The 72,089-nt window shown below is 41.4% G+C and overlaps 2 protein-coding genes across 5 annotated transcripts; one reads left to right on the top strand and one right to left on the bottom strand.

Moving 5' to 3' along the window:
- The first annotated feature begins 38,937 nt into the window (after positions 1–38,937).
- On the top strand, positions 38,938–61,381 carry LOC147423604 (Glycosyl hydrolase superfamily protein). 4 transcript variants are annotated; one of them, XM_086501745.1, is made up of 9 exons: positions 38,938–39,261; positions 40,417–40,484; positions 40,574–40,654; positions 40,742–40,823; positions 40,977–41,077; positions 41,178–41,265; positions 41,537–41,897; positions 60,259–60,364; positions 60,453–60,618. In XM_086501745.1, exons 1-9 carry the CDS (start codon positions 39,010–39,012, stop codon positions 60,475–60,477), a joined length of 1,164 nt encoding a protein of 387 aa, XP_086357871.1. In that variant the 5' UTR covers positions 38,938–39,009; the 3' UTR covers positions 60,478–60,618. The 4 variants fall into 4 exon arrangements, 3 of the variants coding, with proteins under 3 accessions (XP_086357871.1, XP_086357872.1, XP_086357870.1); XM_086501746.1 differs by having other exon boundaries at positions 38,940–39,261; positions 60,270–60,364; XR_015186610.1 differs by lacking the exon at positions 60,259–60,364 and adding an exon at positions 61,286–61,381 and having other exon boundaries at positions 38,945–39,261; positions 60,453–61,112.
- Positions 61,382–65,706: 4,325 nt separating this feature from the next.
- On the bottom strand, positions 65,707–67,482 carry LOC147423603 (uncharacterized). The gene is made up of 4 exons (XM_086501395.1): positions 67,148–67,482; positions 66,980–67,041; positions 66,620–66,682; positions 65,707–66,239 (listed from the first exon to the last, which is right to left on the bottom strand). The coding sequence occupies exons 1-4, from the start codon at positions 67,243–67,245 to the stop codon at positions 66,139–66,141; spliced, it is 324 nt and encodes a 107-aa protein (XP_086357521.1). The 5' UTR covers positions 67,246–67,482; the 3' UTR covers positions 65,707–66,138.
- Positions 67,483–72,089: the final 4,607 nt, after the last annotated feature.

Genomic DNA, 72,089 nt, shown 5'->3' with positions numbered 1-72,089 from the left:
AGAAGCAATAGCAAGGAATACTGTCAATTTGTATCGAAGGCAAGGTGCAACATGGGTACATGTATAAGTTTGTTGGAAAGTAAATAATTTGTTGCTACATGTTTGTGCCAATCTGATCTCTCCTGTTGAGAGCCTCTCCCTGACATAGTGGTAATGCACCTCAATGTGCTTCATGCGAGCATGAAAAACTAGGTTCCCACTGTCCATGTGCTCTGACTGTCAATGTAAATAGTGCTGGCAGTGTCCTGTCCAACACCAAAATCAGCCATAAGGCGTCTGAGCCATACACACTCAACCGTAGTTGTGAAGGCTGCCATGTACTCAGCCTCACAACTCAAAGTGTTCAATGTAGGTTGCTTCTTGCTCAACCATGATATACATGAACTGCTAAGCATGAAACAAAAACCACTTGTGGACACTCGCGTGTCAAAACAACCAGCCAATCTGAGTCTGAAAAAGCATGTAAGTCTGGCGGCAATGATCCCCCGTTGGGATAAAACAAGCCAAGATGTAAAGTGCCACTAAGGAAGCAAAAAAACCTCTTGACAACCTGCCAATGCTTAGACCCTAGGCTCTGCATAAATCTGCTGACTTGTGAGAATGCAAATTGAATATTGAGCCTCATGTTGAATACATAAATGAGGCATCTAACAACAGTTTGGCAAAGAGTGACATCAGCAGGATCGCCAGCATCATGTAGACTCAACTTCAAACCTGTTTCCATAGGAGTGGCAATAGGTTTGCAGTCCTCAAGCCCAAACTTACATAGAAATGTCTCTATGTAACTTTTCTGACACAAGGCAATACCACCATCACACTGCTTAAACTATATCCCCAAATAATGATGCAACAACCCCAAATCTTTCATCTTGAAAGTAGCAATCAATCAGCCTTAAATTCAGCAATATATCTCTCATTTGGTCCAGTGATCAGCAAATCATCGACATAAAGAATCACAATGAGAAGTACATCACCCTCACACTTTACATACAATGTGCTTTCTGTTGGACCATTACAAAAGTCTTGTTTGACCAAGTGAGTGTCAGCTTTCTCATACCAAGCATGAGGAGATTGCTTCAACCCATACAAAGCCTTGTTACATTTGCACACTTTGTCCTCTGGTCCTTTCTTGACAAAACCGCGAGGATGCGTTACATAAAAGTTTCTCAAATATGTCACCATTCAAGAAAGCAGTAACAATGTCTGATTGATGTACATCCCAACCAAAATGAGCTACCAATGCATATAGAAAACGCACAGTAGTCATACGACAAGTGGGAGAAAAAGTCTCTTCATAATCTATGCCTTTTTGTTGTGCATAACCCTTTGCAACAAGTCGAGCCTTATGGAGATCGATCTTACCATCCGGCTTGCGTTTCAACTTGTAAACCCACTTTGTACCAATGGCCTTTTTGCCAGGAGGCAAATCACATAAATTCCATGTGTCATTTTCTATAAGTGCATCATATTCTGATTGCATGGTAGCCATCTAATTTTCTAAATTATGTGCTTCATCAAAAGACAGAGGCTCCTCAACATCATGTAAGCTAGACACAGCCAAAGCATAACAACCTGATGCATAAGATGCATGGCAAGAGCCTGAACGAGTACGACTAGAAAGAGGTGCATCCAATTTACTGTCACACAATGTATGCACCAGCCATTTTGGCATACCTCTAGCCTGCTCATTTTCAGTCCTTTTCTCATCAAGTACATCATGTACATCTGCATCAGTAATAGGCTGATCTGTAACATTTTCAAAAACCCCCATAGGCTGTACATTTGCCTCATTGGAATTTACATTCGTATTTTCACCACTTAAAAGAGGCAACAAAGTGTCATAAATGATTTGTGAGCTTATATTACTGTCTCTAGTACATGATAGCAAGGGCTGAATAGAATCTTCCACAAATAGTACATCCCGTGAAGCCAGAATACGCTTTGTTCACGGATGATACAACCTGTAACCTTTGCTTTCAGTACTATAACCAACAAAAACACATTTGACAGCCTTACCATCCAATTTTTTGTGTTGTGTTTGTGGCACCAAAGCAGATGCCAAACATCCAAAAACACGAATGTGCTCAATAGAAGGCTTTCTATCATGCCATGCTTCATATGGAGTAATAGACTGCAAAGCTTTTGTAGGACACTGTTTAGTACATAAGTGGCACACATGATGGCCTCAAGCCAAAAGGAATGCAGCAAAGCTTGACTTTTGACCATACATCGTGCCATTTCCGTAAGTGACCTGTTTTTCCTCTCAGTAACACCATTTTGTTGAGCCGTATAAGGCACTGTACATTGGTGTTTTATCCCACAACTATCCAGAAATGCATTAAATTCATGAGACATATACTCCCCCCCTCCATCGGAACGGAGGGTGCCCATAGTACATTTTGATACATTTTCAACCATAGCCAAAAATTGTTTGAAGCACATAAAAACTTCGGACTTCGCTTTAAGCGGAAATACCGATGCATGTCTGGAGTAATCATCAATGAAAGTCACGAAGTAAAGGTAATTTCCCAAGGACGGACTTTGCATGGGCCCACAAACGTCACTATGTACAAGCTGCAACCTGCATGTGGCCCTAACTGAACCATCCTTTGGAAACTTAGAACGCTACATTTCACCCAAAATACAGCCTTCACAGACATGTTTGACAGGCACTTCAAGAGGTGGCAAAGAAGAAACCATATCAGATTTCTGCAAACGCAACAAACTGACAAAATACAGATGATCAAACCGTGCACGCCAAAGTTTTGCATCTGAAATAGCCCTTGAATCTGCAATGGCATTTGCAAATTTTATGCACACTTGTCATACAAAGTGAGTTTATACAGCCCACGACACAAAAGCCCAGATGCAACAATTTCATCAGCAAAACTGAGATCATGAACTGTACATCTGTCATCCACAAATTTGACTACAAAGTCCAAGTCTAGCAAGTGTAGATATAGACAAAAGATTCTTCTTGATCCCAAGTACATAAAGTGCATGAACAAGTGTGAAAGAACTAGCATTAGCAGCAGTAAACACAATCTTTCCAACTCCCTGAATCGGATAAGAGGCATTGTTGGCACAAGTGACAGAATTCCCATGAGGCACAGACGAGAGAGAGAGGTGAACAATTCACAATGTGAGATAATGTGCTTTGTAGCACCACTGTAGAAACACCACACATGTGAATCTGCAGCAACTAACATGCATGCATCATGGACAGCAGGATTGTAAGTGCACTCTGCACTAAAAGCCCATCCTGCATCAACATCAGCATTACTGTGTCCTTTTATAGAAGACTAAACAATGGCTGCATTTATAGTAGAACCAGCATTTGCAGTAGAACCACCCTCTTTATTCTTAGCCTCTTTTGCCTTCAACTTAGAACACTGCTTGATCAAGTGATCATTAGCTTTACAATAATGGCAATGCATCTTCTTTTTGCCCTTATCACCAGAATTGCCAGACGAAGTGCTGCCAACAGAAGCATTGGGAACAGAAGTTTTGCCACTCGCAGCAGAATCATAAGAAGTGGCTGCATTGTTGTTACCACCCTTTCTTTGAGAAGCAATAAAAGCCTGTTCAACTGCATGCTGTCTAGTCTTGTTTTTTTTTGGAAAGTGACTCTTGCAACTTGACAACTTCTGGATTTCCTTGGGTCATAAGTCTCCAAGTACTAGCAAAAGTCTGGTAAGAATCTGGTAAGGCATCAAGAACAGTCTGCACAAGGGAACTGTCTGAAATGACTGCACCTGCAGAAATAAGTTGCTCATTGATATCCTTGACACCAGCAAGAAAAGTGTCCTAACATCTTTCTCATGCATAATCTTTGACTCCAGCTCTTTACGCACCAAAGCAATTTTAGCCTCATTGCGGTTTGCATAAAGACCTGTTGGAATATCCCAAGCCTGTTTTGCAATTTTTTCTGACAAATGTGAGGAACAATGGTGCGCTTCACAGACAACACAATCAATGCATGAGCATGCGTATCCTTTACATCCAAACGAGCTTGTTCTATCATAGGCAAAACAACTCTAATAGTAGCAATCCTTGCAGCAAGACATGCAACATCCTCAACATCGCCTACATCCTCAGAACCAGAACGTACATCAATGCCCTGCACAATATTCTAGACACCCTTTGACGCAAGAACGTGTTGCATCATATAAGCGCACATAGGGTAATTGTCCCCATCCAACCTGTCCTCAGCATTAGCAAACATCTTGAACACATCTGTGTTGTTGTCAGCCATGGTAAATATTGCACCTGATGTGAAAATTGCCCGAAAAGAGGAGAAACAGAGCGGGAACAACACGTGCTATATAGCACAAACCATAGAAGACTGTAAGGCACCTGTTATGCAGAAAATGGCACTGACAAAAATTATGCACAAAATGACGAAATAGCCTCTACAGTAATGCCTGTAGTGGAAACGGAGGCCGAAATGAGCCCAAATCAAAAATCTGAGCAGACTTAGCTCTACAAGCTATCCCAAAATATTTGTCAACCTGCAAACGCTCGCCAAACCTCATTGTAATCGGAGAAAGTGAGCAGGCGTGTGCCGGAGCAACGACGACTAAGCCCGAGAGGAGGCAACCTGCTCTGATACCAATTGTTGGAATTAGGATTGCAGAGAAACGCAGACACTTGGAGAAGACGAAGGAAGCTCAAGGCACACAATAGAGAGTGTATTACTTAGTGTGCAATGGAAAGATAGATAGCCCTAGAGTGATGGGCGTATATACAATGCACGGGGGAAAAAACCTCCTAAAGAGGGAAAAAATGTCCCTGCGGTCCTAGTGTGTTCACACACATCACTACCACATCTATATGGTAACAATGGTGAAAAATCTTTTGTCTATGGGATGAACTGCTTGTGAAAAATGTTGTTTGAAAGAAGGAATCTTCAATTGATAGTGGACTGTAGTTGCCAGGCTACTGAGGCGGGCAGTCGCTGCTCCAGTTGATGCAGTGAGGATAACGGTCTTATTATCCTTTATGAACCTTGAGGTGAAGAATTTTATGAGGAACGTCTTTCCACATCTTGGAACATCTGTAATGACGTGGAGGCGATTACTTAGGCCTGATATACGATCAGAGATTGTTTGTTGTTGCAACGACATGGGGACCAACTTGATGGCCAATGTTGTAGTACGCGAGGCGATCTTTGCAGCCGGTAGGTTATGCCATGGAATTGTGGAAGATGTTGGCATTCAAAAACAAGAGGATGACCAAATTGTATATGAATGGGAGTCCACGAAATTTCTAATCAAAAAGACGATTGATGCCGATACAATTAGGTTTTTGAAGAGCTATACAATTTATAACGGCGGCAATTTCAAATGAGAGGAAGGCTAATGTGTACGCGAATGGAAGACCACGGTATTTCTAATCGAGAAGACAATTGATGTTGACGCAATAAGGTTACATGCCTTTATATCTACTCTAGAACAGAAATAAATTCAATTTTACAGTTTAAGATGGAGATGTGTAGAAAGAGACTATGACCACAGTGTGTGTGAACGGGAGATAACGACATTTACAATCGAGAGACGATTGATGTTGAAGTAACCAAGCTTTTGGATTGTCATCCAAGTCTCTATATCTACTCTACAATAGAAATAAATTCAATTTTACAATTTAAGACAGGGAGCGTGTATAAACGAGACGATGGCCACAATGTGTGTGAATAGGTGACGACGACATTTGCAATCGAGAGGACGGTTGGTATCGAAGTAATCAAGTTTTGGAAGAATAATACATGCCTTCACATCTACCCAAAAACAGAATTAAAATTCGATTTTCAACTTAATACCCTTAATTGATATGCTTACAACAACGACCTCTAATCTTGCAACGAAAAATTCACAATACTGAACAATACACTAGCAATAAATTGATCCCTGAATTTGCAACAACAACATCACAGTATTGCGCAATAGATGAGCACTCTTGATCACTGAATAATGGCAAAGTTTTAAGGAAATATGTCCGGTTAAAAAAACACAAACCAAACGTTGTGCGTTTATTGAGAACATGGAATTATTTGTTGCAATATACTATGCAACAAAGCAACATGCACGTGAAAAATGCTATTGTTTTTTGTGCAAACAATGTGCACAAAGTGCTGGTGTGTTGTGAAATAAAAAAAGAAAAACCATACATAAGTATGGTGTGGAGTTGACACAATTCTCCACATTGTTTATAATACCGTAGGGAATGTGCCCTTCCCCCACCACTTTTATCCCCTCCAGTGTTGAAGGGGGACTTATGCTTTTCCTCTAGTGTTAGAAGGACTATATTTTTTTTATAAAATCAAAATAATGACGACAGTTTGTTACCTTTGCTTTCTTTCACCTGATTCAAGGAACGCTGGAAGTTGACATGAGTCCAACATTTAGATTCTTCACACACAGAGCAGGTACTCATGCAATAATGTTGATATGCCACATAACACGATTTGAAGTAGGTTTCTACTCCACAACTTTCAACCGAAACGGCAAGCGATTGGTTAGCTTTGAGGTCGTCGGAGAATCAAGACAAGGGAACTCCGACAGATACGGCGAACATTATGACGAATGTTGAATTGACTATGACTCTTTCTTTGCAAGAATCTTACAATTGGGTTACTTTGGTTATTTTTTCCTTCCAACATTCGTAGTGTAGTGCAACTCTCTCTCTCTCTCTCTCTCTCTCTCTCTCTCTCTCTCTCTCTCTCTCTCTCTCTCTCTCTCTCTCTCTCTCTCTCTCTCTCTCTCTCTCTCTCTCTCTCCCCCCCCAAAAAAAACCACATACACATGCACAAATATATTACTCATCATAGTGAGAGCCATTGAGCTCAGGAGAGCTAGGCACTCACATCTACGATTAATATGAACATGAATTATTATACTGAAACACAAATTAATATGTATGAACATTGGCCAACAGTCATTATATTGATGTTCGAGCAAACACAGAGTCTTCGTGTTTATAACGCAAAAAACTGACATCTCCTGCAAGCACATATATATTGCTCATCATAGTGAGAGCCACTGAGCTCAGGAGAGCTAGACACTCACGTCTACAAGGGGACCACAAAGATTAATATGAAACATGAATTAATATACTGAAACACAAATTAATATGTGTGAACATTGACCAGCAGTCATTATATTGATGTTCGAGCAAACACAGAGTCTTCGTGTTTATAACATAAGAAACTGACATCTCCTACAATTGGTGCATCTCTCTCTCTCTCTCTCTCTCTCTCTCTCTCTCTCTCTCTCTCTCTCTCTCTCTCTCTCTCTCTCTCTCTCTCTCTCTCTCTCTCTCTCTCTCTCTCTCTCTCTCTCTCTCTCTCTCTCTCTCCGAGGCCGACCACAACATTGACGGAGCCGACATTGGAGAATAAGGAGTACTCTAGCACAATATGGGAGACACCCAATAAGACTATATACAAAAGCAAACATTGGTGAATCTCTTCGACGACATTGGATTAGATCCACAAAGGATAGTCTTACTTAGGTCTCATAGGCTTTTTCAAGACGTTTAATATAACTCTCCCTCCCTGTCTCTCTCTCTCAACCACCTGCCAAAAATGGCGCAAAGCTTCTTGTCCGCTATCGTTCACAAAGTCTCCCCCTCACTCCTGAGCCTCTTCTTCTTCTTCTCTCTTTTTTCTACACTCAGGCATTGGATAACATCCACAAATATTGTATTACTTTGGTCTTATAGGTCATTTTGGCCTTTTCATTAGTTTCGTCTCATAGCTTCCTTTTGTATTTTAGTTTAGTGCTTCACTTTACTTTTTATTTTATTTTAACCCAGACATTGGCTTATGTAAGGATTGTATTAGTTAGGTCTCATCATAATAGGTCTTTTTTTTAAAGACGTTTAATATAACATTTCATTAGCAGCGCAGAGCTTCTTAAAACTCTTGAAAACAGTGCAGAACTTTTTACCGCCAAAGGCCTTCTGTAGCGCAGAGCGTGTAAGCGCACTCTCTCTCTCTCTCTCTTGCTGAAAACAGGGCATTTATCTCTCTACTCAAGCTGCAGTGGCCTCGTCAAGCATCAAGCTGAGAAGCGAAGCTTCCAACCTCTCGGCTAAAACCAGAGTAGAGCGCAGAGCTGCCCTGCCCTCTCTCTCTCTCTCTCTCTCTCTCTCTCTCTCTCTCTCTCTCTCTCAAATCAGCACAGAACTGGCTCGCTCTCTCTCTCGTTTTGCTGAATGCAGAGCTTCTCGACTCTCTCCTTTTGGATGTTAGCTTTTGACTCTCTCTCTCTCTCTCTCTCTCTCTCTCTCTCTCTCTCTCTCTCTCTCTCTCTCTCTCTCTCTACGTGAGCACGTCTAGAGACAGGCTATCACATGGCATCTGCTAGAAATAACATGATAAACAAAGAAAGAAAACAAGTTATACAAAACAAATTAGATGTGAATTTCTTAGTTTAGGGGAATACCTCAGCTGTCTCTCTATGTGTGTTTACAAGAATGCCTGCAAATCTAACTGACGAAGCTTCCAGATACCTGCATTGTCTCTCTTTGTGTTTACGAGAATACATTCTCTCTCTCTATCATAGGCATATGGCAAAGCTTTTTTCTTTACGAGAGACACATGCAACGGTCAAGTTTTTTTTACCTGCGTTGCCCTTTTTACGCCCGCCCGCTTTATTTTCATTAAAAAATTAACTTTCAAACCAACCAAGTGGTTTGCCTCTCCTTTCAAGGTTTCCAAAATCGTTCTTAGATAATCAAGGTAAAGACTTTTGGGACACACACAAAGCATCCAATTCCCCCAATGTTTGACATTTGGACACAACCTTTGAATTTTGGAACCTTAGCATTTTGGAAGTCTTAATGGGCTGAACCTTAGGGTCTTTTAAGCCCATTGTTGCACATGGCTCTTTTATAGATGCCCCCCCCCTTTGGATCCCTACTGTGGCCGGTCTGCTAGCTTAACCAATATTCTAGCTTTTTCTTCCCTGGCACTTCCCCATATTAAATGATCAGTTTAACATGAGAAAATCATTTAGGAAAATTAGATATTGATTATTATGACATGTAATTTCTGAAGAAGAAGTATCTATAGATCCAAGGAAGGTGGAAGCAATTAGTAAAGCACCAGAACCAAGAACAATTAAGCAATTAGGTAGGTTTTTGGGTCAAGTGAAGTGGCATAACCAATTTTTGAGATATTTAGCACATGTCTGTACACCACTAACAAAGCTTACAAAGAAAGATGCAGTATTTGAATGGGGAGAAGAGCAGGGTAGAGCATTCAGGATTCTGAAGACGATGTTGACTGTAGCACCAATTTTAATTGTTCGTGATTGGAAATTACCATTCCATATTTTTGTGGATGCATCTCATGTGGCAGTGGGTGCAGCATTGATGCAAGAAACCAGAAGAGGTTGGTTTAGACCAATTTACTATGCAAGCAGGGTACTGACACGTGCAAAGAAGAATTATACAGTGACTAAGAGAGAATGCTTGTTTGGGAATGATCTATGCATTGCAAAATTTAGACATTACCTTTTAGCCAATAGGGTAATCTTCCATGTAGATCATTAGGCTCTTACTATTTGGTGAACAAACCACATCTATCAAAAAGGTTGGCCAATGGATACTACTTTTACAGACATTTGAATATGTGATAATACATACTCCCTGAAGACTTCATGTCTTGGCTGATTATCTCAGTAGATTGGAAACAAGTGAGGTTGATTCTTTAGGAGTATATGATCAATTTCTTGATGCATAATTGTTTTTAGTTCAGGTGAATGACCAGTCAGGGGATTGGTATGATGACATGTTTCAGTTTTTTACTAAAGGGGTGTTACATGAAACAATGACCAAAGATCACAGGAAGAAAATGGCATTGAGGAGTAAACCATTTACAGTTATAGCACGACACTTGTATAAGAGAGGAATTGATCAGGTGAAAAGGAGATGTGTCCCCAAGTTTTATCGGAAAGTAGTACTGGCAGAGGCTCATGCAGGTAGTGCAGGAGGACATTTTTCAGGAGAGGTAACTGCAAGGAAAGTATTCCAAGCAGGACTTTGGTGGCCAACAGTAATTAAAGATGCTCAGGAGTTCAGTAAGAACTATTTGTTGTGCCAAAGAGATGGCACGCCACTGAATGTGAATAGAATGCCATTGCAACCAGTTTTGCCTTTGGAACCATTCCAAAAGTGGGGATCGGATTTTGTTGGTCCAATCAAACCACCTGCAAGATTTACACAAAACATGTATATATCGGTTGCAACTGACTACTGTACAAAGTGGGTAGATGTAGTGGCTTTAAGAGATAATAAAGCAAAAAGTGTAGCCAAACTTTTGTACAGAAACATTATGACCAGGTTTGGATGTCCCATTGAGCTAGTTTCTGATCAGGGAGGACATTTTATCAACAAGGTGATTAGTAAATTGACTGAACTACATATGATAGTGCATAAGAAGTCAACAGTGTACTATCCCTAGGCCAATGGACAAGCAAAAAGTACAAATAAGATTTTGGTCAGAATTATCAAGAAGCTGGTCAATCAAAACAGGACATACTAGGATGAGAAATTAGACTTAGCACTATGGGCTTTCAAAACAACATATAAAGTGACTACTGGCGTGACACCATTTCAGCCAGTGTATGGGTTAGAAGTAGTGGTGTCCATGGAATTTATAGTGACAAGCCTCAAGGTTGCAGTTCAAGAAAAAGTATCCCCTGAAGAGTCAATCAGTTTACAGGAAGGAGGCTTTACTGAGGTTGGAAGAGGACAAAATCCATAGCCAGTATGTTGCGGATATTATTCAACAAAGAAAACAAGCTTGGATTAGCAAAAATATCAAGTTTAAAATTTTTCCTTCAGGTGATTGGGTGTTGGTCTATAACAGCACATTGGGATTGAGGCCAGGCAAACTCAAACTCAGGTATGTGGGGCCATTTCAAATAGTCAGGCTAGTGGGACCAAATACTTTCATACTGTCTGATCAGGAAGGTAAAATAATTGAGAAACCCATTAATGGATTTCGACTAAAGCCATTTTTGGAGAAATAATTGGGACTCGAGTGGAGCATAAGTTTAATGATGATCTTAGGAGGGTGACCATTTATTCATGTGGCAAGGTTGATGAAGTGACTTTTAGCAAGTACGCTACAAATTTCCCTCCTTTGCGTTTTGCTTGGTTCTCCACTTTGCTACAACATGTCAAGCATTTGTAACATTTTTGGGGGAGCACAGTCCGCGCTTGGAGGAGGAAGAACCTCTTGCCATGCTAAGGCGTCTGCGTAAATCCAAATATCAACGGGCCATCATCCTAGACTCTAGTTCTGAAGATGAACCCGAGATGTTGACACCTCTCAAAGCTATGCCAATTGCCAAGGAGGAACCAACACAGGAGTATACTTTTTTGGATTTCAAGTATGATTTGGTAGCTAATGATGATAATGTGCCATGGTTGAGGAGCATAGGGCTATTGGATTTTTCAAGATTGCCATGGGTGAGTTGGAGGTAGAATCATATGCCCATGGTCTACTTGAAATATTTGCAAGCAAATGATGGTCATATTTTTGCTCAAGGTTACTTGATTGAAGCACTGATTGCCAAGGTGTTTGATGTGCCTATACTGCTAAAGACAATGAAGTCAGTAAAGCCACAGAGAAGGACATGACAATAGCTTTTGGGCCATCTTAGGGTGACAGGCAATACTACCAACTATCATGCATGAAAAATCAGGTCAGGCAACAGCAGGTCATATGGCTTATTGAAAGGGTTTTTTTGTTGGTCAAATCAGAATACATAAGCAGGGAAAACTATGGAATAATGCTGGTAGCTGAAGGTGGTAGACAAATTGGATGGGCCAATATTCACTTTGACAGAATCAAATTTGAGATTTAAACCAAGCAAAGAACAAAAGACAAAACAACCAAGGTGGGTCCATACTTGGCAGTAGTTTTTCAATATGTCAATAACAAAAGTATCTTGCAGGTAAGAGCTTTCTATCACCAGGACAAATGATTGAAAACTCAAGGTTTGCACAAAGAAAGGAGAAGAGACAAAAATTGCAACATGACAGGAAGCTCTTGCAGATGACAAAGGATGTGGACACGCTGATGGCTGTAGGTTATTCAAAGAAAGAATCTTTAGATGCAGTAAGAGTAAAGCTAGATTAGGAATTTGGAGATTTGTTTCCTGAGTCTACAGTTCAGGAGCTCTATGATAGACCTGCAGTCCCTGTGACAATGAAAACAGGTATCAAACTCAAAAAATTGAAGGGGAAACTTCAGGGGAAGTGGTCCTACTTGCAATTGGGGAATCTACAGTTCAAAAGACTGAAATGTCTAAAGAAAGTTTTCAAAATGTATCTTTAAATAAGGTTCAAACTACATTGGGTGTAGTAAAGGAGTATGTTGAACAACAAGCAATGGATTTTACCTTGTTGAGCAGGGAAAATGAGGGAATGCACAATGAGTTGAAGCAAATCGAAGAGAGTGCACTAAACGAAAAGAAGACTTAGTCTGAAGTGGAAATTTTATAGCAGCAGGCAGGTAAACAAGTTGACTGATAGCCAAAAGCTCATGAAACAAGAATTAGCCTCTTATAAGCAGTTAACAGTGTACAGATAAAAGAGTTCAAAAAGAATTGCACAGTGGAAAGAAGAGTGGCTAGGTGTTTTGTAGAGACAGTTGACTGAAATGACAACTTTGAATGCTACACTTGAGAGCAGTAACAGGTTTTTATTGAACAGAGTGACAGCATGTAGAAGAGTGGAAGAAAAGATCAGGCAAATGTCAGAAGAAGAGCTAGATGTAGAGGATTGGTATTTAGCTTCAGCTGATGTGGACAAAATTAAGACTAAGATAGTGGAGTACATGAAAGGAGTGTGGGAGCAAATCAAACTGAGAATGTATGATGTGGTTAGTAAACCATATCAAATGTTCGCAGAGGAAGAAGCCAAAGAGGAAAATTTGTTTGTGCAGAAGCAGTTTGATGAACGGAAGCAGAAGTTATCAACCTGAACAAGTAATTACTCAGAGTGATATTGTAATGCTAGAGCAAACTGAAACTAAAGTTCAGGACCAATTAGCTAAAGGTGCAGTCATAGTCATAGTTGCAGTTGCAACTGCAGCTGCAGATGAAGAAGCAGGTGTTGCAGATGGACAACAACATCTTAAAGATCAAGTATTGTCTATTGTGGATGACATACTCACTGGAGAAGATGCTGAGGTTGCAATGAGAGAACCTGAAGCTGAAGTGGATGCAGAATTTGATAAAGATGGTAAGAAAACTGCAACAAAAGGGGAAAGTTCAAAGGAGCCTGAAGATAAAGATCATCTTGATGTTGAGGTTTTTGATCAAGGGATGGGTTCTCACAATGTTTGAGAAACATTGCCCACCAGGAGTGCCAAGTGTTAGTGCATGATCTGTCAGGGCACTTACTTTTGGATTGTAACTAAGGTCTTAGCTTTAAGCCTTAAGGGCTTGCTTTACACAAGAACTTTATGCCTAAGTAGTTTAAAAACATTGGAATGGTCACATGGCATGTAGCAGTTTTCGGATATAATTGACATGCAGTTTTGGCAGTTCTCTGTAGCCACATTGTTGTTTTTTCTCTATAATTCAATGGTGATGATAAATATACAGTGAATGCAGTACTTTCTTATCTTCATTATGGTGTTTCTCCTTCATCTACTCTGCAATTCTGTGATTAAATGTGCAGTCTTCTGCTTCGTTTTCCTTCATACTGCTCGTTTCTCATAATTAATACATGTTAGGGTTGTGAGCCCCTAACACAAATAGGGACTCGCAAAACCACACCAACCTCACCAAATCTCCCACTTTTCATGTGAATTGCATGCCATGGCATTCTCCACTACGTACAAATTCTTCTATTAGCAAAGATTCATTACTCATGCCCTTTGCAATAGAACTCCCCCTCCCCCCCCCCCCCCCCCCCCCCTTTCCCCCTAAAAGAAAGGCTGCAATGGCGTAGCCAAAGTGATCAAATTTTTTTGAGCTTATGCTAAGATCTTGGTGGTGCATCATGCGAAGCTATGGAGACGACATCCTCTACTAACAAGGAGCATGACTTTGAGCCTCTCGAACCCTCCACCCTACCATCACCTCCCTCCTTCAAATTTGATATGAGCAACTCCTCCTTGCATAACCTTCTGAGCTGTGCTAGCTTAACTTATGAACGTCATATGGAAACATGTTTGGAAGCAGTTTCAGTCTTATGGATGGAACTATAGTTTCTTTCTTTATTGGCTTTGCCGATTATTGCCTCAGCTATTGCCATAGTAGACATTGTTCCTATTGCCAGTGATCATTCCCCTTGCTATCCTCTTGTAACAGTTGCTCTACCATGACCTTGCAAATAATGTTTAAGATCGGGTGGTTCCTTTGATATGTGAAGATTATATTCTTCATTATGTTCATGAAAGGAAATGATTAAAAGACATAGAATTTCTACTGCCTCACCTCAAAGAAACTTAAAGAAATTGAGAGTGCAACATCACAAAATAACCCTATCCAACGTCTTTTATTACACTCACTCATAGACCCTCGGTGCTCTCAACTTTTGGCAATTGCGAGCACCTCATACTTGCAGCCATTGCTGCTTTGAAACAATGGACTCTCTAATTTTTATCCTAATCCTTGTCACTAACTACCATGTGTAGTGATATAGTACGGTGATATTCTACACACCTTGTCACCTAATCTTGGGACTTTGGGAGCTTGACCTGTTTTTAGTCTCACTCACAATACTCTTGTAATAGATAAAACCTTGAAGTGAATGATTATCTTGCTTATGTATTGTTTTTATTTTTATTTTTGTTCATTCTATTGGAATCAGACATCAAGTCTCTTCAGGTTCTTGACTCTTATTAGGCATTACTAACATAAACGCTATGCTCTTTACATTTTATCTTTGGTAAGTGTTGTCCTTAAACCTACTAAGCAAGAGTGGCATCTAGATATAAACACTTGGATATTTTAATTATATGTATTTCAAGCCAAAGGTCATTAGCAACATAGAAGCCTTGCGTAAGACTTTAAATTGAACACTATTAATGTATATAAAAAAAAACAAGTGATTGTTTTTAACAAGTATACAATGCATTTAATATATATATATTTGTGTATATAGATAATCTTTTTGCTCCTTTTTGCAGCCTTATCCATTTCAGATTGATGCGGACCTACAATACATAGTTTAATGTTTTGTGCTTTGTTTATTCTACATAATTTTTCAAGATAGTCCACTTGTCTATCTTGACTAACATTAACCATATGATGATGATTTTGATGCTGACATTTATTTTTAAGAACTTGTTTAGCATTTGACAATTTGACTACTAACCATTTCTTCAAACCACCCCCATGTACGTAATTTATCAATGTTTTCTAAAGCATTTTAATTCTCTTTGATGAGTCAGTTCCTAAATGTATCCATTGCTACCATTTTCCTTAAGATCTCATCGTTATGATTCATCTCTCATTTGATTATATTGTACTACACTCGCATACTTACCCTCTCCACTTCCTTGTAAGTTGTTTTCTTGGTACATATTTAAGGGCATAAATTCACGTAGTTTACAGCAAGGATAATACCATTGGTATGTGAAATTAACCATTACACTCATTTTTGTTGAGAAGATTTGTCATCAAGTTACTATACTACCACACACAAGAGCTAAGACACTTTTTACTAGTGAAAAAAAGTTTGTAAGTATATTCGCATCAAAGTATACTCCAATTTTGTGTCACACAGGTAGTAAATATTTGGTCTCTTATGCCTTGTCTAGTCCATTGGTCACATGCACACATATTTGCCAATTTAGGCAGTGTGTAAATGCTCATCCTAGTGGAGATTCACCGATTTAGGCAACACCCAATGTACGTGCAGATTCGCCAGTTTAGGCAGCACACTGCTAAATAAGACATTTACTATTTCCAACAATATTAAGTGCAGATTTGTCGATTTAGGCAGCATGTCAATTGTAGATTCGTCAATTTAGGCAACACCAATCATAAAATCATGTTGTAGTGGCTGGCCACCACTGTCCCTAGCATGCTTTTGTTACCCAGGTATACAAAATGAAGGATATTTGGATTTGGATTTGAAATGGGTATATGTTGGCAGATATTTGGATTTGGAATGGGTATAGGATTTTTTGTCGCTACAGTATTTATGGAATTGGACTTGAGATTGATGAGAATTGATTATTGAATGATGAATGTGACCAATGATATCCCGATTCATCAGGATATGACATATTTTGCTTATTCTGGTGGTATAGGAAACTAGAATAGGTAGTAATGTGGATGATGACAAGCTCAAGAAATGTTGCTTCGTTTCATAAATTTTTCATGAGCTATTTTTGACACAGATTTTCTAATCATTGTTTTTGACAAGTATTGTTTGTAGATTTCTTATATTTGCAATTGAGGACAACTGCTTTCTAACGGAGGGGTATGTAATGGAAATGATAAATGATTGTATTTATTGTTTATTGCAGTTGATAAGTGGCAAAGGCATAGATGCTTTATGGAATGTATAAAGGATACTTGATTATTATCATATTATTAAAGTGCTCTGTATGAGCTATGGCCAATTAATGTCTGACCAAACAGTGTGTATTCATTTTGTGCATTCAGTGAATACGTGCAAGAGGAAAATGCTCACTCTTGCACGGGGGGAGATTGCACCCAGTGTCTTCGTCGTTCTTCTCTCCTCTCCTCTATTCTCTCTCGCCGTGCCGACGTAGCACTCCGCTCTAGGAGGTGCATATGTGCATGCTGTCCTACTTTCTCTAATTCTTTGTCTCCCTCAGTTCGCGTAAAGCTTCGATTACATGCTTATGGATGTGCCAGGTATGCAAATTTATCAGTGTTATGGCTTGCAGTAAATTGTTTTTTAGTGTTTTTCAGGGCTACCATGCCTCTGTTTGTAGCACTTCATGCATTTAAGGTCTCACAACACACTAGTTCTCGACTCTGAATGTTGCTCAAAGTGCTAGTGGAATGTTGTGGTGTGACATATGTAGGAAAATGGGCTACCATGATACACAAAATTGCTTCTTTAGGGCTAGACTGTTCAATGACCTTAGAAGAAGGTCAAACCACAATCAACAACCTAACCAACAAGCACGTGGGGCTCATTAGCTCAACCTGCTCTAGTTTTGGGGGCACAACCATACCTTCCTAGAACTAATGACTTAAGGTTCATAGCCGTAGTGCCTAGAATAAGGGCAATAAGACAAAGATTTAGTACCCATGGCTAGCTATTATGAAGGAGAGTATGACCCCACGTTCACCTGGAGGTCTGAGGGAGACGAGTAGCTAGTATGAATATGCTAGAGATGGTCCTCTGTCATGATCATAAACCCAATGAGGTATTGACCCCCATGATTAGAAGACTCTAGCCCCAAGTCCCCAGAGAAAATAATGTTGGTTTCAAGTGAGGTGGCACCCATTGGATGAGAGATTGCCCCTACCATAAAGAGAATGCATGGCCACTAGCCAGAAAATAGTGGGGGGAGTGCCATGTCACAAAATCATGCTGCAGTGGCTGGCCACCACTCTCCCTAGCATGCTTTTGTTACCCAGGTATACAAAATTAAGGATATTTGGATTTGGATTTGAAATGGGTATATGTTGGCAGATATTTGGATTTGGATTTGGATTTGGAATGGGTACATGATGATTTTTTGTCGCAATAGTATTTATGAAATTGCACTTGAGATTGATGAGAATTGATTATTGAATGATGAGTGTGACCATGATATCCCGATTCATCAGGATATGACATTTACTGCTTATTCTGGTGATATGGGACACTAGAATAGGTAGTAATGTGGATGACGACAATCATAAGAAATGTTGTTTTGTTTCATAAATTTTTCATGAGCTATTTTTTGACACAGATTTCTAATCATTGTTTTTGACAAGTATTGTTTGTACATTTATTATATTTGCAATTGAGGACAACTGCTTTCTAACGAAGAGGTATGTAATGAAAATGATAAATGATTGTATTTATTGTGTATTGCAGCTGATAAATGGCAAAGGCATAGATGCTTTATGGAATGTCTAAAGGATACCCAATTATTATCATTGTATTATTAAAGTGCTCTGTATGAGCTATGGCCAATTAATGTCTGACCAAACAGTGTGTATTCATTTTGAGCATTCAAAAATCTATAAAGTGAATACGTGCAAGAGGAAAATGCTCACTCTTGCATGGGGGGAGATTGCACCCAGTGTCTACGTTGTTCTTCTCTCCTCTCCTCTATTCTCTCTCGCCATGCCGGCGTAGCACTCCGGTCTAGGAGGTGCGTCTGCGCGTGCTCTCCTACTTTCTCTCATTCTCTGTCTCTCTCTGTTCACATAAAGCTTTGATTACGTGCTTATGGATGTGCCATGTATACAAATTTATCAGTGTTATGGCTTGCAGTAGATTGTTTTTTAGTGTTTTACAGGCTACCACGCCTCCGTTTGTAGCACTTCATGCATTTAAGGTCTCACAACACACTATCTCTCGACTCTGAATGTTGCTCGAAGTGCTAGTGGGATGTTGTGGTGTGACATATGTAGGAAAATGGGCTACCATGATACACAAAAATGCTTCTTTAGGGCTAGAATGTTCAATGACCTTAGAATAAGGTCAAACCACAATCACCAACCTAACCAACAAGCACGGGGGGCTCATTAGCTCAACCTGCTCTAGTTTTGGGGGCACAACCACACCTTCCTAGAACTAATGACTTAAGGTTCATAGCCATAGTGCCTGGAATAAGGGCAATAAGACCAAAGATTTAGTACCCATGGCTAGCTATTATGAAGGAGAGTATGACCCTACATATTCACTTGGAGTTCTGAGGGAGACGAATAGCTAGTATGAATATGCTAGAGATGGTCCTCTACCTTGTTAGAAAATAAGACGTAGCTAAATAGATTTTTGAGTAGATTACTTAATGGAGAGAGATAGCTTTCACACACAAGAGATTATAGAGTAGAGAGAGAGAGAGAGAGTACACACGATATACGTGGTTCACCCAATGTGGGCTACGTCCACGGGAAAGCAGCCACTCAATGGCTTTAGCACTTCAAAAGAAGAAGTAGTTTACAAAGGGATTAAACCCTTGATAGAGCTCCCGCCTTGCTTCACTCTCACCACCTCACACTCACCTTGTTGCATCAACTTCACACTATGAAATGTGTGTAGAAATGGCCTCCTTTTATAGGCCAAAAGGGCTGCCCTCTCTTATGAGAGACAGCCATGTGTAGCCGCCCTTGTGCGAATAAGTCCAAATCGGACCCTCCAATCCGCCCATGTGTGGCCGCCCTTGAGAAGACAAGTCCTCTTTTGAATTCGGCCACTGGCCATTGACTTCCGACCACCGGCCATCGGCCATTGACTACCGGCCACCGGCAAACCGACCGATTGTTTTCTGACCACTTTCCGGCCGCCGTCCGACCATAATATTCCGGCAAAAAGGAATATTCCGACGAAAAAAAAGTCTCGGGGGCCTCCGCCCCCAAGGCCTCTAAAGTTGCCCCTGATTCTTGTCTGTGAAATTTTTGGTTTCCGGTGAGTGATTTTCCTTCACGCACGATGGCTTCTCCTTATAATGGGGGCCTTACAAATGTGCGCTTTTACCACAAAAAATTACAAGGGTAAATCAGGCTCCATACTTAACATACCTGTCATGATCATAAACCTAATGAGACGTACCACAGAAAATAAGACGTAGCTAAATAGATTTTTGAGTAGATTACTTAATGGAGAGAGATAGATTTCACACACAAGAGATTATAGATTTCACACACAAGAGATTATAGAGTAGAGAGAGAGAGAGAGAGAGTACACACGATATACGTGCTTCACCCAATGTGGGCTACGTCCACGGGAAAGCAGCCACTCAATGGCTTTAGCACTTTAAAAGAAGAAGTAGTTTACAAAGGGATTAAACCCTTGATAGAGCTCCCGCCTTGCTTCACTCTCACCACCTCACACTCACCTTGTTGCATCAACTTCACACTATGAAATGTGTGTAGAAATGGCCTCCTTTTATAGGCCAAAAGGGTTGCCCTCTCTTATGAGAGACAGCCATGTGTAGCCGCCCTTGTGTGAATAAGTCCAAATCGGACCCTCCAATCCGCCCATGTGTGGCCGCCCTTGAGAAGACAAGTCCGCTTTTGAATTCGGCCACCGGCCACCGGCCATTGACTTCCGACCACCGGCCATCGGCCATTGACTACCGGCCACCGGCAAACCGACCGGTTGTTTTCCGACCACTTTCCGGCCGTCGTCCGGCCATAATATTCCGACGAAAATGAATATTCCGGCGAAAAAAAGTCTCGGGGGCCTCCGCCCCCAAGGCCTCTAAAGTTGCCCCTGATTCTTGTCCGTGAAAATTTTGGTTTCCGGTGAGTGATTTTCCTTCACGCACGATGGCTTCTCCTCATAATGGGGGCCTTACAAATGTACGCTTTTACCACAGAAAATTACAAGGGTAAATCAAGCTCCATACTTAACATACCTGTCATGATCATAAACGTAATGAGGTTTTGACCCCCATGATTAGAAGACTCCAGCCCCAAGTCCCTAGAGAAATAATGTTGGTTTCAAGTGAGGTGGCACCCATTGGATGAGAGATTGACCCTACCATAAAGAGAATGCATGGCCACTAGCTAGAAAATAGTGGGGGGAGTGCCATGTCACCCATTTGAGCTAAACTTGCCCACATTAATCAAAGGAAGATAATCCTCCCAAGGCCACCTTAAACCCAATACAAGTGATTGGCTCACCATATTTCTTGGAAGCAAAAGAGGTAGTCCCATTGAGAGTACCTATTAAGGCACAAATACAAGTCCAACAAGAATTGAACGCTCCAGAGGTGAGCCGTCCTACTGCGGATTCTTCCACCTCTTCTAAGAAGAAATGATTGCGAAAGGAATATAGGATTTGTACATCAATCATGGATCCCTCTATAAGATGTTCCTACAACTGGCCTTGTGACAATCAACAAACTCAAAGATGGCCTCAAGGAATGATGTATACCATAATGTTGTTGTGTATATGGATGATTTACTACTTAGCAATCCAAAGGAGACATATATTGTTGAGTTTAAGGCTGATTTGAATGTCACATTTGAGACATCAAATTTGGGGCTTTTGCATCATTATGTGGGCATTCAATGTAAGTAGAACAATGAGGGTATTTCATTATGTGAGACAAAGTACGTGAAAATTTGCTAAGTAGATTTGGACTTAATGATTGCTCAGTTTGATGGCAGCTTGCACCTCAAGGGCATCTCCCACACCTCAAGGAATCTCCTGAAGCAATGCGAGGTTGGCAAGGATACCTTCAAGATCTCATTCACGAAAGAAATCTTTTTGGCTAAGAAGGCCATAGGGGAGTGGTAGAGAAAACGTGCAATTTCTCTGGCACCTTTCACCGTTCAATGGTCACCATCACATTAACTTTGATTGTTGACATTTCAAGTCATTTCAAACAAAACTCACACCATATGATTTTAATACTTGATTTTTCACATCATGGATTGCTTAATAAACTATGAAGAATATTTATTTGAATTGCTGGTATGCAATGTCAAATGCTATTTTATATATGTGTGTGTGTGTGTGTGTGTGTGTGTGTGTGTGTGTGTGAGTGTGTGTGTGAGAAAGAACCTTACAAATGTGTTGGCAATCATGGCCTTTTAAGTGTTCTTTGTAATGAAGCCTTACTATACTCATTTGAACATTTTCATTATGAAAGTGAGTGTATATGTGTGCACGTGCATCTCTTTCTCTCTTTCTCTCTCTCTCTCTCTCTCTCTCTCTCTCTCTCTCTCTCTCTCTCTCTCTCTCTCTCTCTCTCTCTATAATCTCTCTTCATTAACATGTCATGTGTTCTAATAATCGCTCAATTTATTAAGCAAACAAAGTAAAGAATCACGGTGGCCTACACAATGTTAGTTGAGGTTGGTTGAGTGTGGAATGGAAATATTAAAGGTGTTTATAGGGGATGATAATGTAAGTCGAGGAGTGATCTGACCAGTACATGACGTTTGTTCCTGTTTCATAGGTAGAGATTGTGGAGCTAGCCCATATGTGGTTTAGGAATGATCCATGGATAGTTGTAACATCTTTTATTAATTGGTTGATGCCCCATTTGTGTAATGTGGAGCACGGGAGATTCACCAAGGGTTACCATATGGTATCACGTGAGTGTACAATAGGGGGGTTTTATAAGGCCAAATGGATAGATTTTACATAGGAGGGTCCCGTATGTAGGGGTTAAAAAGGCAATTTTGTTGCATGCAGGTGGCGTCCCCCTATTACTACTAGTGAATCCCCCGTGGCGTGGAGGATAGATGGTTGCATGAATTATTTTGGGCATTAATGTCAATGTTGAAGTTACCCAAGATAACGATTGGAGTTTTGGTATCACGGTTTTTGAAAATCAGAGATAACGCATCGATCAAATTTGGAGGGGGTTTTGTGGGGGAATTGTAAAGGGAAGCGACCTCAATGGTTATGGTGTTTGTAAATGTGATAGTTGTGTGCAATATCTCTACTCCTGGACGAGAGATACGGGCAATTTTTGAGTGGGGCAGATCTTGTTAGTGGAGTAGAGAGACACCCATGTTTGCATTGTAATGGTGTTGCAAGTAGCCTACTATGGCATGTGGCAAATTATTTGTTAGTCTCATTTCTTCCAAGCAGAGCACATGTGATGCCATTAATGTGGAACTTTCTACAATCTTTGCAATGTGTTTGGTGAAAGACACAACATTTAGTGATTGAATGATGACATGTGTGTTGCAATAAGCTTCCAATGGTTTTTGGGTGGAGATCCATTTGGCTTGTACTTGGAGCCGATTTAATTCTTCTAGCACAATTTGGTCAACTTTGATATGGGAACGTTGTAGTGTTTCGACCAGGTGCAGGTTTGCTGGGTCTCAAATGCATAATAGTGTTGTGTATGCAAGGCCATGTGTTCGTATGTGTATGGGATTGAATGCTAGGGTTTGGAATGTCAGGCCTTGTGAACGATGGATTATCCGCACACTAGTTGGTTGTAGTGGGAATTGTGACCTTGACATTGTGTTGAAATAATTTTTTCCCACCTGAAACTCGCGCACAACATGCTCTATTGGAGTCCATTCTCTCATGATGGTTGATGAGTATAATGCTTGATTTTCATAGCGTTTTTTCTTTCCAATGATAGTATTTGCAAAATGAATCCAGAGTATTATTTTGTTAAGTGTTTTTGTGAAATTTTTGTACTTGCCTTCAGTGCCATTAACTAATCCATCGAGAATGTCTAAGTTTCCTGCACATAGCTGGACAACCATATTTGATTTTAAGCTCAAAGTGGCATGCAACCCTGCAATTAATTTGGGATCTATCGGAATATTTATTGTTTTGTTGCATGACTTGTTTCTTTTATCAATGGCAATGAATGTGTGTGGTTCTCCTTCTATTTGATTGAATACTTGAAGGTTGTGGTCTATGGTAGTTTTTGTTAAGGTAGTCAAGATCTTCAATGCTATGTTTCCCAACTCAAAGCCTGTTAAGGATATTTATGAATATCAGGTCGCTTTGTCGCATATGTATTGTGAGTTCATAGCACTTTGGATATGTATGCCAATATGAAGGCGACACAATTTCTAATAGTGTTTTTTTTCAAAGATCCATGTGTCTTTTACAGGACTTGCTTGACACACATCACTGCATAGAATGACATCCAATCCACTGAATGGTTTGTCGTGGACTCGTTTGATTGCACGTAAGCGCAAAGTCTGCCATTGAGAACACCATGGAGCCAATTAAGGAGACCTCATCAAAAACCACAATTTGTAAATCTTTGTAGAGAAGAGAAAGTGCATCCAATTTTTCGGTACTTAAATTTTTTTGCGAAGATGGAACTAAAGGCAAGTGGAGAGCAAAGTGGATAGTTGTTCCACCGATATTGAAAGCTGTCTTTCCTGTATAAGCCATTAGTAGTGCCGTCAGAAAATTTGGATCTGGTGGCATTTTATGGTTATAGAATCTTTGCAATGCTTCCTTCTACTATAAATAGCAAGGTGAAAGTTTTGCATGTTCTTGCTCCTCCTGTGAGGAACAAATGTATTGCTTTGTTAGGATGTATTCATTTTTTGAGCATTATGTCGTCGAGTATGTGTCGTTGTTGGGAGTTAAGTTTCTCGATGCCAGCGTAGTAGTCATTATTTGTCATTGTGAGATACTTGAATTGTGTCTTAGAGTGTTGTGGCATGTTTAAGTCATTGAGAATATCTTCATGTAAGTCTTGTGGATCATTGTTTGTTGTGGTCGAAGAGAGGCTGTGTTGTCTTGTTAATTTTTCTATTGGGGTGTTGTCTTTATTGAACTTTTTTTCACTTGATTTTATGATTTGTGAATGTTCGTCATATGTATCTCTCCATGAGGATGATTCTTTTAGATGTTGGTTCTCATCTATAGTCCAAGGGAGGTATAGCAAGCATTGTTCCCTATAGTAGTCTTTTGGGCTTTTGAGAATGTTATATTTGACAAACCGTATGATCTTACCCTTTTGTAGTGTTTTGTATGCTCTTCCATCTTGCTTAATTGTTGTTGCATATTAAGCCAAACAAAGATAGTGGAGGCTTTCTGGTCTTTCTGCGTATTTATCAAAAATAATTTGAAAGAATATGTCTTTGCTTGATGGGTCAAGTTATTGCAAGGAGGATTTTCCTTTTAGGACCAATGCACGTTGATCAAAGCAATTAGTATTTATGTACATGAAGTCACAATTTGCACTATGTAGTGGTAATGATAATGCTATATAAACTGCTTGTTGCGCACTGATTTGTTGTGTATTTAAAATAGTATTGCCTACCTTGCGTAGTCTCTCAATAGTTGTTGCATTATTGGCCACACATATGTCAAATTGGGATTCTATTGCTTGGATTAGTGTATTATCCATTTTTGTCATGTATGAAGTGCAATAGCTTGCTGTACCATGTGCATTCAAGACAAATTGAATGCCAGTATTTGCATCCCATAGTGTTGCAATTGTGGTGTTGAATTGTTTATGTGGAAATCCTTTACATGTCATTTTAGAAATAGTGTCGCAGTGGAGAGTGTGCTGCTAATTGCCAAAGTGTATTCATCAAAAAATATTTGTAAGGTTTGTAACCATTTATCGAAAGGAATGTCATCTTCTGAAGTAAGTGTATTAAGGTTGGTTTTAATTTGTTTGAAAATCGTTTTGTTGTTAGCTCGATTTTGGTGCTTATTGGAATTGGGTCTCAAAATAATTGTGAAAGGTATAGGAAATCTTGGAAAAACAAAGCGGCAAGATTTTCCTTTTTTAAGGCAGTTTTTTTTTTTTTGGCGATGTTGTTGTATTTCTTGAAGGTCTGGTGGGAGTCTAGAGCTATCTGTAGTTATGTGCTTATCCACAAATGCAGTGATGTTGCTATCTTCGTCATGATCAAATATTGGAGCTTCTTTGACCCACAAAAGGCCATGATCATGTTGACCAGCATGGCTTTGAAACTCTATGACGAAGAAGTAGTCAGCAATTTTTCCACAAATTGTACTATCGTTCAAAAGCGGTATTTTCATGGATGTGACGTGGTTAAGATAAAAGCGAGTTGTTGTTACTGGATCTGCATGGATTAGGCATCTGATAAAAGAGCTATCACTTTCATTATGTTGTCGTTCAAGTGGAACTATTTGTTGCAATGCATTGACAATGGGTTTCCACCTTTTTTTGGCTGAGGAGAATGTGACAAAGAAAGTTGGTGGGCCCAATTGTCGAATCATACCAAAAACATTCTTTTTTAATTTCTCTTTGTAGTCAGTTGAAGTACGAAGTGCCTCAGAATATCTATAGCCTTGTCGTGATGATAGTAGGTTTTCGATGTTTGTGTCTTGACAAACTTGTGCAGCACACAACGTTGCTCCGTCTAGTTTTGCTTTGCGAAGGCGTATCCAAATGGAGGATAGTATTTTCTGTGTCATGATCTTTACGAACTTGAAGAACAATTTTTCAATGTTGAGAGCGAGAAACGTCTATCTTTGTGCATAAGCTCCCATTTAACTATTGTTTGATAATTTTTTGACAAGTGATGATGATATTTCCTAGGCTCCCCAAACAAGATTGTAGGAAAGCTAAGCTCTTCACAGAACTCATTAGTAAATAAGCCAAGCAGCGTGTTGCCTTCTGATGGTGCTACATGTAGAATTTTGTCATTGTAATCAACTACTTGTTCAACGGTAGTGATGCTATGTAGCATGACATCAATGTCAGTATTGTCATCATCCTTGGTTTCATCCATGTTTGTTTGCAAGGAAATTGATATTTTTTAGATTTGTTGCAAGTGAGCAAGCCATTTTTTGTTTATGCTTATCTTCTCTTTTTTATATAAAGAGCTATTAAGAAGAGCGTGCGTGGCTTTTAATGTAAGCAATGGTCTCACGAGCAATGTGTGAACTCTAACTTGCGTTTAATGCCTACCAACACTGAAGACTCATCTTCAATAAAGCGAGGGAGAACTTGTTGTGCTTTTTCAATGTTTGCAAGAATGTTAACCACACTTCCACGCGAGCCATATTGACCATCATACGTTAGTTCACGAATCGTTGCAAATGGTATACGAATAGAGACAAGGCGTGCTTCGATAGAGTTGAGTTGTGAGACTGGTGCTAAAGGCTCATTAAACCCTAACATGTGTAAGTTCTCGAATGGCACTTTAGAACTATTTGTTTTTCGGTTGCACGCTTGGCAATGGTATTTAGAATAGTCTCTCTTACGTTTTCTATTTCCATTTTCTGAACATATTGGATAGTGCATTTGTGTAACTTGTGAGCGGAAAAACAAGCGCCCACATTTTTCACATGGATAGGTAGGTGTGTCATTTTGTGCCTTTATTATTTTTTTCACAGTCTTGGATTCTTGATGTAAATGAACAAAAGATCTTGGTTTGATGGGGGATTTTGTGAAGAGTTTATATTTCTTAGTCGTTTTAATTTCACTGTAATTGTAGACTATGTATGCTCACAAAGTGGTTGTTTTTCAAGAAATAAATTTACGATTTCGCTTGTTGGCTTGTTTTGATTTTGTCACCACAACTGCATTAACAGATCACAATGTTCGATTGTCCAACGTATGACCTTACATTGTGAATGTGAAGTTGTGAAAGTATAATATATTAAACCCATAGTTGATGTATCTATAATCATAAGGCCTTTGTGAAATCTAGTAACTGATGTCCCATCTATTTGTTCTTTTGTTTGTCTAGTTGCAGCAGTATGAAGCATGAGAACAAGGGCTTTTTTGAAATTGTGCGTAAAAATATTAATGACCTCCATTGTTAGACTCATTGATGTACTATAAGTTTTGTACAAATCATTGAACCTCGTAATGTTGTCTATTGATGATAGTAGTTGTGATGTAAAAAATAGTGGGGCAATAGGTTCTATTACAGACTTTGTCAAGGAGTTCTCAAATAGGGATCCCAAAATGACAGTTCTAAATGTCTCGATATTTACACTTCTTTGCAATATATTATGGAGTGCTAAAAATAGTTCTTGATTGGAAGGATTTATTTGCATAAAGACTACATCGATGTGTCTATCTCTTGGAATGTTCATATTAAGAGCATTCTCCATGAGGATGTGAATGTTGTCTTGTGTATATGTATGGGTGTGCGTGCTTGTGTTTGTGTGCTGATAAGAGGGAGAGAGTGAGATGGAGAGTAAGTGCGAGAGACAAGGAATATATATATATATATATATATATGAGAGAGAGAGAGAGGGTTTTGTTTGTTGTGTCTATGTGTGTGTGTGTATATTTTTGTGTGTTCGAGATAAACACAAAAAGCTCAATATTTGACACAAATTATTGCAATCGTTTGTAACACACACACACACACACACACACAGAATTGTTGTGTTTTTTTCAAGTTCTTGTAGGATTATTCATGTGTGTGAAAAAAGGTGTGTTTTGTCTATGTGTGCATGTGTGTGTGGCTGTAGATAATAAAATTATGTTGTACTTAAGAGATAATGTTATGGAATTGATATCTTATTATTTATTGCAGCTGTGATAGGTGGAAAAGGCTTGACCGAGCTAAGCTATTGCAAAAGGATATCATATTTTATGTACATTTTATTATTCAAGTGCTCTTTATGAGCTTTGGCCATTTATGACCGGCCGGCCAGTTTGTACTCACATTGACCATTGAAGAAATCTATAAATGAAATACGTGCGAGAGGGAAATGGTCACTCTTGCACGGGGGGAGATTGCACCCAGTGTCCGTTTCATTCTTCTCTCCTCTCTCGCCGTGCCAGGCGTGGCACTCCGCTCTAGGAGGTGCGTCCGCGCATGTTCTCTTCCTCTCTCTCGCTTGCTGTCTCTCTATGTTCACGTGCAGCTTCTATTTCGTGTTTGTGGATCTTCCAGGTATGCAATATTTATCATTTATGGTCTGTAGTGCACGATTCTCGGTATGTTGCAGGGTTCTCCACGCTCCCGTCTGTAGCAGTGGTATCAGAGCATAGGCTACGCTCCAAGACTACATATTTTAACAAGCTGCAGCTAAGTATTTTGCTTTCTTATGTTTGTAGATTCTGTTAATTGCTTCAATTTGCAGTAATCATTGTCGATTGCATGATATAAGTAGTGATTTTTTGGAATTAAAGAGAGCCCCTTCTTTGTTTTAATGATATAGAAATTGTTAGTATAATTATGTTGATTAAACATAATAATATAAGGGATTAGACTAATTTATAAGGAGTTACTCTATGGGGAAAAAAAAGGGGAATAGTGCATAATCCTTGATAGAGTATTACGAAGAGCAGATGCAAAAGAAGAAGAAGAAGAAAAAGAAAAAAAAAAGGAGAAAAAAAAACTGCTATGAGGCAAGATGGCCCTGGGCTCCTCTGTGTGTGTCGGCGTGTTGGTGCCCCCTCCACCTCCACGAGTAAGGAGTCACAGACAAGGAGATCGGTGGCGGCATCCTCATGCAATGGAGGCAAGAAAGGGCGGACCCCTGACCTCATCAAACACTTGAATCGGGCGCTCTTAGGTGAAATGAGCAGCTAGTCAACAATGTTGTGCAATGTTGTAGAATTAGGGATCCTGGTTTAGCAATGAACACGGAGGAAAATAGGGGAAAGGCGAGGTAACAAGTTTGGGAAAGGAGAGAGAAGGCATAGAGAGAGAGACTTCTGGCAGGAACAAATGAGAACGAGAGAGGGATGCAAGCCTCGCTGCCTCTGCTGCCCTCTACCCTGGCCTCATCTCCACATCAATATTGGCTTTGTCGGATGTACGTGCTGCAGCCGGATGCACGAGCAGGGGACGGCATTAACTGGCAGCCTGGTGTGCGCATGCAAACTGGAGTTGATCTCCCACCCATGCAACACCTTGGCAACCAGACTCAGAACTACAGTCCAGCGTCTGCAACAACCGCCAGTCGCGACCCCAACCCTGCCCACCAAATTTTGTGGACACAATCGACCCCACCCTCGGCCATGCAAATTGGGCGACGCTGTCTCATTTGCATGCCAACTTTGAACAGCAGCCGCCCCTCCCACTCGAGACAGTTGCATGCATCACCCACCAACCCCGTGCTCCCGTTCTCTATCACCCAGACTAACCGTCATGCCATTTCGTTACAGCCAATTGTTGCAGGCAGTTTCAACTCCCGATCCTCGGTGGACTCTTCACCTGTATTGCTTTTGCGTGTGCCGCTCGTGCAAAGTCCTCACATTCACTTTTGCACGCAGTTGTTGGCAGACTTTTCTCTCTATCTCACATTATCTCTATCTCTCTCTGGCCGCCAACCACTAGCTTCAGTACAGCTGCATGCCAACACTCAAAGAGGTACACCAGTCCTCCAACTACCCATGACCCTCCCTTGCTCATGCAGAACACTCACATCTCTCTCTCTCTTTTCCTCCCAACTCACCCTCTTCCTCTGCTGCCGTAGTTAACACTCTCACTCTCTCTCTCTCTCTCTCTCTCTCTCTCTCTCTCTCTCTCTCTCTCTCTCTCTCTCTCTCTCTCTCTCTCTCTCTCTCTCTCTCTCTCTCTCTCTCTCTCTCTCTCTCTCTCTCTCGCTCTCTCTCTCTTCTCTCTTCTCTCTCGGATCAACTGTCGGCCGCCCACCACAGAACTCCCACTGCCCACCTCCAAGAGAACTGAGTCAAGCAGCCCTTTTTCATTCAGCCTGCACCAACTGCAACCTCAAGTTTTGTGGGCGCATGCAAGATAGCATCAATTTTTTATTATTATTATTTTTTTCTCTCACTCAGTTGCTCACAACCAGCATGGGCCATCCGCTCACTAACCAGACATGCACCTGTATTTTTCTCCTCAAATTTTAGTTTTAATACTTGCCAAGTAGGAATCTATTTTAATGTTTCATAGTTAGCTCAATAGGGGAAGATCCCCTCTGGCAAGCAAAGGGGTTTCCTAGATCGCTTGCAGGCAGGTGGAGACACCCGATGGGGGAAGCAAGGTGTTGCACCCACACTGGTGGAAGCACGCATACATGGTGTGTCGTTCTTGGATCTGACGACCTGTAACTTCCACAAGTTGTCGACATGTGCAGAGGGCGCTGGTACTAGAGCCGCCTTTGGTGGTCGGTGTAATAGCGCCACACAAGGTCGCACGGTGAGAGTGAGAGGAAGGGTTGGGGGATGGAGAAACAGGCTTAACGATAGAGTACGCCTACCTGTAGCAGCGAACATTGACACAGCTCTTCAACAACCAATAATTTTTGCGACACCACCCACGGTGGAGCACCATCGGGCATTCACAATAATGCTGATGATGATTTTCGCATGCAGATTTTAGGCTTTTACTTTAGTTTCACACGTCACTTCATTTTATTTTTATACCCAGATCTTGTAATTAGCTCCATCGAGATTGTATCATATGCAATTTTGGCCTTTGAAGGCGTTTAATGTAACATTTTATTTCATTTCATTTCTTGCTCTCCCCCTCATCTACTGCATCTGACCCCCCCCACGACAATGGCAGAAGTACACACTGTTGAAGCTCTTCGACCACCTGTGCAATACTTTCTCGGACAACATTTTTCTCTTGACAATCTTTCCCTTTACTTCATTTTATTTTTGTATCTGGATATTAAATTGGATCCACAACGATTCTAACTGATTGGTCTCATAAGAAGTTTTGGTGTTTTGAAGACAATTACTATAACAATTCATTTCTCCCTCTCTCTTCAACCCCCCATTGCGTTTTGGTAATTGCAATCAATAGTGTTTTAATTTTTTACAGTTATAAACTATATTAGTATCATAATCAAACAATTGAATTTATTATTATTATTTTTTAAATAATAATTTTAAAAAATAACCCATTAAAATACAATATATAGAAAAAGAGAATGATTGTGTACAATTTTATAAATTTGATGTTATTGTTCGAACTTAGATAAGTATTATGTTTATATAGGTTATTAGTAATTATGTAGTTTTTTCTCATATATCTAGTAAAATATACTTATTAATTCCCGCTATGCTATTTTGAGCAAGCTGACAGTGCGACCCATCTATCCTGATTGCGTTTCTAACACACTATCCATGGCCATTACTTGTGACCACACAAACACACCTAACTGGAAATGTCTGATAGAGCAGCTAAGGTCAAATTAATTTCGTGTTGTCTTCTTTATTTGTTGGATCAATCTACTGTTTATAGTAGGACCTTTGCATGATGTAAGCTCGTGATATCATGACTAAACACTAGTCAATGCTCTTTAAACAAATTTATTTATTTTTTGTATTTTTTTAACGGTATTAAGAACTTTAGAGGTAACAGTTTGCGATCTCAAGAGCCCCATTTATTCAAACCAAAACAATCTACATTACATTGATTCCATCTCACTTTCCAATTAATCCGAGGCTCATCATTGTAAATGACTCTTACTAATTACAGCTCTGTCCTACTTGTCTCCCTTTCCCCACGCACAGACTGGTACATATTTCAGATGCAGTACATCATCCAGAGTAAAATTATTTACAGAGAGCAAACAGACAACAACAACGTTACATCAATTCAACACATCTGGCTTACTTATCAGCTTGATTACCATTTATTGTTTGAAAGAAGGCATTGCTCTTTTAATTACTTGCATTCTCTAACATTTTGCCAATACTTGTATTAAACAAAATTGCTATTGCAATCATTTCACATTGAGATATGCAGCTACTCACGTGAGTCGAGGTGCTTTCCATTCAATACCAATTTGTCAGTACTTTGTTACTCAACCTTACCTCAATGTGGTGTAAAACAGGTAGTACATTTTTAATGTTTTTATGTCCTGTCTAGTCCATTGGTCACATACACACAGATCCGCTGGTTTAGGCAGTGTGTAAATGCTCATCTTGGTGTAGATTCACCGATTTAGGCAACACCAATTATCTGTGCAGATCCGCCGATTTAGGCAGCACACTGACAAATTGCAAGTTCACAATGGTAAATGCAGATCTGCCGATATAGACAACATTAGTGTAGATTCGCCAATCTAGGCAGCACGCTCTATTGGTGTAGATTCGCCGATTGAGGCAACCCCGATCACAAAATCATGCTGCAGTGGCTAGCCACCACTGTAATTGGTATGATTTTGTTACCCGGGTATATAATGAAAGTGATTTGGATTTGGACTTATATTGTGGAATTGGAATTGGATTGGGATTTGGTATCTGGTGATTATTATGGCAGTGTTTATGTGATGAGACTTGACATTATGAGATTAATGATGAGTGTGACCAATGATACCTGATTCATCAGGGTATGACATATACTGCTTATTTTAGTGGTATGGGATACTAGAATAGGTAGTATGTGGATGACGGCAGGCATAAGCTAATGTTGTTTAGTTTCATAAATTTTTCTTTTATTATGTGATGTTTTTGACACAACATACTAATCACTGTTTTTGACAAGCATTGTTTGCAGATTTTTATCTTCGCAACTGAGGACAGTTGCTTTCCAACGGAGAGGTATGTTATGGAATTGATATCTTATTATTTATTGCAGCTGTGATAGGTGGAAAAGGCTTGACCGAGCTAAGCTATTGCAAAAGGATATCATATTTTATGTACATTTTATTATTCAAGTGCTCTTTATGAGCTTTGGCCATTTATGACCGGCCGGCCAGTTTGTACTCACATTGACCATTGAAGAAATCTATAAATGAAATACGTGCGAGAGGGAAATGGTCACTCTTGCACGGGGGGAGATTGCACCCAGTGTCCGTTTCATTCTTCTCTCCTCTCTCGCCGTGCCAGGCGTGGCACTCCGCTCTAGGAGGTGCGTCCGCGCATGTTCTCTTCCTCTCTCTCGCTTGCTGTCTCTCTATGTTCACGTGCAGCTTCTATTTCGTGTTTGTGGATCTTCCAGGTATGCAATATTTATCATTTATGGTCTGTAGTGCACGATTCTCGGTATGTTGCAGGGTTCTCCACGCTCCCGTCTGTAGCAGATAAAGTGAGAAGAGAATGACAATGTAATTCTTCAAAATCTTGATCATAAATACAAAGGATACAATACTTTAGTGCACAACCAAAATTGTGGATACACAGGCTATAAACTAGCGAGGATGATCAACATGTAGCTCCGATTCAAAGATGCAGATACAAGAAGCATTCAAATATAGATAGGTAGAGATTACAAGGAATAATCCAAAACACTAAGGTTCAGGCTCATATGTGACCACATGGTCGCTTGCATTAATTTTGAAGTGACCGATATGTGAGCTTGCTGCCAAAGCATCTCGTGCCTCGTGGACAGAGTCGAGGTAAATCTCGTTGAAGCTTCTATCCAATGCAAGTATCAAATCTACTATTGCACCAACAAGTTGCACATCAAAAACCTTCTTGTCTTAATCTATGATACGTGCTTCCAACTTTGCAATTGTGATTATAGTGGTGATGCTATTGCACAATCGGCAACAAGGTCCTTCGCTACTCCTATACACTTTTGTGGAGCTACACTTTGTACAATGCTTCTCCACTAACACACTATTGGTATTCACAAATTGAAGGGTTCCAACAACCTACACTTCGTTAGAAAATTGGAGAAATGGTATGCGATTGATCACTTCTTCTTATGTAATGTCACCTCACGATTGTAGCCCAAGCTTTCAGTTTGAACTTCAAACACACTAGCAAGCTCCTATCTCAACCGCACACTATAAATCGGCACCAAAATTGTAATATCCAATACAGACAAAGTGTTGGGTTTATTGAGGAATGGACCAATATTCCTTGCGATGCACATTACAAGACCATTCCTAATCATTTCCTCTAGCAATTCTTGACATTCGTTCTTACGAGAATTGAAAAAACTCACCTAGAAGGGAGCATTTAAAATCAACACAAAATTAGAGAGAGAAACCACCGATTATATTCAATTCAATTATAACAAACGCAAAAAAAGCAAGGCAGATGAAATCTTACAATCACTTTGTCCGATCGAAGAGGGCCATCAACAACCAAAAGATCACTAACAGGTCCAACAAATCTTGATTGTGAGTTGTGCTTTTGTAAAATAACAAAAGCAAGAGTGGCTAATTGAGGGCGTCCACTAGAAGGTTGTTGTGCACTTACATCATCAAGAAATACACGTATCTTGCATTCAGGAAAGAAGGTAAGAGACATGGGAAAGGTTGACCAAGAGTCAATACAGTTGTGGCATCAATATACAATGAGTACAATGTAGAGCTTCTATCTGTCCGGTTTTTGAGCTTGACAATTGGACTATCGATAAGAACAAACTCACCTGGGTGAAGCTTATCAATATAGAGCTCTATGTATGGATCATTATTCACCACTGTGATAGTGTCGTTGCATTCTATATCAACTAGGTCAAACTTTAGGAAGCGGTTCTATCTTGATTGATCAAGCCCAATTTTGTAGGTGCCATAGATATTCAATACCTTACCCTCGATACAAAATTGTGGACTTGAATCAGAGACATTAGCAAAATCAATAATTGCGGAAGAAGATTCAAACCAAATGGAACAATACTAAGATTGTTACTCTCACTATCTAATTGCGATGATTGACCCACGTCATATTGACTATAAGATTGGACAATAGGCTCACTTCTAGGTTGGACACTTCGCTCAATTTCAATCACACTTGGATCATTGGTAGTGTTTAGAGGTGTAATAGTGACAGGATTTGGTAGTATTGTGGCTTGTGGTGGTGGGCAAGGCTCAATATGTGGAGCTTCTACCTCACTCAATACATGAAGTGGAATAGGCAACTCAATATGTGTGCGCTTTTCGACATTAGGGCACTCTTCCAACACTCCCTTCGCTGTGAAACGTGAGAAAAACAAATAAGCACACACCTCTATAACTTTATGAAACAAAGCTCATACACAAAATGCAATGATAGCATTGATATCTCACATGAAAAGTCCATCGATTTCTCCAAGCTAAATAATTCACGTGCGACACCCATGCAAGGCTTCTGAAGTTGTTGCTTTGACCTTTTCCATGGCACATATGAACTGGAAGAAATTAGAGGTTCATCAATAGACTTTCCACTTTGCTGAGAAGAACCTTCCATGATCCTTCGGAGCTCTGTATGACGCAAAAAGTGAGTAGAGAATGTCTTCTTCAGCTAATCAAAATTTCTAAGACAACTTAATCATTGACGCTGATAAAAAACTCGAACAAAGCACAACAACGCAAAGTTTTTAGTGCCACACAGATATCTCAAAATTTAGCCTTCAATGGAAAATTTGAAGATGTGCTACATATTTATCGCGTGAAGAGGACCTATAAGCTACAAAAGAGCTTGCAAATGCTAGCTCTAGACGGTTATTTGTGCCACCAAACAGCTCCTTATTTCTCCTGTCGCAACATCTACAAGTAGAAGTGGGTCTTAAAGGCATTCAGGCACCCTTCCGTTTGTCTCTTCCATCTTTACCAACACAGAAAAATGGTAGCTTCTGTCCTTCAATTCCAAAAAAGCAAGGATATGCCTCGCTCTTACAGCAACACAAAGTTTTTAGTGCCACACAGATATCTCAAAGTTTAGCCTTCAATGACAAATTTGAAGATGGGGCTACAGATCTATCACGTGAAGAGGACCTATAAACTACAAAAGAGCTTGCAAATGTTAGATCTAGACGGTTATTTGTGCCACCAAACAGTTCCTTATTTCTCCTATCGCAACAACTACAAGTAGAAGTGGGTCTTAAAGGCATTCAGGTACCCTTCTGTTTGTCTCTTCTATCTTTACCAACACAAAAAATGGTAGCTTCTGTCCTTCAGTACCAAAAAAGCAAGGATATGCCTCGCTCTTACAACAAGCTACTGTCAGTGCAACATCGTTCACAAAGCAACATCATCCTGTGGTTCCCAAGCTCTCCCATTGTCCAAAAACGCATAGAATGTGATTGCTGTCTTGCATGAAGATGGACGGGTGCAGTGAGCACTCGGTATCTGCCTTGACTGAGTTAAGTCTTGACCTACACTCGTGGAATGCTACTGACATCATACACTCAATTGCCAACTAAATTGGCTCTCCAGGTTTTTGAATGGATGTGAGACCATGCTCCTTTTCACCGTGATCAAAATACATACAATGCTCTAATTGAAGTTCTTAGGCTGGCGCAAGAGTTTCAGCTCATATGGGACACAATTAATATCATGGTTCATGACGGCATACACATCTCTGATGCACCATTCAATGTTCTTATCAAGGGCTACGGAGCTGCAAACCTTGTGGGTGAAGCAATGCATGCCTTTGAGGCAATGAAAGGCTATGACTGTCATCCCACCATGGCTACTTATAAGGAGTACATCTCAGTGTTAGTGGATGCAAACAGATTGAGTGCTGTTGTTTTTGGATTTTCATAGATGTCGAAAAGTGGGTTTTTCTCTGATATGTGGATATATGCCACCCTAACTGCCTCACTTTGCAGGGATGGAGAATTGGGCAAGGCAAGAAGCCTAATGGAAAACATGTACAAAAAAGAGTGTGTCCCGCACTGCTATATCTATCATTCCTTTATCGATGGCTATCTAAAGGTGGGACATGAAGAAGAGGCATTGGCTATTCTTTGGGAAATGCTACAAGTTGGCTGCACACCCAATATAATTACATATAAAAGAGGGAGCATTTGTAGATCAGTTTTAGAAAGAGGAGGAAATTACACCACGCAAACTAGGCCTCAGCCCCTACATTAGCAAGACGCATCGGCACAACTGATTGTGCGCATGAGCTGTGAAGAGATAAGATCCTCTTCTAGCTTATACACTTCCGGATTCTCTGCTGGTTCAGTATCCACCTACAGACTTTGACCCCAACAACACATCATGCAAACTATTCAGGCTGAAACCGTTCCGCAAGGCCCAACTGACAATAGGGTAAAGCCAACACCTACTCTTCTGGCTTCTCTGCTGGTTTCGGCCGTGTTACAAATTCTGGCTGCAATAGCACATCGTCAAAACTATTTAGGCTGCACATCAAGAGGCACCCAACATAGCGTCGAGGGCAAGCCGACAAGCACGGGGGATTGTGCGCTGGACACAAAGGCAACCTTGCCGCGATTCACAACGCTAGAAAAGCACAGTCACAAAATATCCATCACAAAGAGCTCGTAAACATGACTAAAGAGTAAGCGAGAAGAACTGTAAAGATTATGAATGAGCATTCGAATCGAGTAATGAGCATAACATATATCATAAAGAAGGAAGAGAATAACATCCGTTGAAAATCTTCAGCCGTTTACAATAGCTCACCCTGCTCGAAGTCCATGCTCTCAGCCTCCGCAGATTCATCACCACTCATGTACCATATCTCGGCACCAACGTCAACAGGACCAGCAGCACGCCGTTTAGAAGTCATCACCACAAACTTTACAAACATAAAAACTCTCAAGTTTGCATAGCAGGCTTACACAAAAAAAAGAAATCAGTTTCGGCACTTATATAGAGGAGTTCTACATAATCATAAAGTCGCACAATACAATAAAAATTGGCAATTCCCAATGTCGTCACTAGTACAACACATTCAAGATAATCCAAAAGCCTACATATCATCACCAACATGCTACTGCATTTAGTGCATTACAAATTCCTAGCTTTGTAATTCTCAAATCGGACAGTAGAAACTCCATGCAAAAACCAATACAACACATTTATGACAGTCCAAAGGCCTACATATCATCACGAATACCCCACTTCATTCACTATATTACAAAGCCTAGCCTTGAAACTTTGCAATTAGACTGTGGAGTCTGCACTCACAAAATCATGCTTTCATTACTCCCTTCACAAATTCCAAAAGCATCGTGCTCTGCCCCACATGTGGCTGTACATGCAACAAGACCACAAACTACAGTAAATAGTACACTTGAAAGAGAATGCTTGAGACCAGCAAGACGAGTTGTACACATTACACATAGAGAGAGTGGGCGCCCCTTGCGGTAAACTGTTTGAAGTGTGCGTTGCTTTGAAGGGTGGAAAACATGCGCTCAAAACGGACTGACGTCCTTTTCAGCCTCCTGTGCACGCGAGTGACGCCCTCCTCAGCCTCTTGTGCACTCGAAGTGACGCCCTCCTCAACCTCCTCTGCACGGACTCCATCACGCCTTCACTGTGCCGCATGGCATCTCCACATCCAAGCCTCACGCCACAATAAGAAACCGCATCGCGTTCAATGCGCCGCATGGCCTGCCACATCCAAGCTATAAGTCCCTGGCTTCACGCCACAACAAGAAAGGACTTAGGTTAATGAAACCCTCCTTTTCAAGCCAAAACTCCACATGTCGTGCATCCATTCACCTTGCATCTACGGTCCATGTTTTGCACCAGAAATCCACCCACCTCCACTATGGCCTCCTGGAGGCGAAAAATGTTGCCTTCTTGTGGCCATCGTGAAGAGATTCTTATCCCATCTAATCAACGAAATAAATGACCACTACGGCTTTGGGACAGCATGACTACACGTTGTAGCTAGGAGCCATGGCTTCTCACCGTCGCCCAAGCAACACGAGGGTTAGCGATGGCAAGCAAAAGAAAAGTCCACGGCCACCTAAGTCCCGCAGCAAAGATTATCTAGGGAGCCATGGCATCGTCCTGTTTCTGTGTCTGATCCTTTCTGCGACTGCAGCTTACCTTTTCCTCCGCAATAAGCAGCATTCCTTCTTGGAAAGATCTTCTATCTATACCAGAGAGCTCATGAGATCCGATATTTCATACAAAAGGGTTCTCACTGTAAGTTTCTTCTTAGTCTTTTGTGAACGTCTTCTCCTTTGAAGTTCGGTTCTGTAGCCAAGGGCATTCCCTTCCAAAACTCCATTCGGCTGCAGTAATCTCTTCTCCACAAACTGTGTTCGAATGGGAAAGGTTAATGATGGGCATTTCTGCTGTCCTTTTGTTGGATTTGTTCATGGAATCTTTATACAGCGTGTGGATTCAATAGTTCAAATGACAGTGGTCAAATCACGAAATTTTCAACTGTTTTGACTATTTTCGCTATACAAGTGTTGAAACACTGGGCTTAATTGTTGTGCACTTTGACTTATCTTGACTGGCACAAGCTCCAGGAAGGAGGAAAGAAGATCTTGAATTGAATTTATGAGAATTGTAGTAAAGCTGTTCTTGCCTGCCGCCATGGTGGTAATGCAGCTTCCAGTACTTCAAACTTGTCGTTGGATCCCAATACAACAAGACACTTCTTTCTTTCCTTAAAGTCCATATTTGTTTGGCATTTAAATAAAGTGTATGAAGTTCGTTTGGAGGTGGTTTGGAGCGTTTGGGGGATAGAGGGAGTTTTATAGACATGTAAAGATTATTCTATCATTCTCAAAAGTCTATTGATACAAAAAAGACACTAAATAATGCTTTATGGAGGGAATGGGAAAGTTTGAAGTGTTAAATTTTGAATTTGTGGGTTAGCAGAAATTGTTAGTGACTACCGTTCACAGGAGGCATTGTTAGGTCCACAAGCTGTGAGCATACTCCCTTCTCTCTTGACTCTGCGTCCCTCAAAGAAGTATTGTGAATGCATGGGAGTGATTGTCTTTTTCAATCTGAGAATACTGTCCTTTTGGGATCTTGACTTTGTGTGTAGCATTCTCTGTCCCTCACTGTTCTCAATGATGAACTTGGAAACAGTGGGATCACAGTTAACATTTGGAAACAATTGGCACAAATTGGATTTTTTTTTTGGGCAAATGATTTACATCCGCTAAAGGTTACAGATCTCTTGAGTTACTACATGCTTGCCAGGAATATAATTCCTGCTTTTCTTTTTCATCAGTCCTGTGCCTTTCTACGACAGAGCTAGCCAAGTGTAATGATGTTTGTCTATGAATGCAATAATGTGTACCGAATGCATAACCTATTCTTATGACTTCAATGGAACAGGATTATAGTAAGAACACAGAAACAAAGAGACATTTGAACAGCTCTGTTCTTGCCTATGTTACTCCTTGGTTTGCTCCTTACTGAAACAACATTAACCCTGCTTTGCCCTTTCTTTACTGCAGAAGTTGAGACTTATGTTGGTGTAATTTTCATGCAGGAATTCTAAAGGATATGACTTGGCAAAGTTGTTTCGTCATAAATTTACACACATCTCTCCAGTTTGGTATCAACTGAAATGGTGAAGGATCTTCTTACCTCTTTTAGGAGTTATTGCATGTGATACCTTCTGTATTGATGACTGTTACATGGTTCTACAACCTTACAGTGAGGAGAAAATTGTTCTGCATGGAAGGCATGATGTAGACCAAACATGGATTGAAAGTGTTAGAATTGAAGGGCGCCCCATGGTAAACACTTCTATCAAGCTTCCTTGTATTTTGATACCTTGATTCTTGTATTGATTCTAGAGCAAAAATATTGCAAGCTTTACATTTTACATTCATATAATCTGCAACTTGGTGATTTCCCATTTTGATGAGACCTGATATCGTGTATAACAGATTCTACCAAGGGTGACAATGGAAGGGTTGCAAATGGATGATGTGCTTGGTCAGCAAGAAGAAACAAACCGTGCCATAAGCATCATAACCTCTGAATGCAAGTATGAAGATGTGACCAGTACATGGAAGGTTTGATGGGCTGTGAAAACACCCACCTACAATTTCCATGGCATCCCTGAGTTCTTCCTCTATAAAATGCAGAACCATGCATTATGATGGTGTTGTCTTTGAAGCTTGGAATGGATGGGCTTACAATGGCATCTTAGACAAACCAAATTTGCGTCAAAAGGTACTGGCTTGATTAATAACCTGCTTCAATTGTGTCCACTTTTGATGAACACGTCATTTCCGAATCTATACATGTTAGGTGTTGCCCACCTGCTGGCCTAATTTGCAGATTGAATATCTTGCATGTGCAAGTATTCAGGATAATGCAACCTGTAAAGATGGTGGACCTGCATGGGTGCAAGTGTAGAGGCATTCGTATTTTGTTTATATGAAGGCGTAGATTACTTTTAGGGAAAATTATATGTTGGTGAGTTAATCTTTTTGGCTTGCAGGCGCTACATTTTGTGCGGGATCTGGGCTTAGCACTCCATAAAATCAAGCTACCTCGTCCCAATCGTAATATGCATCTCATCTTTGTGATACCACCACCTTCAGCTAACAAGGACGCCAGACACTTCACCTCTATTGACATGGGCACGCTACATAGATTTGTAGATGGGTTTTCTTTGATGACATATGATTATTCCAATCCATACCGCCCTGGTCCAAATGCACCAGTCTCATGGATACAAGATTGTTTGCAACTACTACTTGGAGGCAAGCAGAAGGTGCAAGGTTCGGATGGAATCGACTCAGCATCGAAAATCTTGATTGGACTTAATTTTTATGGCAATGACTTCGTTTTACCAAGAGGTAAGTAAAGTAACAATAAGAATTCTTGACAAGTGCAAGCTGACTTATCACAAGTTTTATAAACTTTGAAAGCTTTTCTTATCTTTAAAACGAGGGGAATTTTGAAGGTGGTTCGCTAAGAAATGACAAATTTGTGGTAGTAGCTAGTAGAAGGTGTCCACAATTCTGGAAAAACAAAAAAATACATGAAATACTTGAGCATGAAAGAATTTAAAGCTTGAGAAGATGAAATCAGAAGGTGAAAGTTAGAAGGTCAAGCGACTGAAGTTTGATGAGGTCCTCCAATTTATTGTATGGAAGGTTTGAGAAATGCTAGAGACAAGGTACTTGAAAACATTGCGATGAAAAAATCTAGCTCTTGTAACATTATGTAGGCTAGCAAATTCTGTTGTTCATTTTGAAAACTGCAAACTATACTGCTTCGAAAGGCTCGATTGGGAGCAGCTTTGTTTCCTTCATAGTGGTGTCCAGCATGGCTTTTGTTAACAACTTTATCTGGTTGGGCTCACAGATGTGAAGTCTGGGCAAGAGTATGAGATTTGGTCAATGCACAACGTTTTCCATGTTTCTTGGTAGAAAGTGTTTTTGTCACGTGACATGTGTCCGTGGACAAGCTACAGCATGACTAGGGTTCAGTTCAGTCAAGTCAGTCTAGAATAGGAAGTGATCCGGTACTTTCGTGAGTCTGTTCGCAGACCGTGCATGCCCAAACACTTAGTGTAGATGCATATCCTCTGGTTGCACACAACATGATCATAAGCATTCGCATCAGAATCCTTCAGGGGAATTTTCCAGTGCATTTAGCCTATTTTCCCTATTTGTGACATTTTTCACTTATTATTTTTAAGTGACTTTTGTTGGAAAGTAGGTAGGGCAAATTGAGTAAGTTTGTATATAAGCAAAATTAGGCTAGCACTAATTGGCAGAAGAGGCAGTAGGAGCACCATTGCTCAACAGGAAACTTCTCAGCAGAACCCCAAGCCCTAGCGGTTTTGCTCCACAGCAACAGCCTCGCGTTTTTAGACCATATCAGCCAGCGATTTGCACTTGCAGATTCCGGCGACAGTAGAACATTAGATCAGCCTAGCGTTTTGCATTTGCAAGACAACCAGTGATAGATTTGCAGATTTTCAGCCCTAGCGTTTTTGCATCTGCTTCACACCCTAGCGTTTTGCAGATTCTCCGTGACGGAAACTCAAGAACCCTCAACCTTTTCAGTTTTCAGCCCTTAGACACCGCAGATCAAGTCCCGAACCTCGCAGATCTCACCTTCCCGCATCAGATCCTCGCCGCACGGTCAAATTCCGCAAGGTTTACCAATTCAGCCCGGAAAACGCAGAGTTCAGCATCTGCGTTTTCAGCGCATTAATCGTCGTACCGTCGTCATCGACATAGAGTCAGAATTCAGCAGATAGAAGATTTGCAGATTTCAGCCCTTAGCGTTTTCAGATTTCAGCCCGTCTCGTCGTCGTCCTCATCGTCGGGAAGTCCAAGCATTGTAGGGACTTGTGCAATCATAAGTAGACCGCTCTCGCCATATAGAGTGGGGCCTTTGGAGGAGGGTTTCACAACGTCTCTGGTGTCGTATTCTCTTCTGTTCTCTATCTCTCAGTCTCATGCACTTCCATTCATTGTGTCCATTCACTTTGTTTGTGTCCATTGCACTCTCTCACTAGATGTAACTAAGTCAGACTTTGTAAATAATTAATTTATTTACGAGAAAAGAATTATCTAATTAGTTGTGTGCACACCAGAATAGACCTAGCAGTTCTAAGGCCTCAGGTGAGTCTAAATGCGGGCTAGAACACCTCAGAGGGACCTTAGCAGAAATTACCCTGAAGCCCTAGTGATTGGGAAATCGGGTCTTCAGAAAGGGGTAAGCAGTAGCCTCAGATTTTAGGCTCAGGAAAAATACGCGCGTCAGTACAAGCACATGAATGAGATGGGGTCCTTAGAACAGTGACCCTAAGGCTAATAAAGCTAATAAAGCCTTAGGGTAAGTTTCGTTAAATTAAATTTAACGGTTCGTGCCCGGGCGGGCGGCCGGACAAGTGTGAACAGGTAAAGGCGGTGCAGTGCCGGTGCGGCATTGCGCCGACAGACCTTTGGTGTTCTCATAAAAGAATCATTGGTAGCAGTTGTTAGTTAGTTGCACATTTTTAATTAATGAGCTAGAAGTTTTTAAAGTCAAAAGTTGAATGGTTTTTAAGTTTTTAAAGTAAGTGTGCCAAGTGGCACACTTACCAATGCAAACTAACTCTCTCTCACTCTCACTCTCATCCTCTCTCTCTTCCTAGCGCCCCCTCTCCCTGATGGCTATTTAGGAGCCCCCCCTCCCCCATTTTCAGGGCTGGCAGTGCACCTACCCCCCCTAATGTGAGCGTGCTCTACGCGGTGGAGCCCTCCATTGAAGCTTGAGAGCAGCCCCTTGCGACATATGTGGTGGCCTTGTGCTCCCATTGTCAAGAACAAGGGATCTCACAGTCATAGACACCTTCTGGTGAAGTTTCATCGCGAGAAGCTGCCGTAGACGCTCTCTTAGCAGAGTGCGGCTGCTGTAATTCTCTGTTTTCAGCCCCTAATCACCTCGATTAGGGCTGTTTTCAGCAAATCAGCCATAGAAATTCTCTTCTCTTTCCTTATCCTAAGTCTACACCAAGTTTGGCGCGATTCCATCGCGAAGAAGACCTCTGTTTCGGCGTAGGGGTGTGCACAGGTAAGAATTTCAGGTTATGTACAGAAAATTACAGCAAGCATGTGCGTGTGCATTTTGCTTGTTTTCTCTTTTGTGTTCGATGTATGAATGAATGAGCATGAAGGCAATACATAACGGAAGATGGACTCTCCTCTGTGAGAGCTTCTGATGAGCTGTTTTGGAAGATAGACTCTCTTTTCGAGAGCTTCCAACCAGTCTCGCAGAAGATGGGAAATCCCCTAAGCAGAAAGAAAGTGGAAACACTTTCTCAGTCAGTAGTCAGAACAGAACAGAAGAAAGAATAGAGGACGGACGTATGCCCCGTTCCTGTGCTTGTAAAGATTCTCCCTTAGTAATAAAGATATTCTCTTTATGGGGGGGGACCAGCCCATCTTCTGGTCTCCAATGAAGTGTCAAGTTTTCTCGCTCCCTCTAATTCTCTTGAGTATTTGAAGTGCAATTAAACGTCAGTTTACGCTTCCGTATTTTTGTGACACTAGAGGAACGGAAGGCTCTCCCTTTCGCAAGTAAAAGGAACCCTTGAGCACAATTCGGAGCACTCATCTTGAGCAAAGTTTAAACATTCATTCCGCTGAACCTTACATTGGTATCAGGCTTTGGCAGTGTTCTTTATCACTCAAGGAAAGAACCACAAGAACCACACACACAAACACACACACACATATATATATATTTTGGGCTTGTTGAGGTCGCACGAACCCAAGTTCACTTGGGCGTGTCGATTCCTAATTGTGTTTTTGAAGAGTGACAGGAAACCCAAGAAAGAAGGGCTTGTCCAGCCTTCCCTTGTGCCTCTTTTCACTCATTGAGAGCGGACCGTGCACTTAGCGGTCGGCCAATTGACGTGAGGTGGGAAAAAGCAACCTTGGTGTGAGTGCAAGGCCGCCAAGTGGTGCGCCTGCAGGGAAGAGCAGAACTCAAACACAGATTGCAAGCTAAAGAAGAACCTCAAGAACCTCAAGACTCGCAAGAATCTCAAGAACTCAAGAACCCCAAGAACCCAAGTTCCTCGTGAACCTAAGAACCCAAGACCACAAGAAGCCACAAGAACCCACGACTTCAGAATGGTCATCACTCGAAGTGGAATGGATACTTCACTTAGAGGTGATGAGCATGAGAGGCGAAGAAGAATTTTCCCCACCTGGAGGTTTTTCTGACCCTCTCTCTTCCCCATCCACGTAAAGGATTGCACTAACTCCTATGGAGGCTTTGGAGCAATTGTTTATTGAACGACAGTAAGACTGCAAAGCACGAAAAGCAGACAGAGAGGCTTACGAAGAAGGAATGGCAGACATAGATCGTGAATACGAAGAAAGCATGGCAGCCATACAGCGTAAGTACGACTTGGAAGACAAAGAAAGACAAGCCGAATTGGATCGCAAGAATAAAGAAAGTCTAGCAGAATTTGATCGCGAGAACAAAGCCATCAAAGAAAAGAGCGATCAACACATGAAAGAATTTTTGCGACTCTTTTCTCAAGTTCATGCACAAATGCAAGAGATTCGGGAAAAGAAGACTCTCTTAGTCTCTTCTTCTCCAAAGCATGACAAACAGGATTTGCATGATGATAAGCATGATAAATTGCATGATAATGATGAGCATGATGGTTTGAATGACAATGACAAGCATGATGATTTGCATGATGATCACAATGTGATTTCTCACAAGCATAATGATTTGCATGAAGATGACGTGATTGTTCACAAGGATGATGGTTTAGTTGATGCTTTTTCTAGCGAAGCTAACCTCGTTGCAGATTCGATCGATCACGAAGAATCGATCTCGACTTTCGAGTCAAGGTCCACAGAACCCCCACACGAAGATTCGATAGATCCCGAAGAGCCGATCTTGGCTCTCGAGCCTAGTCCAAAAAACCCTTACGGGAAGTATTATGTGTTCGCATGATTCGTCAGCACGCATTGTTTGAGTGTTTCATTCGTGATCGTTTCTTGTATTTTAGTCACCGTCTTTATGTGATCCCTTTTCCTAGGCATGACATTGTTCGATGAGCACGTTTCTCTCATGAATGAGCACGGATGTATGCGGATTATTCAGGAAAAGCTGAAAAGTATGCATTCAAGAAATTCACATTCTATGTTTCTTCCTTGACATGACACAGTGGTAGAAAGAGCACAAGAAGGTATGAGCACCAAGCATGGGCATTTCCGTTGTGAATTGCCACAGTTGATTGATTTAGATCAGAAGAGAAAGATTCGATCTCATTGTTTGCGTGTGTGTGGTGAACGGTTTGGCACTCCGTCTCTTTGTTCATCTACATTGCATGCACAGTCTTTGAGGAAGACAAGATTTTTTCCACTCACTTCTCATGGAATAGGTATGTGCATGGTTTTGTGTTGGAAATGGTTTCAGGAATTTTGAGCCATGGAGATTCATGAAGAAGAAAGAAGCATGACTCTGGACGAAGTTGAAGCATCGAAGGAGCCACAAAAGACTTCGTGTCGCTTTCGGCGCGGCCCAAAGAAGCAAGCGTTGCAGACCTTTCTGAAGTTCAAGTAGCGCACGACCCACACATCAGAGTGGGCCGGCGAAGAGTCCCTTCCACGATTTCGGATGCTATTGGTGATCTCCCTCGACTCCATACAGTTCAGTACCAGTATCTCACTTTGAAAAGGAGGGGATGTCACATGACACATCCAATCCTATTTGTCCGTGGACAAGCTACAACATGACCAGGGTTTAGTTCAATCAAGTCAGTCTAGAATAGGAAGTGATCTGGCACTTTTGTGAGTCTGTTCACAGACCGTGCATGCCCAGCAACTTAGTGTAGATGCATATCCTCTAGTTGCACAGAGCATGATCATAAGCATTCCCATCAGAATCCATCAGAATCCTTCAGGGGAATTTTCTAGTGCATTTAGCCTATTTTCCCTATTTTTGACATTTTTCACTTATTATTTTTAAGTGACTTTTGTTGGAAAGTAGATAGGGCAAATTGAGTAAGTTTGTATATAAACAAACCTAGGCTAGCACTAATTGGCAGAAGAGGCAGCAAGAGCACCATTGCTCAACAGACAACTTCTCAGCAGAACCCCAAGCCCTAGCGTTTTTGCTCCACAGCAACAGCCTAGTGTTTTTGGACCAGATTAGCCAGCGATTTGCACTTGCAGATTCCGGCGACAGCAGAACATCAGATCAGCCTAGCGTTTTGCATTTGCAAGACAACCAGCAACAGATTTGCAGATTTTCAGCCCTAGCGTTTTTGCATCTACTTCACACCCTAGCGTTTTGCAGATTCTCTGCGACGGAAACTCAAGAACCCTCGGCGTTTTCAATTTTCAGCCCTTAGACACCGCAGATCAAGTCCCGAACCTCGCAGATCTCACCTTCCTGCATCAGATCCTCGGCGCACGGTCAAATTCCGCAAGGTTTACGGATTCAGCTTGGAAAACGCAGATTTCAGCATCTGCGTTTTCAGCGCGTCGTCGTCGTCGTCGTCGTCATCGACATAGAGTCAGAATTCAACAGATAGAATATTTGCAAATTTCAGCCCTTGGCGTTTTCAGATTTCAGCCCGTCTCGTCGTCATCCTCATCGTCGTCGACATCGTCGGTAAGTCCAAGCATTGTAGAAATTTGTGCAGTGATAAGTAGACCGTTCTCACCATAGAGAGTGGGGCCTTTGGAGGAGGGTTTTACAACGTCTCTGGTGTCGTAGTCTCTTCTCTTCTCTATCTCTCAATCTCATGCACTTCCATTCATTGTGTCCATTCACTTTGTTTGTGTCCATTGCACTCTCTCACTAGAGGAACAAGAGGCTCTCCCTTTCGCAAGTAAAAGGAACCCTTGAGCACAGTTCGGAGCACTCATCTTGAGCAAAATTCAAACATTCATTCCGCTGCACCTTACAGTTTTAGGGTACACCTCCAAAGAACATTTCCAAAGAAGAAGAACGAGAGATCATCGACAAAGCTGAAGTCATGGAGCCGGAGCAAGTGTTGTTACATCGGTTTCGCCATGGCTCAAAGAAGCAAGTGCGACAATACTTTTTGAAGTTCAAGGATCGAGGAATCCACGAGGCGGTGTGGGTCGATGAAGAATTTTTCAAAGATTATTGTTGGCAGACTACAAGGAAGCCATGCAGCTCGGTCCTAGTACCTCACTTTAAAAAGGAGGGGATGTCACGTGCACATCTAACCCTATGTGCATGTGGACAAGCTATCTCAGGTCTAGGATTCAGGTTAGCCTAGGAAGTGTTTTGGCACCTTTGTGAGCCTGTGCGTAGGCCATGCATGTCCAGGCACTTAGATTAGTTGCATATCCTTTGATTGCACGTAGCATAATCATTAGCATGGCTTTCAGTACCCATCATCAACGTTTCCAACAAGACATCAGTAACGTTTTCAGCAAGGCATCATTAGCGTTTTTAGCCAGATATCATCAACGTTTTCAGCCAGACGTCATCAACAATTTCAGCCAAGGATCACTAGCGTTTACAGCCTCATAATTCAGCCAGATTCCAGCCCTTTGTTGCAGAGTAGGTAGCGTTTTTGGTCAAGCTTAGTACTACAACAGAATTCTTAGATTCAAGCCATTAGTCGTCTCCGCCGTCATCATCTTGGTCGTCACCGTCATCATTGATGTCATGTGCACATCTAACCCTATTTGTACATGGACAAGCTACTTCAGGGCAAGGGTTCAATTAGTCTAGCTTAGGAAGTGTACTAGCACTTTTGTGAGTCTGTTCGCAGACTGTGCATGTCCAGGCACTTAGAGTAGATGCATATCCTGTGGTTGCACACATCATGATCATCAGATTTCTATCAGAACGCATCAGGAGCATTTCTACAGTGTACAGACCTATTTTTCTTATTTTAGCCAATTTTTACTTATTATTTTTAAGTGACTTTTGTTGGGAACTAGGTAGGGCAAACTTTGCAAGTGAGTACATAAGAAATCCTAGCGCTAGCACTTTCTGGTAGAAGAGGCAGCAGGGATCTGACATCCAACAGTGCACCTTCTCACCAAGACCCCCTCGGCAAGAGACATAGCATTTTCTGCCACAAGAAGAACCAGCGTTTTCAGCTTTGCAAATCAGCCTAGCGTTTTGCATTGGCAGCAGCCTGGCGATGGAAGGACCAAGCAGAAGCCTAGCGTTTTTACAACAGACCCCAATTCAACCCTAGCGTTTTTGAAGCAGCACAGCAGCCCAGCATTTTGCAATTCCTCTGCGATAGAACCCAGATTAGCATCAGCGTTTTCAGTTTTCAGCATCAAGACACTGCAGTAGAAGTCTCGAACCTCACAAATCTCACCTTCCCGCAGCTGATCCTCACCGCACGGTCAGATCAACGAGCATTTACAGTTTCAGCCCGGAAAACGTAGATTTCAGCATCTGCGTTTTCAGCCCTTGTCATCATCGCCTTTATCATCGACATAGAGTCAGAATTCAGCAGAAAAGGTTTGTAGATTTCAGCCATTAGCGTCTTCAGATTTCAGCCCATCTCGTTGTCGTCCTCATCGTCCTCGACATCGTCGGCAAGTCCAAAGCATCATAGAGTTTTGTTCCTCGTGAACTTAGGTGTAGCAATTGTGTTAGCTCTACCCTTAGGCTCATTTGAAGAGTTCTTTTCCGAGAGACTAGAGGAAGATTGGTTAGAAGAGTTACCATTCTTACCGTTCTTACCGTTCTGAGAAGTCTGAGTGGTACTTTGGAGAAGTCTTGTTCCCTTGTTGTGCTTTATCTCTTGTGCGAGAGCAATCGCTACCGCCTTGTTGAGATCGATTGGGTTGAGGACTTCGACATCAAACCTGATATAGTCGTCCAACTCGAAAATGAAAGCCTCCTTGTGCTCATCATCCGATTTGCATAATTGGGTGCCAAGTTGCAAAACACGATTAGAGAAAAACGTAACTGGCATACCATTTTGCTTGAGACTATGCCAAGCGTCTTTCAACCGTCCTAGGTACTGTGGTGGCATAAACCGCGCCTTGAGCTTGTCTCGGAAGTCGGCCCAATTAAAAGAAAGGGGTGCGTCTTCCTCGGCTTCCTCTAGGTGCGCAGTCAACTGTGCCTCTTGCCATGCGTGATACCAATTAATGGCATCACCGGCAAGGTACATAGCTGCTGTCAAAACTTTGCTATTTCCTGTCTTCTTGGTTGTCGCAAAATAAGCATTAAATTGATGCAACTAAGAATGAATAATCGTAGCATCCATCTTACCGTCATACTTACTGAATGTGATCTTCTCGGTGATGGAGTGGTTGGATTCCGAATCTCGGCTTGCGCCACTTGATGAACTACCAACATCTTTGGCCGGCTCGGACTTGGAGGTGAGAACTTGTCGGACCAACTCTTGTATGCGCAGGTCTCTCTGTACCTCACGCTCTTACTCGAAGGCCGCTCGTCTTTCTTCGATCGCCGAGCGCGCTTGCTCACGCTCACGCTCAATAGCTGCCTTTCTTTCTGCTTTTCTTTCTTTTCGTTCCTCGATCGCCAAGCGCGCTTCGCGTTCCAAGGCAACTCGATTCGCTTCTTGTTGTGACATCATGTCCATCATCGACTTGACCAAAGCCTCCATAGGATTTGGTGCAATCGTTGGCGTAAATGGGGAAGGGGGAGGGTCAGAAAAACCTCTTGGTGGGGGAAATTCTTCTTCGCCACTGCCATGCTCATCACCTCCATGCGAAGTATCCATTCCGCTTCGGGTAATGACCATACACTGAAGTCTTGGGTTCTTAAGTTCATGAGGAACTTGGGTTCTTGTGAGGGTCTTGAGTTCTTGAGGTTCGTTTTTAGCTTGCAATGTGTGTTAGAGAAGGATCTTGTCTTACCCGAGCTCTACTCTTTTCTGCGGGCGCACCCCTTGGCGGCCTTGCGCTCACACCGAGGTTGCTTTTTCCCACCTCACATCGATTGGCTGGCCGCTAAGTGCACGGTCCGCTCTCAATGAGTGAAAAGAGAAACAAGGGGAGGCTGGACAAGCCCTTCTTTCTTGGGTTTCTTGTCACTAGGAATCGACACGCCCAAGAGGACTTGCGTTACGTGCGACTGCAACAAGCCAAAAAAAAATTTGTGGTTCTTTCCTTGAGTGATACAGAACACTGCTAAAGCTCTGATACCAATGTAAGGTGTAACGGAAGTGAATGTTTAACTTTGCTCAAGATGAGTGCTCCAAACTGTGCTCAAGGTTCCTTTTACTTACGGAAGGGAGAGCCTTCCGTTCCTTTAGTGAGAGAGTGCAAATGATCACAAACAAAGTGGCAAACACTGTGAATGAAGGTGCTGAGACTGAGAGATAGAGAGAGAAGAATACGACACCAAAATGTTGTTAAAACCCTCCTCCGAAGGCGCCCACTCTCTATGGCAAGAGTGGTCTACTATTGATTGCACAAAACTCTACAATGCTTTGGACTTGCTGACGATGTCGACGACGATGAGACGGGTTGAAATCTGAAAACGCTAATGGCTGAAATCTACAAATCTTTATCTGCTGAATTGTGACTCTATATCGATGACGACGATGCAACGACGACACGTTGAAAACGCTGATGTTGAAATTTGCGTTTTCCGGGTTGAAACTGTAAACGCTAGTTGATCTGACCGTGCGGCGAGGATTTGCCGAGGGAACGTGAGATTTGCGAGGTTTGGGACTTCTATTGCGGTGTCTTGATGCTGAAAACTGAAAACGCTGATGCTAATCTGGGTTCTATCGTTGAGGAACTGCAAAACATTGGGCTGCTGTGCTACTCCAAAAACGCTAGGGGCTGAATGTTAGGGAATAAAGGCCTAAGTGCCTTGTACTTATTAACTTATAAGTTAAAAGACTTATAAGTGAGGGGGCCCAAGTGTGAATGGCTCCCTAGTCACTTACTCATATACTCAAAGGTCAAGCCCAAATTAAAAAATCGTGACTTCTCCCAAATTTCTACGAGCGCTCTCTCTCTCTCGCTTTCTCTCTGCGTGAGCTTCTTCTGCGCCACTCTCCTCTTCTCCTTCACTCTCATTGCATAGAACAGCAAGTGGGCTCTCTCTCCTGCTCCCCCACACATGGTATCAGAGCTTTAGGGTTTCCAAGAGAGCCATTTTCGCAACACAGATCAGAATTCTGTTCTTGCTCGCTGCGGGAAGGATATTCAACCGTTTTCGATCGACTCTGTCGCGAAGGGATCCTCTCACCGTGTAGAATCGACCTCCGGTGACAGTTTCCCCAAAATTAGGGTTTCAAAAACTGGCGAACAGCAGCCTATTTCTGCTGAAATTGACCAATTTCGGGGTCAATTTGATGCAATTTCATTAGGGCAAGTCTCACAGGTCAATCTTACAGGTGTTTCCACCAACGAGGTTCTGAAAATTCAGCAAAACAGGTGTTTACAGGTCTGATTTTTGCCCTAAAACAGGGAATTTCAGCAAGCAAATGATGTATACACCTTGTGGAAACCTTTGGTAAGGGTTTGGCAGTGAATGTACGCCGTTTTGGAGTGATTTCGCGTGAAATTTGCTCGCTGTTTTTCTGTAACAGCAAGCTGTTTTTTGCCCGATTGCGCACATTTGGGCGTGTTTAGGTCGGCAAAACAGGGTTTCAGTGTTTGCAATCACTCAGAATGGCTTCTAGCAGTGAAAGTGGCAATTTGTTGCACATTCGTAAGCTTGATGGTGCCCATAACTTTGCTATATGGAAGAAGCAATGTTATAATGTGATGTTGCAGAAGAAACAGGCGAAACCTATTAAGTTACAGGGTGTGAAACCGGTTGATATGGAGGTTGAAGAATGGGAAGAAGTGGACGAGTTGGCTCGCTCCACGATCATGCTTTCGGTGTCTGACAATTTACTCTTCAATGTAGAGAATGAGCAGACAGCATGGGGCATGTGGAAGCGTTTAGACGAGTTGTATGCACAGCAGAGTGCTGCCAGTAAAGTGTATTGGCTTAAGAAGCTTATGGATCTCCGCATGAAGGAGGGCACGCACATGTCAGTGCACCTCAATGAATTCAATTCTATTTTCAGCCAATTGACAGAGCTGAAATTCACGATTGATGAGGAGTTCAAAGCTACTTTTCTGCTATGCACATTGCCCGAGAGTTGGGATGTATTCCGGACAGCTCTTAGTAACTCAAGTGCGTCACTTAAGTATGCAGATGTAGAGAGTTCTCTCTTGATGGAAGAGATGAACAGGAAGAACACCACAGGTGGGTCTTCTAATGCATTGCACTTGAGAGGCAGGTCTCAACAGAGGGAGAAATCTGACAGTAAGGACAGGGCACGCAGCAAATCTCGTAGGAAAGATGTTGTGTGTCATCATTGTGGAAAGAAAGGGCATTATAAACGGGAATGCTATGAGTGGAAGAAAGAGAAGAACAAGGGTGCTGAAACTGATGCAAAGGACAAGGGAAATGCCAAGAAGAGCACTGTGTTGATTGAGGAAATCAATGTTGCTAGTAGTTGTGACAGTGACAGCAGCACTGATGTACTCAATGCCTCTTCTGTGGATGCACATACCCTTGCTATGGGTTCTGATGTGGACATGCATACTTGGATTCTTGATTCAGGTGCCTCCTTTCATGTAACACCTCATAGGGATTGGTTTACACAGTACTCAGGTGAGGTGCAGGGCACTGTTTATTTGGAAGACAACTATGCATGTGACATTGCAGGTATTGGCAGTGTCCAGTTTTCCTTTGCTGATGGTATGACTTTTGTTTTGCACAAAGTGCGCCATGTGCCACAACTCAAGAAGAGTTTGATTAGTACAGGGCAGCTAGATGATGCAGGCTATCACACCACTTTTGGTGATAGCAAGTGGAAAATTTGTAAAGGGGCCCGGATTGTAGCCAAGGGTTGTAAATCGGACACTTTGTATCCTTTGCAATGTATCTAGTGTGCATGACCATGTTGTCGCCGTAACCGAGCAGCCAAGTGTTTCTTTGTGCATGGCCGGTTGGGACACATGAGTAAAAGAGGAATGGAAACTCTGTCTCGTTGTGGTTATTTGCCGTGTTTGAGGTATGCTGATTTTTTCTCATTGTGAGCACTGTATTTATGGTAAGCACAGTCAAACACCGCACAAAAGGTCTCTTTCTTTGAAGTCTGACAGGTTAGACTTAGTGCATTCCGATGTATGTGAAATGCCACAGTTGTCCTTAGGGGGAAAGAAATATTTTGTCTCGTTTATCGATGATGCTACACGTAAGGTGTGGGTGTATCCAATACGTGCTAAAAGCGATGTTTTGGATACTTTCAAGAAGTTTCTTGCGTTTGTTGAGAATCAAACTGACAAGAAGCTTAGGTCTTTGCGCTCAGACAATGGGGGGGAGTATGTATCAAAAGCATTTATTGACTTTTGTGCTACTAAAGGTATTAAAAGAGAGCTCACGGCTCCTTTTAATCCCTCTCAGAATGGAGTTGCAGAGAGGTTGAACTGGACTATCCAAGAGAAAGTTCGGAGTATGCTGTCACATGCTGCATTACCTCATGGTTTTTGGGCAGAAGCTGTGCAAACAGCTATTCACTTGATTAATCGCTCACCTAGCAAGGCTTTGGGTGGAAAGGTGCCTGAGGAGGTGTGGTCTGGCAAGCCACCCTCATATGCACATTTAAGAGTGTTTGGTTGTGAGGCCTATGTTCACATCCGGAGTGAACTGCGCACCAAACTAGAACCAAAGTCTCATAAATGCATTTTCCTAGGATATGGTGAGGATGGTGAAATGGGGTATAGATTATGGGATCCCGCATTACGGAAAATCATACGCAGCAATGATGTCATCTTCAATGAGAATTGCATGCACAAACAGCCCACAAAGGTCGAGGAAGTGCGCCGGGTTGTTTTTCGTGAAGATGTTACATATGGACAGCCAGGAAGGCTCAATGTTCAGCAGCCTTTACATGCTGAAAATGGTGCTGAAAATCAGCCATTAGCTGTTGAAAATCAGCCCCAATAAGTTGCCATTGATGCACCACAGGTAGGGGAACAGGTTGATGCTCCTAGACTGCCCGTTGTTGCGATGCAACCGGCTGAACAGCCTGCTGTTTTTGATGGTTTACAGGCTGAAAATCCACCTGTTATGGATCATTGGGTGCGTAGGTCTACTCGGGTGACAAGGCCCCCCGATAGATATGAACCGTCTTTGGACTATGTCATGCTTACTGATTGTGGTGAGCCGTTTTGCTATAAAGAGGCTATGCAACGGGAAGACAGTAAGAAATGGTTCAAAGCAATGGTTTCGGAAATGCAGTCTTTGGAGAAAAACCATACATGGGACTTGGTTGACTTGCCTAAAGGGCATAAGGCTTTGCCATGTAAATGGGTTTACAAGACCAAGGTCACATCCGATGCTTCTTCTAAGTACAAAGCACGTTTGGTTGCTAAAGGATACAAGCAAAAGCATGGTGTTGATTTTGATGAGATTTTTTCTCCTGTTGTAAAGCTTGCCACATTACGTCTTGTTTTAGGCCTGGTTGCTTCTGAAGATATGGAGTTAAAGCAAATGGATGTCAAAACAGCGTTTTTGCATTGCGATTTGCTTGAGATGATCTATATGATGCAGCCAAAAGGTTTTGTGTCAAAGGGGCAAGAGAAGAAAGTATGTAGACTCTTGAAGAGCTTGTATGGTTTGAAACAGTCTCCCCGTGCATGGTATCACAAGTTTGATACATTCATGAGGTCTCAAGGATACAAAAGAAGTAATTCTGATCATTGTTTGTTTATCAAAACGGCAAGTGATGGATCTCTTCTATTGCTGATTTTGTATGTTGATGACATGCTTATTGCGGGTAAAAATGTCACGGAGTTGGATGCATTACAGCAAAGCTTAAAGAATCGCTTTGACATGAAGGATCTTGGTGATGCTAATCATATTTTGGGCATGCGTATCTCTCGAGATAGACTCAACAGGCGTCTGTATCTATCTCAACGAGATTATGTTAATAAGGTGCTACATCGTTTTCATATGGATGGGGGAAAGGCACTTGGTACTCCGCTGCCTCCATATGTAAAACTGACTGCACATGACTGCCCAAACACAGATGATATGCGGGCTGAAATGGCCAAAATTCCTTATGCATCAGCCGTTGGCAGTTTGATGTATGCTATGGTTGCTACACGTCCGGACATTGCATTTGCGGTGGGAGTAGTAAGCAGGTACATGAGCAATCCTGGTAAAAAGCATTGGGAAGCAGTGAAGTGTATCTTGAGATACTTGAAAGGCACTAAAGACTTGTGCATTTGTTTTGGGAAGAGTGAGACATCTGTGCATGGCTTTACAGATGCAGATTTTGCTGGACATCCAGATTGCAGGAAGTCTACCTCTGGATATGTGTTTACATTCACAGGAGGTGCAGTTTCTTGGATTTCTAGACTGCAAAAATGTGTTGCTTTGTCTACCACTGAAGCTGAGTATGTGGCTGTCACTGAGGCATGCAAAGAAGCTTTGTGGCTCATGCGTTTGGTAGAAGAGCTTGGCATTAAGTCACCGGTTCCTGTGCTACACTGTGATAGTCAGAGTGCTATTATGCTTGCAAGGAATCCTGTTTTTCATGCCAAGACAAAGCACATAGAGGTGAAGTATCATTTTATCAGGAGTGTGCTTGATGACAAGAGCATTACACTTGTCAAGGTGCACACAGATGACAATCCTGCAGATCTTTTGACCAAGAGTCTTCCAGCAGAGCGGTTTGCATATTGCCGTCAGATGATGGGTGTTGGATGAGTAAGTGCATGATCAGCTGATGTATCATAGTTAGCTGATTCTTTGATCTCCCAAGGTACATTGCCTTTAGGTGGGAGGTTGTTAGGGAATAAAGGCCTAAGTGCCTTGTACTTATTAACTTATAAGTTAAAAGACTTATAAGTGAGGGGGCCCAAGTGTGAATGGCCCCCTAGTCACTTACTCATATACTCAAAGGTCAAGCCCAAATAAAAAAAATCGTGACTTCTCCCAAATTTCTACGAGCGCTCTCTCTCTCGTTTTCTCTCTGCGTGAGCTTCTTCTGCGCCACTCTCCTCTTCTCCTTCACTCTCATTGCATAGAACAGCAAGTGGGCTCTCTCTCCTGCTCCCCCACACTGAATTGGGGTCTGCTGCAAAAACGCTAGGCTTCTGCTTGGTCCTGCTGTCGCTAGGCTATTGCCAATGCAAAACGCTAGGCTGATTTGCAAAGCTGAAAACGTTGGTTCTTCTTGTAGCTGAAAACGCTCTCTCTCTTGCCGAGGGGGTCTTGGTGAGAAGGTGTACTGTTGGATGTCAGGTCCTTGCTGCCTCTTCTTCCAGAACGTGCTAGCGCTAGGGTTTCTTATGTACTCACTTGCAAAGTTTGTCCTACCTAGTTCCCAACAAAAGTCACTTAAAAATAACAAGTGAAAATTGGCTAAAATAGGAAAATAGGTCTATGCGATGTAAAAATGCTCCTGATGGGTTCTGATGGAAATCTGATGATCATGCTGTGTGCAACCAGAGGATATGCATCTACTCTAAGTGCCTGGACATGCACGGCCTGCGAACAGACTCACAAAAGTGCCTGTACACTTCCCAAGCTAGATTGACGGGACCCTTGCCTTGAAGTAGCTTGTCCACGTACACATAGGGTTAGATGTGCACGTGACAATCGACTTAGTCTTTCATAGCATCAAGTCCATTGCATCAACACCATTGTACTAGATTTGTGCAATCTATAGCGTAGACTTCTCTCGCCATCGAGAGAGAGGCCCTTGGAGGAGGGTTTGAGAACCGTCTGGTGTCGTATTCTTCTCTCTCTCTCTCTCTCTCTCTCTCTCTCTCTCTTAGCACTTCCATTCACAGTAGCATTCACCTTGTTTGTGATCATTGCACTCTCTCTAAAGGAAATGGAAGGCTCTCCCTTCCGTAAGTAAAAGGAACCCTTGAGCACAGTTTGGAGCACTCATCTTGAGCAATATCAACATTCACTTCGGGATGTTGAGCACTCATCTTGAGCACTACGGGATGGCCCGTAGTGCTCTGAATCTTCAGAGGACTAACGATGTTCATTGGAATCTTCATTGTTCACGCCCCGGCAGGTTGGTCGGGCATAGTAGTTTCTTCCTGGCAGGATTCGTCTATTGAATCCATTCGATTGAATCCATGAGTGTTGTGAGTAAAAGGATCGGATCCTTCGTAGAAGAAGAATCGATTGAGCTTTGATACAACTGTAACATACTTGGACACTCCCAAGTCGAGAATCTACCACAACACACGCGAGAGAATTGAAAGAATTGAACAAAACTAAGAGAGAGACGACACGGCATTGCGAAGTTCCGCGCCCAAAGAGCTTGGCCCCAAAGATTGGTGCCCCTTTCGCATTTCTTTATTATTGCTTCACAAAGTACAATGTCCGAGAGTCCCGTCCCAGCAGTGCTCCCAAGCTAATGTGTGTGAGATTGAGGCCTTGGCACCATATTTATAGGCCCTAGGCCTTCCAAAAGCAGTACATGTGAAAAGCTTCAAGTCTAAAAGCATCGAGTCCCAATTCTTAGCGCCAAAAGCTGTCAGCACAAATTGCGGAAATCCGTACATGTGCCACGTCAGCAGCCAATGCGATTCGCGGAAGGTCCGTACAACGTTGCTACGTTAGCACGTCCACCCAAATTGGGAGTAGGTGGAGCGTTAGGCAACGTAGAAGCCGCAATAGTGGTCACTGGTGGATCTAGGATTAGAGGCTTCTTTCTCATTAGAAACCGCAAGTTGAGGAACAATTGAAGGAGGAGCTTGCACTCAATACATCCAAATTGCATGTGTCCAGATTTCCCACATCGAAAACATGAATTAGCAAATTTCCCCCATGTGAGCTTAAAAGGGCGTTTCCCAATGAGAGGGTCCCCCGAGTCGATAGTAATACCTTCAAGGGTGGGAACATTTGTGTCCCAAAGCACAGAAAAGCGATTGGTATTGGCATCAAGTGTGCGAGGACAACTCACTTTCCCCAAGTGAGACGCAAGCATAGGAAGAAAGTGTTGCCAGGTGTGCGGAAAGTCAACTATTTCCACCCATGCAAGGACCCATACAAGGCAATTGTGACGGATGAGGCTTTGGTAGTCTTTGGTAAGAGCCCATGGCAATACATGTGTCATCTGAGTACCAAAAAACAATGGAGATAACTCACAACAACATGTTACGGGCGTCAGTGTCTGCCAACAAGACTTCATAGAATCCTTTGGCGCCAAAGTCCCAGCGTTTAAGAAGGAAATCTACCCACTGGCCCACGTCTTGCGCAGTAGGCATCTTGCCTAGAAAGATGAGAAAAACTGCGTTTAGAGCATAGTGCGCCACTGGGTCCATGAGAGCTTGAACAGGAAAAAGCACGTCAGTAGTGGGTTCCTGACCCTCCCAAGCATTCCGTGCACCTTCAAAATCCTCCAATAAACAGGCCCGGATTTCATCCATTCCTGAAGACTTAGTTAGGGGCCATTTGTTTCCTGCGTTTGTAGGAGTTGACAATAGGCGTACCAAAATCCAACATATACCAAAGGGAACCTTGCGATACTTTCTCACAACTCTATACAAAAATCCACCCTAAGAATTCAAACAAAGCGAGCTCTTCACACTTGCCCACAGTTCTGTTCAAGAAACCTCCCTTTTTGTACAATTACTAGCACTCTAAGAGCAAGAAACTGTCACTAACTGGAAAACTTTTAACACCTGATTTTTCACGTACTGATCTGATCTGGCTACCAAAAAGTTTTGCCGCAGACTTCACACACACACACCACGCTGCACCAAAACACAGAAGCTACAGCCTGTCTGTTGCTGAGGTTTGGCGAGCAAGAAGGCTGCTCACTGATAGGGTAAAGGTCCAGACGCTTGCACAGTTACACACACACACACACACACACACACACACACACGTTGATATCTTGCCTTTACTTTTTTCAGGTGGTGGACCAATAGTTGGTCATGAGTATATCTCATTGTTGAAGAAGCTCAAGCCAACACTTTCATGGGACACACAAGCTCAGGAGCATTTTTTCGAGTATGAAGATGGAAAAAAGCATGTGGTCTTCTATCCCTCTTTGAAATCCTTAGCTGTCAGATTGGAGGAAGCAAAAAACCGGGGAACTGGAATCTCAATTTGGGAGATTGGACAAGGCTTGGAATACTTTTTTGATTTACTGTAAACACAGCATATTACACTTCACAAGGGCAAAAGCCTTGCTGTTGATTCTTGCCTACAACGATTCTAGCCTTTTGTATATGGAAAACTATATTGACTAACTGTGGTCATTTTAGGCTTTGCAGGGAGGTCAGTGAATGGGCAAAAGAGATGGGCTTTTGAAGTTAAGTGCCCCTCTGAATTATGCGGCAATTGTCCATTCCCTCACAGCTACCTTTGGAGTATTCCTTTTTTCTGAAGGGGTCTGAACTTTTATTGTACGGAATGCCCTTGGATCAATGTTTTTGCAGCAAGCTCAGCCCAGTCTGTTGACGTGCTCATAGCCACACACAGTCGAGCGTATTTTGAAAGAGAGCTGGGAAAATCTGTCAAAACTCCAATATTGAAAGGAATACTGAAAGAGATAATGAAGGTTTTGCAAGGTACTTGTTCCTTACAATTATAAAAACAGAAATAAGATTAGCCCTAGACTACTCTAGAGTAACGAAGCAACTAGTCAAAGCCTTTGAGCATGCAGATTCACTACCTCTTCTGTTTGAGCAAGTTGTGTTATAGATTGTATAAAGTTGACAACCTATTTGTCGGTTGTTTGCAGCCGGCTAATGGAGAGTGCCCCATTGGCTTCCTGTTTGCAGCTCCAAACAGCACCTTGCACATATATTCTTAGTGAAGGCTGGGTCTTTGTTGTCAATGTAGTCTCTCTCTCTCTCTCCCAAGTGTGGTAGATTGGTTATGCCATTTCCCTCTTGAATAACAAGTCTTGAGTTCAACTCTCCTCGTCGGATAGGTCTTTAAGGTCTCTTGGTATAGCTTCCTACGACGTTAAAATACTCTCCTTCTCCTCTCTCTCTCTCTCTCTCTCTCTCTCTCTCTCTCTCTCTCTCTCTCTCGCATGCTCCCGATTTCATTTTTACTTACTTTAACTAGGCTGTTAGTAGCTGTAGAATTTGCAAACTTGTTTATTTGCTTGTGAGTGGACTTGTGCAACTCAAAAGATGTAACCTTAATGAATTAGATGTTCGAATAAGAGGCATTTCAATTAGATGTTTCCTAGACTGCCTATCTGTACCCTGTTTTAGGTGTGTTTATTCTTATTGGATTAGCTAGTAGATAAACCTTATTCTGTGTACATTTCTTTTGTACAAATATTACATTTTGTTTGTACCTTGTTAGTTTCCTATAAAGGATCCTTGTATTTGGGCTGGAGTTCAATGGTCATAGATTTGCATTTGTGTGGGCTCATGTCCAACTATTGTTTGGATTTGTTTCAATGGTATTTGTTTGGAACCATGTCCAAGTGTTGTTGCAAAACATAAAGAATCCCGTTGCTAAAATATACAAACCTTAAAGTAGAAGTTTTGCTCAAAAACATGATCCTTGTTTCAAATCATATTAGGGAGACCAATTTGGAGGTTAACCAAGTCGCAAGTGTTGAATCTCACCAAAATCGAACTAAAACAATGGTCATTATTGCCCCAAGTTATGCGAGATATGTGCACTTTTATTATGACAGTGCATTCAGTCTTAACACAAACATTAGGGATTCGACATTCAAAGATCATAGAAAGATAGTCTCAATATGTCTTTGAAAGCATTTGTAATTGCGAAACTTTGATAGTCCAATTGTCTTAAGTTTTGTCCGAATAATTTTATGATGTTGTCGTACTCAACGATGTAGAAGCATGAGCACCATTTGCCTCATAGAAATTTGAACTGTAGACCACACTACATATGAGAATTCCCCTTTGTAGATTGAGAATGCATCACGTCCAAACTTTCTTGGACAATGAACTTTGAAACACACCTCGTCCATAATCAAACCAACAACAATGAGTTGGTGCACTCATCCATAGTGTTTTAGACATGTTTGATTGTTTCCTTGCCAGATGCATGTGCAGTGAACTTTGGCCCATGGGTTCAAACATCGATAACTTTGAACTCCAATACATGGGTTCAAATCATTTGTAAGGAGCTTCATTTTGCCCCTCTGTTGCTCATGAGCCTCTCCTTGGCTAAAGGTAGTTGCAGCAATCGCCACGTGACTAGAAATGTCGTGTCATGGCCATCATGGTCGTCATTATGTGTGCCATGCCGACCTCTACCAATTCTTTATCATTGTTATCTTTATTCAGCTTGCCTTTGTTGTTATCCTTTGGTGAGTTCCTACTGTTGCCTTTAGCTTTGTATTTTTGAGCCAAACTAAGCGTCTTCTTACATTTATAACAATGAATCTTGGATCTCGTGGGTATCGAGGTAGCTAATTAAGTATGTGTATTGTCGTCCTTGTCAAACTTGACTTTGCCTTTGTCCCCTAGTGAGCTCGTACATTTGCTTTTGGCCTCACAATCCCAAGCCAAACAAATTGACGGCTTTCTTGAGAACTTTATTCGTGCATAGGCCCCTAACTGGGTATTGGTTGATCCACTTTCCAAAGCTGAGAGTTGGTGTTGGTTCATTTTTGTTGATGAAGAGGATTCGTGGGAATTCCTATTGTCTTTGCCTTTGTTTGGTAAAGAGCTCCACAGGAACAAGCCACCAGAACTTGGTAATGAGTTGGCATTGGAAAATTCTCCCCTAGGAGACAAACGCTAACCAAAGGTGGTTCTTTCCACTGACACAAGCAACCGTTATCCAAGCTTACTTTGTGGCATGTGTTTCAAAATGCTCAACCGAAGGACCATGGACGTTGGCCTCCCCTTCTACAGTGCTGTTGTCGTTGGGCCTTGCATCTCACAATGCCTACTCAAGGCCGTTGGGACATCTTGCATTTTTGAAAAACTTAGGCAGTGTAGGTTGCTGTCGATGCTCTATAAAGGGTTGGTCGGCTGTCTGATGAGCTCCTTAGAGAGCAACGGAGCCCCTAGTAGCTACGTTTTGAGAGGGAATCAAGATCACGCTACCACTCAGAAGCGTTTGAAAATGTTAAGAATGTGGGAGCCCTTTTGACTGCTTCTCAAAAAGCTACGAAAAACGCACTCCCTTTTGATCGCTTCTCAAAACGCCACAAGAAACACTCCCTTATGCTGCTTCTTTCTTCTTCTCTTCATGCCCTTCTCCACCCAAGATCAAAGAGCTTGACGCTCTGATACCATGTCAAAGTTGATGATGCGAAAGCGTAGAGCAATGGGAGAATACGAGAGAGAGAGTTGAACCGAACAACCTTGGCAATTCATGAACAACCTTGGAAAAATGATTTGATGATCTAACAACCTTGGCAATTCATGAACAACCTTGGCAAAATGATTTGATGATCTATATAATGGGGGCTAGGTGTGTGCTTATATAGTCACCATACCTACTCAAGATTTGACAAATAAATAAATAAGTACCTAAATGTAAAATAAATATTGGGGTCACATTGGCCAAGTCACTTGAGATGCCATAACTTTAATGCTTGTCACATTAAGATGCAATTGGTTTGAACAATCTAATTCGCAAGTGGATTATGAAAGTTTTTGCTTAAATAATTTATAAAACTACATCTCTTTCAAGATTTCATGCCCTTCAATGTATCTAATGTATTCCAACATTGAAGATTGTAGATGAAGGCCATGAAGCAAACTTACTCTAATTTTACCATAGACTATATCAAAGGACTAACAGATTTTGTTACATACGAATAAGCACACTTTGAAATTTGAATGGGGAAGGTGTGTTTGAATATGCAATGGAGACCCCCAAGAGAATGAGATGCGTCCAACCATCTCTTAGATATGATCTAGTCAATATTGACTACAAGGAGACACTTTGAAATTTGAATGGGGAAGGTGTGTTTGAATATCCAATGGAAACCCCCAAGAGAATGAGATGCGTCCAACCATCTCTTAGATATGATCTAGTCAATATTGACTATCAAACAAGGTGACACTTGGCATGTTTTTACAGTCTCGAAAAATTGATGATATGTTTAAGTGGTGGGTATTGACTTGTGATATAACATTTTCAACCACTAGAGGAATGTATAAACTCACAATTACGTGTCTTCATTTGAGGAATGTACCAAGAACTTTTCAAGCAAGGTGAACTTCACTTTTGTAGATGGTGTTATGCAGTTTTTGATACATTTGTAGAATGAGAAGTTGTCCACAAAAACGCTTTAGAAAGAGCATGTGGTGATCCTTACACGAGTTTGAAAGCGGCAAGAACATAAAATCTTCAAGATTCGGCTAAAAAAGTAAAAATGCAACAAAGAACAAGTTGAAGTTCCTTTGATGGATTCTTTCAAAAGATGAAATAAGTACTGAACAAGCTATAGTGTTAGCCATGAAGAGCTTCTAGCTACAACTAATGCCAACCAACTAGTGTCATAGAAATGCAATGATTTTGAGGTTCATTTGCTTGTTTCTTATGTGGTAAGGGTATATCCCTCGTGGCAAGTACAACATTCTTTCCATGATCCATTATAGAAAAAGTAAAATTATTGGGAAGAAGAGAAGTAGAGAATGAATTGGAGCTAAAAGTTTATAATTTTGCCAAATGTTTACAATGATTATCAATGTGTCAAATGTAGACTTTGGGATAATGGTGTTAGAAGAAGAAGAATACTTCTGTTAAGACTTTGGGATATGGCTTTAGACTCGACCAATTCAAATTGTATAATTCACACAGTACTCAATTACACGCTTAGAATAGTTGATTTATGGATAAAATTGAAAAAAAAACCCGAAGCGATGATTCACGATTATACATTGGATACCTTAATACGTCTCTAAATGGTGAGAAAAAGGGACTCACTTACAAGATTGGACATCAGTTGTATGGTCATCTATAATAAGGAAAAATTTTTACTATACCAAATCGCACACTTGTTTAAGTATAAGACCCATAGAAGAATGAATTTTTATTTTACAAAATTGAGGAAAACTATTCTAGAATGTTGGTGATCATGAGGTATTCCTACACATAGCTTTAATTGTCATTGTGCTAAAAAATGGCTCAGATTTAAAGGGTAACCGACGTTAAATCAAACATTTGTTCGGGGGGGGGGGGGGGGAAATTATGTGGCTATCACGTGAGTTTAGTAGAAGAGGTTATGAATTTATTTGTTTACAGAAGGGTACTGTACAATGGACCTATATGCTGAAAATGTCACGACTTATCAACTTCTCATCAATGTGAATAAGCATAACACTCTTTCGTTACAAATTAATTCAAGTTTCTATAAAACTAATCTTTGAGGTCCCTAACTCCTCGCTCACTATCATAGATAAAAGAAATCCCTACATATACCATAACCATACAAAGGCTCCACTAATTCTCAGTGATCAGTAGTGCCAAGAGTGTCATCTTTGCGTGAAATGGCCTCCACCAAGGCGCATTGCACCTAAAGATGAATGATAATACAACCAGTAAAGCTGCTCTCTTCTAGTTTTCTTTTTCTTTTCTCCTCTGCTACTCAAGCTTGAAAACATTGCAAGCTTTACAAACCCCAGGACAAGTACAAATAGTTCAGCTTTCCCTATTGTTGGTGGCAAGTTGAACAAGAAAAACATACTTGTTACCGTCCTTTTGGCTCGATATCAAGTTACTCCAATAAAACAATTCACCTGCTGCACATGCCAAGATCATAGTTTAATCCATCCAATTGAGTCGATTAGCGTACTTCACAAATGACACATAAATGCTAAACACCAAATTAAACATCAAAAATTTCAAATGGGAATGCTCTAACAAACCTCTATCTCCTAGATGGTATGAGAATGGCAAACTTGCATAAAAACACTGCAACAGAAAGAACACCCCCAATTAACAAGCCACATGGCTTGCTCTTTATGTACTGTAATTGAGAGTGCTTGTTAATGGCATAAATGACACACCATATATGTATATGGAGACACAGACGACAACTTATGTACACATCCACAAACAATTGAAAAACCCACACTGGCGCTTATGCCGTGCAAACTCATTGAGAGGAGCATGATATTACCTGTCATACTACAAGCGGAAGAGGCCGCTGTGCCGAAAACTTGGGAGACTTGCAGGGAAACTCCTGCACATGATTCCCATGTTCATCATACAAGATGAGCCCCGAGAAGTCCGGAGGCTCACATCTCTCTCCCATAAGAATCCCACGCTGCCAGACAGGCGAGTCAAGCGAGCCTGGTTGCGTCGAGTACCTTGTTCTCTTCATTGAGATGAGCCTTTTGCCACTCAAATTGACCCATCTCTTGGTGAAGCTCAAGCTTCCATGGCTACCATGGCTGGATTGTGTAGAAGGTGTAGACGACGGGTCTTCACTGTCACTAACATCGGCAGACTTAGTGCGTGCGTGTGGGTAAAAAATGACGATGCAGACATTTCCCATGGCTGTGTTGTGGGAACTCTATCTCTGATGGAAAAAGAGAGAGGCTACCTTGCAGAAACAAAGCAAAATTGGGCTCATCAGAAGACCCAAGAAGAAGGCGGCGTGGAAGAGTATGAGGATGACCCAAATTAAGTAATGGAAAACACAAACCTAATTGCTGACGGTCGGAAGAAATGAGTGCTTGGCAAGGCTGACCTTTGAGGGGGAGCATGGGACACACACCGTGATTGTGTGCTGCACACACACATTGCGAAAACCTTCAAAACTTTAAAAAGACCGCCCTCCTCTTTACACACAGTTTGCTGAGGTGGGTTCTCTCCTACGACTCTTTCTTCTTCTTCTTCCTCTCTCTCTCTCTCTCACACACACACACACACGCACATCCTCTCTCTATAAAATCTCTCTCCTCTCTCTCTCTCTCTCACACACACACACCCACAGTATCCTCTCTCTCTCTCTCTCTCTCTCTCTCTCTCTCACACACACACACACCCCCCCCCCCCCCGCGTAAATGGGTGACTGCCCACGCTGACTATGCGAGTGATCACATCCACGCTCTTTTTTCCTGCCTACTCCTCCATTTGACCTCAATTCAAGTTGCATGCGCACTTTCTATATGCGATTTTTGACCTCATGCTTAATGGCGACTAGTCTTAAAGTGGTGTCACATCATCCACCCTTGTGCTATTGCAACACTGCAAGTGCAAAATCAAAGATCGTCTAGCTCTAGCGCTATGAGGTTTCACTGATATGGAGTATACTTGTAAAAGGGTACCATAAGTAGGAGTGAGTCGTAGCACACACACAAAAAATCGAGACCGACGAGCCTTTTTACAAAACCGACTTAGAGTCCATAAAGAGGCGATTTGTGTTGGGGGGACTTCTTAAATTTGGAAGGGCTATGAACAAGTAAACAAACACCCCATATAAGCTGTCAACCCTTGGAGAAGACAAGCCAGTGTTGGTACCCTACTAGCAAAAACAATGCACATTGCTAAATAATTAATGCTCCACGATTGCCCTTTTGATGGGCTATGGGAGGTACAAGATGACGACCATGAATCTGGAGGGTGGTTGTAACACCTGCTACCCTATTAGCAAACAATACACATTGCTGAACACCATTGGAAGGCCCTCTAAATACGCTTATTTCTCCTCTATGGGGCTTTTCTCTTAGGGTGACGTAAAGGTTATGTTCTAGATAACATCAAAGCTAAGTCAAAAGCAATGGCATCATATCTTCCACAGTGAGGTAGGAAGGAGGGTTTCTCAAATATGCCAAGTAGGGCTTAATCCAACAACTACCTTCTTTAGCCAGGCTTGGAATTAACAATAGCTCTGATAGTGACTATGGAAGAGATAATGACTGTTTTCTTTTGTGGAGTATTTGCCTGTAAGATCCTCAATTTTTAGGTCTATGTTAAAAACAAAAAAAAGTAGATTTCCAGTGTATATTACTTAATTTGTGGTTTAGAATGCTTGGCTATGCAATGCTTTGAGGTTTTAAAGTGGAAAGCAAAGTCGTTTTCATGTTCTATTAGGTCAAACGAACACTTGACCCAGTTTTTTAACATTTTGCATCCTCTTGCCTTTTGTCCTTTTTGATGTTTTTTTTTGGTGAAAAACAGAGTGCGATCCTTAATCTAATAGGTGCAAGAAAGCTAGGGTTTAATTTTGTAAAAATCTATTTTTTGAGTGCTTTCGACGCTTTCCGATGAAAAGCAAGTTAGTTCCCTAACTCAAGCAGGCCACGTGAAGCCATGGTTCAATTTTAAAAATAAATTCTTTTTATAGTTTTTTGTGTTTTTTTTTTGCTTTTCATGCTTTTTTGCATTTTCAAAAAGCAATGTGGTTTTTACTATTGTCTAAGCTCAAAATTATTATTTTTAATCACAACATGAGTACAAAACATATATATGATGGATGAACGAGATTAAACAAAATAATTACGGATATTATTTCTATAAAACGTGACACCATAAATATGCTGGGGCAGTACGATGAGTGTCATGATTATGCCGGGGCACCACTGTGCGGTCTACTTCACTTATGGTCACATTAATTGTTTATATCTCGTCTTACGAGTGGGTGGATACAGGAAACATTGAATGGTAAAAGTTGACTCAGGGGATGTTTTTATTAGCAAAGGAGGGAGGTTTTCCCAAAAGCAAGGAACTATTCTTGAAAGAAATAGGGCACCTAGTTTTGCCTTGGGGCACACTTTGGCTGGCAGATTTAGCATATAGAGCAGTAGACCTCAGCTTCAAGTGTTGATGGAAGCATATAATACAATGAAACTCTACATACGTATCATACGAAGGTGGTGCAAGCTCTCCATCACCATATTCATAAGAATAACTCTCTTGTTTGCTAGAAGAAGAAGAAGAAGAAGAAGAAGACGAAGAACCATCTCTCTCTACTCTCTTAATATATTCTCTTCTCTTTTCACAGTGTACGTGCTTTACATCAGCTTCATGGCAAAATCCCTTAAGTAGCTCTCATCAATGCTCTCTTGCGGCAAGGCAAGAAGCCTTTCAATCACTGCTAATCACTCTTTGTTCAAGGTAAGAATCTCTAAACTCCCTAGCCATCATGTCTTTCTCTCTCTACTTTTGTTGTGTTACATGTAGGGAAACTACGCTCTTGATTGATGTTTTTCTGTGTACATAGGCATGTATGGGTTTATGAAAAGTGTACTAAGTTGATTCTTGTTTGTCTTATCGTGTTTAGTATGCTGATATATGCATACGGCATGTTTATAATCAGCTAGATACATAAAGAGCACTTTGTTTTCACATCATGTAGGCGATATGGACATTGTTTTGGCCGTTTCTCCCCAACCATTATGAACCAGGACAAACCCTTCTCATAAGAGATTAATCACATCGTTTAGAGCATTTTCTCTTGTATGTGTCATGTGAAAATTCTGCAGGAGTGAAGAGTTATGGTCAAAATACAACTTGCTGTCCATTGCACTTAGTCAATATTTTGGACCGGGGATCCTTGAAGAGCCACTATATAGACTTATCGGATGGAAAATCCACTTAACTAAGTCAAGACTTTGGTTGGACATGCCGATACATGTATTAAAATCACCGTTATGACTCCATGAGTGTGAGTTATTAATCATCTTTTCTACAGGATTACCTATAGGTGTACAAGGGTGCTATGAAGGAGGGGTACCATATACAGTTGTGGGTTTGATGTGAACTTCATATATATTTTATGGGTTGTTTTGGTGAGTTGATTCCATGTGTTTGATGTCTATAAACTTATGTGTCATTGTATGGTTAGTCAACCCGAGTTGTATGGGCAGTTTTGCATGAAACAACTTTCTTTTCATGTCATTGTTGTTAGCATAAGTCGCATAAGGGTGAAACGATGTGACACGGTTAGTGTATGTTATAGGTCTGAGCTGGATGCATTGGTATGAGGTAAAAAACTCTCTCTTGTATGTCGTGTGTGCATTTGCCAAAAATAGGAAAATGTTATTTTGCCTCTGCATGTGAAGTTATGGCATATGATCAATCAAAGTGAGGGACTGTTTTGCATCATGGTTAAGGTTGTGTGATGATGTTATATGATGCATATAACTTTTAAGGATAGATGTGGATGTCTCATGTGCATGCGTGTACTACTTTCCACCCTTCTATGCCAAAACTAGCTCTATGTGCAAGGGTGTGATGTGCGGTCACTGATACATCAATCGCATATGGTTAAACACTTTTAAATTGGTGATTTAGGATTATGTTTAGTCACTGGTTGGACCTTTTTGTATGCATAGAAATCTCATCTTTAAAGGCCATGCATGTTGGCTCGATTGGCTGCAGCAAGCACAATGAAAACTCCAAGTGTGGAGTTGGTTTCTGTGATGAATATGATTTATAGTCAAGGGTTGAAGATCACTTATGAGTACCATTGTGATTCAGTGATTGTGGAGGGTGGTGTGGCTCTTGGATTATCTTTTTGATTTATGGGTGTGCTATCAAAATTTTCGCAGCCATGTTATATGCTAAATTGGTTTTGTAGGATGAATGTGCATCACCCAAAGTAGGGTGGCCCGCCCCCACCCATGTGATGAGGACTTGAAATACGTTTTATCGTTTTGGATTGGGTTATCAGGTGGTATTGATGGATTATGCTAGATGTGTAAGGGTAGAGACCCTGTACAACTTAATTGCTTTGGAAAGGATTGTTTGTGCATATATAAGATGATATGATATAGTTAAACTCATGTGTTATGTTTCTCATGGCACATTCAATAGAAGATTAGGATCACCTACAGTTCTTAGCCTTACATGAAAGGGTTGCTGACCTAGGGCTTTGCTAGATCAAGGGTGTTGCCTATATCTTATTTTTTTGTTGGGCTCATCTACACAGTTAGTGTGTCGGTGGTTGAATGACCTACATAGCTAATGTGTTGAGGATCTTGCCTTGGCATGGCATAAACACTCGATGTGGAACCAAAGAGTTATGGAACCTAAACTCATGTTGATAGCCTACCATTCTCCTCCCTCATGTACTAGTACTATGCTCACCCTTGAGATTTTCAAAGGTATCAACAACAATCTCCGATTTTGACAAATTTTGTGGGAGATTGTGCGGTCCACAATTTTGTGAAGTCTTCAAGATTGTCTATATAATCCATAGAATCAACTCATTAAGTAAAATTTGGAATTTGAGTCCTAGATTTGTCCTTCAACTTTTAGGTGCACCTAATAAGGAGGTATCCTTTTTAGGTGGTCAAATCCCATGTTTTGCATGTAGCTAGGTACCTGGTGATGATTGAAGAGTAACTGTGTGGTGATATGCTCACAAAGAGTCACAGATCAGGGTGATGGCTATTAGGAGTACCTAATTGTAACCTTGATGATTTTGATGCAACTTCATCCAAGTTTAGCATAGATGCAATCCTAAAAATTTCTTACTTACCCTACTCAAACTAAAAAATCATAAAAAAATGAAGATGAAATCACACTTTTTTGATTTTACCTTCTTAACTTGGTGTTATTCTTACTACCAACTCGACACAAGTCTCAAAGACCATCCACCAACCCGACCTTAACTAGCATAAAGCTAACAAGGTCCCTAG

This window comes from Adiantum capillus-veneris, chromosome 26 (genome assembly GCF_014529385.1).
Source record: "Adiantum capillus-veneris isolate H3 chromosome 26, ASM1452938v2, whole genome shotgun sequence".
Taxonomy (NCBI): domain Eukaryota; kingdom Viridiplantae; phylum Streptophyta; class Polypodiopsida; order Polypodiales; family Pteridaceae; genus Adiantum; species Adiantum capillus-veneris.
Note: the sequence above shows the minus strand (reverse complement) of the source record. Positions and strands in the feature narration are given on the sequence as shown.

Bases quoted from the DNA above. Each gene is read 5' to 3' on its own strand.
- LOC147423604 (XM_086501744.1), top strand. From the start codon at position 39,010: ATGGCTTCTCACCGTCGCCCAAGCAACACGAGGGTTAGCGATGGCAAG. The intron at 41,266-41,536 runs GTACTGGCTTGA...TTTGGCTTGCAG, and splicing joins AACCAAATTTGCGTCAAAAG to GCGCTACATTTTGTGCGGGA. The intron at 41,898-60,452 runs GTAAGTAAAGTA...TACTTTTTTCAG, and splicing joins TGACTTCGTTTTACCAAGAG to GTGGTGGACCAATAGTTGGT.
- LOC147423603 (XM_086501395.1), bottom strand. From the start codon at position 67,245: ATGTGTGTGTGCAGCACACAATCACGGTGTGTGTCCCATGCTCCCCCT. The intron at 67,042-67,147 runs GTTTGTGTTTTC...TCTGCAAGGTAG, and splicing joins TTCCGACCGTCAGCAATTAG to CCTCTCTCTTTTTCCATCAG. The intron at 66,683-66,979 runs GTCATTTTTTAC...AATCATGTGCAG, and splicing joins CCATGGGAAATGTCTGCATC to GAGTTTCCCTGCAAGTCTCC.